Source organism: Cervus elaphus, chromosome 7 (genome assembly GCF_910594005.1).
Source record: "Cervus elaphus chromosome 7, mCerEla1.1, whole genome shotgun sequence".
Taxonomy (NCBI): domain Eukaryota; kingdom Metazoa; phylum Chordata; class Mammalia; order Artiodactyla; family Cervidae; genus Cervus; species Cervus elaphus.
The window spans coordinates 23,118,700-23,190,788 of record NC_057821.1 but is presented as its reverse complement, the minus strand read 5'-3'; the positions used below and the strand labels follow the sequence as shown (position 1 = coordinate 23,190,788).

At 35.9% G+C, this 72,089-nt stretch overlaps 4 protein-coding genes across 4 annotated transcripts; all 4 read left to right on the top strand.

The window, feature by feature from the left end:
- Positions 1–16,628: 16,628 nt before the first annotated feature.
- LOC122697758 (beta-defensin 110-like) lies at positions 16,629–21,596 on the top strand. Its single transcript, XM_043908743.1, has 2 exons — positions 16,629–16,683; positions 21,448–21,596. Exons 1-2 carry the CDS (start codon positions 16,629–16,631, stop codon positions 21,594–21,596), a joined length of 204 nt encoding a protein of 67 aa, XP_043764678.1.
- Positions 21,597–28,255: 6,659 nt separating this feature from the next.
- Positions 28,256–28,524, top strand: LOC122696789 (beta-defensin 110-like). Its single transcript, XM_043906923.1, has one exon. It carries the CDS (start codon positions 28,256–28,258, stop codon positions 28,406–28,408), a length of 153 nt encoding a protein of 50 aa, XP_043762858.1. The 3' UTR covers positions 28,409–28,524.
- An 8,973-nt stretch (positions 28,525–37,497) lies between these two features.
- DEFB113 (defensin beta 113) lies at positions 37,498–42,205 on the top strand. The gene is made up of 3 exons (XM_043906922.1): positions 37,498–37,555; positions 38,650–38,804; positions 42,050–42,205. The coding sequence occupies exons 1-3, from the start codon at positions 37,498–37,500 to the stop codon at positions 42,203–42,205; spliced, it is 369 nt and encodes a 122-aa protein (XP_043762857.1).
- Positions 42,206–53,164: 10,959 nt separating this feature from the next.
- On the top strand, positions 53,165–55,680 carry DEFB114 (defensin beta 114). Its single transcript, XM_043908693.1, has 2 exons — positions 53,165–53,231; positions 55,544–55,680. The coding sequence occupies exons 1-2, from the start codon at positions 53,165–53,167 to the stop codon at positions 55,678–55,680; spliced, it is 204 nt and encodes a 67-aa protein (XP_043764628.1).
- Positions 55,681–72,089: the final 16,409 nt, after the last annotated feature.

Sequence of the window (72,089 nt, the reverse complement as noted above, 5' to 3'; positions counted from 1 at the left end):
ACAGATTCTGTAGAATGTGTTTAACATATTGGACTTTCAGAATGAAAGAATGAAATGATGCTTTTCTGGTCAAAAAGATAAGTAGTTTCCATATTCTCCGTGGGACTAGACTTTGGGTTACAAAGTATCCTAAGTGAATCAAATGTTCTGTTATAATTTTTCTGTTTTTTTTTCCTCCAGATTTAATAAAAGAAATATCCAAGATAAATTTCTAATTGGTTTCGATCCTTGAAGGAAGGTAATGATATTACACATTTGTAACATCTTTGGAAAGGAATAAAACAAAAAATCAATGAGAGAGCTTTCTCGTCTGCTCTTATGTTTATTTGAGTTCTGATAACAGAGAAAGTACCAAAAACTTATTTTAATAGAGTTTGAATTTGAATTTTAGTGACTCAGCTAGTATTTATCCTCATTCACAGCAATCAAATACTCTTATCTTCTCACATCTATGCTACACCAACTAGAGCAGTAATAGGCACATGGTAGATGTTTGATTAATTTTTATTGAATTAGTCATTCTTACATAGATTTATGCCTAAATGATCTTAATCTATGTCAGATGTTAATTCTCAATCATGTGCTTCCAAGCAAGTTCTTAGCTTTCAAAAATAGTTCTTCATTTTTAATTCATGTTTTATAGAGTGGAAAACTCATTGCAGAAGGAAACAATTCTTAGACATAACTCATTATTACTTTTTCAGGGAGCTTTACTGAGATGCTAAATATCTACACATATTTTAATAGCAAAAGCCTCTGTTGCTATAAAACAAGGGTGACTAATGCTGACCAGAACTCTTTTCTACACTGATTCTTAGTGCCCTTCTCGGGTGTGGTAAGACAGAATCAATAGACCATTGCTCCTAACCTTAACTTATGGGAGCTAGGGAAAAATTTCAGCTGCTCTTCTTCAATACCTACTTTAAAAAACCATGGAAAACTTGTAGATGAGTTCAGAAATAACTCCAAGCTACATAGAAAAAAAGAGAGAGAGAAACGCAATCTCACCTTTTGACCTAGGCTGTTTACGCATTGAAATTTATAAATCCTGCTTGAGGAGACTGCCTTTCCTACAGGGTACAAATAATTTCCAAACACATCATTATGCTGTCATTATTTATGTTCATGCATATTTTAAATAAAATGATATGTATCATGAAGTCACCTGAGCACTCTGGTATTCAATACATTTATGTACAAAAAATTAAATTTTCTCAGTGATAATTTCAGTTTAAAATTCTGTTCTCAGTTTCCCATTATATTGAAATTCATTTTTTACCTTTCTGACATTAAAATAGTATATGTGATTTACAAAACATACTTTGGAATGTCACATGATTACTGCAGTTTTATTTCCAACCTTGGTCACATAGCAATTTATGCCCATAATCTTGCAATTGTTAAAAGTTTCTTGAAAGGAATCGGCATAATAGATTGCATTTTTGTGTGGCAAAGCATCAGCTTTTTTCTACCAGCAGTATCTTTGAACATCATACTATTCAACCAAGCATAGAAATGTTCTTACTTTTAACAAGCCTCGATAATCAAAGTTTCTTTTCTTTCTTCTTTCAACAACACCTGAATTAAGACAGAAGATCTGTGGACGGTTTTCTCCTAAGAAATCATTTGCAATGAAGATCCTTCTCTTCTTCTCTATTTCATTTTTCTCTGATGTCTTCATTCCACCAGGTAAAATGAATATTATTGCCAGGAGGAGTCAGCTTTAAATAAGGGGGATGTTAGGATTTTTTAAGTAAATATCATTAATGTTATAGAATCATATTAATACCATAGCAGGATGACATTATATTTATTTGCAGTCCCTAATGAGAAAATAAGGACATGAACTAATAAAGACTATAATTCACTAAGTTTGTAAATTGTTGAAAGAAAATACTTACTGTGATTTCATCAGTCCCTGAAGAGTGTATTTATTCAATATTTAAATTCTACTAAACTTAATATACACTAATATACTTTTAAAAATTGAAATGGAATGAATTTAGGTTTGGAAATTATTCATCCCACATTTTTATAGTATTGATAACAGAGGTTATGTGAAGTTTAATGACAAAGGTGTGTATAGACAAAACTATGGTTTTTCCAGTAGTCAGGAACAGATATGAAAGTTGGACCTTAGAGAAGGCTGTGTGCCAAAGAATTGATGCTTTCAAATTGTGGGGCTGGAGAAGACTCTTGAGAGTCTTGGACTACAAGGCAATCAAACCAATCAATCCAAAAGGAAATCAACCCTGAATATTCGTTGGAAGGACTGATGCTGAAGCCGAAGTTCCAATACCTTGGCCACCTGATACGAAGAGCCAATTCATTGGATAAGACCCTGATGCTGGAAAAGATTGAAGGCAAAAGGACAAAGGGGCAGCAGAGGATGATATGGTTAGATAGAATCACTGACTCAATGGACATGAATTTTAGCAAACTACGGAGCAGCCTAATGTGCAGCAGTCCATGGGATCGCAAAGAGTCAGACACGACTTAGTGACTGAACAACAACAAATAGCATTTATTATATTCATAAATGAGACTAGCTGCATGTCTACACTCTTCCAGTTGAATTCTTCTTCCATATCTTGCTGCTTTCCCTGAAACACCAAGACATCTGTCGCTATTGATATCAGAGATGATCACCAAAAAATAAATCTGAAGTATCCTATTCTCTCATTGCTACCCTGCTCTAATGCTCAAAAATAAATGTTAGCTTATAATTTCTTCACAAAAGTGGAAAAGTAAATAAGCTTGAAAATATAACCCATATAACTCAAAGATTGCAATTAATTTAAATGACTAATTTTTTCCTTCATCAACTTCATAAAAACTTATTAGAATATGCTCACTAAAATTCCCTCTATTTCTAGAAATTTTCTATGATATTATGTATATTATATAAATTTCAATATGCACTGATGCTTTTTCTTGTTAATAATAATGATTGTAATAGCTACCATCTGTTCTGCCTTTTGGCCACATTAATTTATCTGTTCTGCTTTTTGTCTACATTATTTATTTCTCCTTATGATAGCCATGTAAGGTATCTTAGGAATAACCAAATCTTTCATTTACTGAGAAATGTGTACTACTGATTTATCATTTTCTAAAGCCTCTTACAGTATATAGGACCATGAAATAAAGATAAGTACATTAATGTCTTCACTTTGGAAAATTATTTTTTAACATCTAAAGTTATTTTTTCTTTTACAGTGAGCTCTAGGTCTCTTGGAAATTCTTTGACACCAACAAAAGTCCCATGTCTACAGAAGCTTGAGAAACTATACTCAGAGACACGTAATTCCTCCACAATATTTGAAAATGCACAGTATGGTACAAAGGAAAAACAGAAAGGTAAAATAAAACAAATAGAATTATATCTTGCATATTTTAATTACTATCTGTCAAACAGAATGAAGGAACTATCCTAAGGATGCTTTTAGCCCATTCACTCTTCTTGTCTTTTATCTTCTAGGCTTGTGAGTGCTGAATTTCTTGGTTTGGTTTTTTGTTTGTTTGTTTGTTTGGTCATGCCATGCAGCATGTGGGATCTAAGTTCCCTGACCAGGGATTGAATCTGCGCCCCCTACGTCAGAAGTGCAGAGTCTTAACCACTAGACCACCAGGGAAGTCCCTGAATTTCATGTTTAAAGTGGAAAAGAAGCTCTTATTTTAAGTCATAGGGTCTTATTTTTGATGAAACTCTTTCTAGACAAATGTCCTCAGTATTTCCAGGAGGGAAAATTCTCCAACCATTGCCTCCAAATTTCTGCTTTTTTAAGTGTTGTTAGTACCATTAAGCTTAAGAGTAAGACTTGTCTCAGTTTTTCTTTTATCTGACAACCAGCAGATTTTATTTTTGTTAATTACTGCTGCGCACCATTTGTAACTCTGATAACCTTGGTCTGATAACTTCATACATAAAAGATATAGTTATATAGAAAGAGTAATTAAGGTGTTCTAATGAATGCCATGAAAGGTATAATTAATATAATTCAAAGAGGCAGCTGAGCAACAAAAGTCCAGACTGGGTGCTGAAGGATTGTTTAAAGAATGTTTTTTTCTGTTTTAATCTTTATCTCAATCATGATTTAGGTTATTATTCAGAAAATACCTTCTAAAGCTAGAATGATATGAACACCATGTGAGTGATAAGATAAATTTCTGTGGGAGGGTAAACAAAGAGAGTTACTTTGTGACATTATTCAGAAAAAGACTTAGAGATAAGGTCTTTGGTCAAGTTTACTCACACATGGGTCTTTTTTTTTTTTTTTTTTTGCCAGAGTGTCATTGCTAAAGTCTACCATAGTGCTCAATACATAGTAGGAGCTCAGTAAAGATTTATTGAATCAATCAATAAATGAATAGATAAGTGAATAGAGGGAGAGAGAAGAACCAAAGAAATAGTCTTCAGAAATTCAGGGATCAAGATGGCAGAGTAGGAGGAAGGGGAACTTATGTCCCCCCGTGAACACACAAAAATGCCATCTACATGTGGGACAACCCTCAGTGAAAAATAACTGGAGACTGGCAGAAGGACTCCTGTATAAGCAAGGCTGTGAGAAAGATATACATGGAATCGGGTAGGAAAGGACGAGAAGTGATGAGTGCCCCTGGGAGGGGTTTCCAAAGAAAAGAGAGATTACACAGGAGGAGATTTACCCTGGGGAGGAAGCATTTCAAACCCCTTATTGGGTGCTTCAGCCTGAAGTTTCCACAGAAGGAAAACAAGCCTCCTTGGCTGTTTGGGGGCTGCTGGGACTAACAGAAAGACCTTGGAAAGGCTGGACTTCACTCATGAGAACCCCTTGCACATACTGACTTGCCGGGGAGCCAGAGTGGGAGGGTGGATTGAGAACTATCCCAGTGGCTGCCTGGCTTCCCATGACCGCTCTGGCATACATCCCAGCCTGAGATGAGTGAACACCCCAGCTCCACTTATTCCACATCACAGCGGTTCACTAGTCCTAGAGCTGCCACAGCTGGGCAGAGAGCTGGGCCATGGGGTAGGAGGTGACTTGCACCCTTCGCAGCTGGGTGGGGTGAGGGCAGCCCTTCTTGGTGAGTACTCTGGCAATGCATTAGAAGCAACTTGGAACTTGGACGGCCGCCAGTCCACCACAGCCTGTGCACTGATACCTTCTGAGAGCAAATACAAGCCCCACCTGCCCTGTGGATTCACAACAGGGTGGGGCTGGGGGAGTTTGGGGGAGTGATTGTCTGTGAGGGACAAAGAGGACTCGGACCCAAGGCTGCATCTGAGCAAGGCAGGGGCAATAGTTTCTGGCACGTGCATAGGTGGTGCCTTGGGGGCAGCTTGGATACCCGTCTGTAGCCTCTGGGGCAGCCTGCGTCCCATCAGGAGCCAAGAGCAAGCATGAGCCCCTCTTGCTTTAGCACTCCCTCCTCTAGGGCAAGAATCTCAGTGCTGGGAGGGCAGAGAGCTCATCTTTTTTTCTTTTTTCATTTATTTATATTAGTTGGAGGCTAATTACTTCACAATATTGTAGTGGTTTTTGTCATACATTGACATGAATCAGCCATGGATTTACATGTGTTCCCCATCCCGATCCCCCCTCCCACCTCCCTCTCTACCCGATCCCTCTGGGTCTTCCCAGTGCACCAGGCCCAAGCATTTGTCTCATGCATCCATCCTGGGCCGGTGATCTGTTTCACCCTAGATAATATACATGTTTCAATGCTGTTCTCTCAAAACATCCCACCCTCACCTTCTCCCACAGAGTCCAAAAGTCTGTTCTGTACTTCTGTGTCTCTTTTTCTGTTTTGCATATAGGGTTATCATTACCATCTTTCTAAATTCCATATATATGTGTTAGTATACTGTAATGTTCTTTATCTTTCTGGCTTACTTCACTCTGTATAATGGGCTCCAGTTTCATCCATCTCATTAGAACTGATTCAAATGAATTCTTTTTAATGGCTGAGTAATATTCCATGGTGTATATGTACCACAGATTCCTTATCCATTCGTCTGCTGATGGGCATCTAGGTTGCTTCCATGTCCTGGCTATTATAAACAGTGCTGCGATGAACATTGGGGTGCACGTGTCTCTTTCAGATCTGGTTTCCTCGATGTGTATGCCCAGAAGTGGGATTGCTGGGTCATATGGCAGTTCTATTTCCAGAGAGCACATCTTTAAATGAAATGGAGCCAGCTCAGACCTGACCCTCAGCAACTAGAGATCCAACCTTACCCCTGATTGGGCAACAAATACCACTCAGTAGAGGAAAAACCCTGCCTCACACCTGCCTTCAGGTCTATTCCTTCCATCTCCAGCCCCACTACCTGCCAAGGTGATAGCTACCATCACACCCTGAGAAAACATTTGATTCGTACCAATATCAAATCTACCTCTTCAAGCAAAGGACTGGGCACATATAAACTGAATAGGGATCCTCCCATATAAGGACACCCCTTCAGGACCACTGCAGGTAACTGTTTCACCTAAATTCATAGAGAAAGTTCAGCAAAATGAGAAAGCAGAGGAACTGGTCTCAATTGAAAGAGCAAGAGAAAATGTGTGAAAAATAAATCATGAAATAGAAGTAAATAATTTACCAGGTAAAGGATTGAAAAACATTAGTAGTAAGAATGCTAACTGAATTAAGAAAAAGAATAGATGGCGAGAGAACATAGTGAAAGATTTAACAAGGAACTAGAAAATATGCAAAAGACCTGATTGTGAATAAATAATTTAATCATTGAAATTAAAAAACACACTAGAAGGAATAAATAGCTGATTAAATGATACAGAAGAATGCGTAAGTGATCTGCAAGGTAGAATAATGGAAATCACTCACTCAGAGACTTTTGCTAAAAGAAAAGCACACTTTAAAAATATGAAAACTGTTCAAGATATCTTTGGTATAACATCAAGCATACCAACATTCACATTATAGGGATCACGGAAGGAGAAGAGAGAGCGAAGGAGATTGAAAATGTATTTGATGAAATTATAGTTAAAAACCTCCCAAACCTAAAGAAGAAAACAGATAACCAAGTAGAGAAAGCCAGAGTCCCAAACAAGATGATCCCAAATAGACGCATTCTAAGACATATCATAATTAAATGGCAAAAATTAAAGAGAGAAATCAAGTTCCTCCTCCTTGTGAGGACACAGCAAGAAAAATGGCCATTTATGAACCAGGAAGTGAATTCCTCACCAGATACCAAATCTACTGGTGCCTTCACCTTAAGCTTACAAGCCTCCAAAACAGGGAGAAATAAATGTCTATTGTTTATAAACAAACAAAAAAATTCTAAAGGCAGCAAGAAAAAGACAGAGTCATTCATAAAGGAACTCTCACAAGGCTTTCAGCTTATTTTTCTGTAGAAACTTTGCAAATGGAAGGGAGTACCATGATATATTTAAAGAACTGAAAGGGAAAAACTTGCTATCTATGGTACTCAATCCAGCAAGATGGTTATTTAGAACTGAATAAAAGGTAAAGAACTTCTCAGAAAAGAAAATATTAAAAAAGTTCAACAATACTAAAACTACCCTAAATTTCTTCTCTAAGTAGAAAGAAGTAAGAATCTATAGGAAAAGGAAAATACCACTAAGAAAGGCAAATGTATAATTAGGGCTGAGGACCAACCACTTCCATATGCTAGTGTGAAGATTAAAAGACATAAAAATTGCAAAAGCCACCATAATTGAAATGAACAGCTATAGGACAAACATGAAGACACTGAAAATATAAAATGACACTGAAAATATAAAATATGGGAAAGGAGCATGATCACTCGTAATCATGTATGTACCCAGCATAGGACTACCTAAATGTACAAAGCAAATATTAACTGATGTAAAGGGAGAAATTGACAATTACACAATAATAGTAGGGGCCTTTACATCCCACTTACATCAATAGATCATCCAGACAGAAAATTAATAAGGCAATGGTGGTCTTAAATGACACAATAGAATAGTTGGACTTAATAGATACTTATAGGACATTCTAGCCCCATCAGCAGACAATGCATTCTTTGTATGTGCATATGAAACATTCTCCAGGATAAATTGTACACCAAGCCACAAAACAAGTCTCAACAAATTTAAAAGGATAGAAATTATATCAAGCATTTTTTCTATCACATAATATAAAACTAGAAATCAATTACGGAAAGAAAAATAAGAAAAACTGAAACATGTGGATACTAAAAAGTATAGTACTAAAAAACCAATGGGTCAATGAAAAAATTTTAAAAATCAGAAAATACCTTGAGATAAATGAAAATGCCAACACAATTTTTAAAAATCTGTGGGATGCAGCAAAAGCATTTCTAAGAGAGAAAGTCATATCAGTGTAGGCCTTTCTCAGAAAACAAGAATAATCTCAAATAACCTAACATACCATTTAAGAGAATTTGAAAAAGAAAAACAAACTAAGCTCTAAGTCAGCAGAAAGGACATAATAAAGATCAGAGAAGAAGTGAATAACACAGAGACAAAAAAATAAATAGAAAAGATTAACGAGACAGAACTGTTTTGGGGAAAGATAAACCTTTAGTCAGGCTTACCAAGAAGAAAACAGAAAGGACTTAAACAGACAAAATAAAAACTAAAAGAAACAACATTATCAATCAATTGTTGTTATTGTTGTTCTGTCACTTAGTCCTGTCCCACTCTTTGGCACCCCATGAACTGTAGCATGCCAGACTTCCCTGTCCTTCACTATCTCCCAGAGCTTACTCAAACTCATGTCCATTGAGTCAGTGATATCAATCAATACCACAGAGATACAAAAAAGTCATAAGGCCATATTATGAGCAGTTATATTTCAACAAATTAGACTACCTAGAAGAAATGGACAGATTTCTAGACAACGTGCCAAGACTAAATCAAGAATAAACAATTTGAACAGGCTAATCACTAATATCACATCAAAAATAATAAAAATACCTAGGAATAAAATTAATCAAAGCAGTCATAGACCTATAATATGAAAATTATAAAAGATTGATGAAGGAAATTGAAATGATACAAAATAATGGAAAGATAACCCGTGTTATTGAACTGGAAGAAATAATATTGCAAAAATGGTGACAATATCTAAAGCAATCTAGAGATTGGTTGGACCACTCATATTTAGTGGCTGTAGAGGACAAAGGCATTAATAAATTGCAGGCTTTCCATGTATCCCTTATTGAGTCAATACCTAATCAATCAAAATTTGTAGAGATGTGTCATCTATATTAGAAATTAGATATTTTCTGATTTACTTGACTTGCTCTGACAAAGAGAAAAAAAATTCCAATGAAAAAAATGAGAGAATTTCTTTTTCTCCCCTCTGTGGCCTGTGCTTCTTCTTTTAAATACATGTATTTCTTACCTGGATTATTAATTCCATTCACCCTTTTTTTTTTTTTTAGCTGAAAGTAAAGAGCACCACTCTATCTTTAATCTGACACGTGCATGTATAATGTTTGGTGGTCACTGTAGAAATAAATGTGGTGGAAATGAATTTAGGATGGTATATTGTGATGTGTCTACATCACTTTGCTGCATTAGACAATGTAAGCCTAAGAAGTATAAATAATTGAAGAGACCTATTCACAGAAAGAGGATCAACATGAACTGTCTTCTCACTACTTCATTACATCTATTACTTCATTCACAGCCTCGTGTTTCTGTTTATAAATCTCTAATAAAGGACTAAATAAAATACATTTCAACCTGAACCCTTCATGAACATTGTGCCTACTAGGAGGAAAGAATCAAGAGTACAGAATAGAGCTTTGAACTTGGGAATAGCAATAGAATGAGAAAATTCCATCATCGGACTACTGTGTTAAATGAAATTCTGGGGACAATTCTGTTTAATGTGAAAAGCATGCTGTCAATGATTCATGATGTATATCAAGCATTCTTTTAAAAGAGACAAGAGTGGAGAGAAAGTTTATGAGAGATGGAAGGTATGTGTTATCCCTGGAACTAGTGAAAATGGTTGCAAGAGCTTTGAAATGTGGAGTCATTGTAACTTTCTTAGCTACACTTTCCCTCTGTTTATTGATAGAATTCTAAAAATAAAAATAATTCAAGTAACATAGCCTGTCTTTTGAGAAAAAATAACTCCAAATGGTAGTATAGAAGGGAACTATTTAAATGAAGAAAGAGAAAATAAATCTCTGAAGCTTATGGTAATAATAACTTTGGAGTATTATAATTGCAACTTTTTGTTTTGTGTTGTGTTTTTAAGATATTTTCTCATATCACATAGTTCTATCAGCTTGTTATCAGCATCTCTAATCTTAATATTTTCCTTGTATGTACATAATTCTGGGAAAAAACAATAGAATATATGTATATATGCATACCTATATGATAAGGCAAAGCTAAGCTCAAGAATCTGTTGACTGAAGGATGGCTTTGAAGGGAAAAGGTTAGCAGCAGTCTTACTGCATAATCTAGCATAAAGGTTTGCCCTTATTGAAGCTTCTAGCAAAATCTAACAATATTATCATGGCTGTGCGCTTGGCTGGCAGTCCTGATTATAACACAACTTCTAAGGTATGAACTAAAGCTTTCTATGAACCAGAAAGCAGGCTCTCACAAGACACCATATCTGCCAGCATCTTGATCTTGGACTTCCCAGACTCCAGAACTGTGAGAAATAAATTTCTGTTGTTTATAAGGCAAAAAGTATTAATCAATTAATATTAATTAAAATACTATGGCTGTCAGAGGAGAAGATAATCCCTTTTTACAACATTTTTCTTGGGTTATAATTGATTTATAATGTTGTGTTAGTTTTAGGTGTACAGTAAAGTGAATCTGTTATATATACATATATACATGCTGCTGCTGCTAAGTCGCTTCAGTCGTGTCCGACTCTGTGCGACCCTATAGACAGCAGCCCATCAGGTTCCTGCGTCCATGGGATTCTCCAGGCAAGAGTACTGGAGTGGGTTGCCATTTCCTTCTCCGATATATATATATATACACAGACATATATCCACTCTTTTTAGTTTCTTTTCTTGTATAGGCCATTACAGAGTATTGAATACAGTTCCCTATGCTATACAGGAGGTCCTTATTAGTCATCTATTTCATATATAGTAGTGTGTATATGTAATAACTTTTTTAAAAAGTATTCAGGAAGGTATTACATAGGATGGATGAGATTTGGTACTGAACAAATTCCATGAAGGCAGAAAGCATCTATTTTGTTCCCTGATCTCTCTAGAGGCCAGCAGAGTATGTGACATACAGTAAGTGCTCAATTAAATATTAACTGAATGATTGGATGTATAGTGACTAGAACAAAAGATCAAAACTAAATATTTAGGGATTCTTAATTTATGGAGCAGGAAAAGGAAAAGGTATAAGGTAAGGAATCTTCAGAGAATTTATACAGGTACAGACATGGATTCATACAAAGTATAAGATAATTTCCAGGAGGATTTTTGGGCAATGGTGTCAAATAGTAAAAACTGACAGAAGATGAGGCCTTCTTTGATAAGATAAGCATAGCTCAAGTTTCTCATTTTGAGAAGATTCCAAGTATGTCTTATTATATGATCTCCTGAGAATTAACTTATCGGATAAATAATAATATTTAAGAGTCAAATAAGAACGTGCAGGGAAACTATTTATCTATGCTTTTATTTCTTTACATTCTGTTATATCTGCCTCATTTGAAGTTTAGTGAAGAAAAGTCAATTAACAATAGAGATAGGACATATCTCATGCTTCCATGTCTAGTGGCAATTTTAGTTTTGAGGTTACATAGGAATCATTACTATTAATAACTGTCTCTTAGCTATTAGAAATGGTGGCAAAACACCTAGATGGACAGGCCTGGCTTTACAAGAATCAGAATGTTCAAGCACATATGATAATGATAAAATTCATTTATTTAGCGTAATCCATATGAAAAGGCTTGAATCCACCTTTAGTTAGTGGCCTGAAAATCTTGGAATTCCTATGCAACCACCTTCCTCAGTGTCACTGTTGAAATCATTTACTAGACATGCATGCCATTATATGGACTATTAATAAAGCAAGTTGTATTCATGACTTTTAATTTTTTATTCCCGATTGATGTGGAAATGCAAATTCATATTATTATATCATTTAGAATTTACTATAATTCTTTGTGCTACAACTAGTATTAAATCTTTTATAAGATTACTAGTTGTAAGGCTGCAGAGAAAAATGCAATCTTTTGAAAAATTCCTCTTTGCAGTCTGTGCCTATCATTGTAAAGCTACTTGTCTCTTTGGTTTTTGTGTGTTGTTTTTTTTTTTTTTTGCAGAAATGTCTTTAATAATAGTCTTCAATTTACTTAAAACTTTAAAGCTTTATATCATAATTGTGTTTTCATTCATTTTCTATTACAGATTTTTTTTAAAAAAAATATGTGCCCATTCATTTGGATTTTATATATCCAAGCATTTCTTTAAACCTCTAAATAATGACACTTCTCTCCATGAGACAAGAAAACTCTTTTCTTAAATGAACTGGAGCCCATCATAGAGTGAAGTAAGCCAGAAAGATAAAGAACATTACAGCATACTAACACATATATATGGAATTTAGAAAGATGGTAAATTTACTTTATTTTTTAATAGACTGCCTTTCAGGGCAGTTTTAAGTTCACAGCAAAATTGAGAGAAAGGTACAGAGACTTCCCCCATACCACCTCCTCCCACATATGTTAGCAACCCCCATTGTCAACTTCCCCCAGGAGAGTGATGCATTTATTACAACTGTTGAAACTACAATGACATGTCATTTTCACCCTAATTCCATACTTTACCTTAGGGTCCACTCTTGAAATTGTACATTCTATGGGTTTTGACAAATGTATAATGACATCCACCATTACAGTGTCATACAGAGTAGTTTCACTGCATTAAAAAACCCTTTGTTATGCCTATTCATCCCTCTCCTCCTCCATAACCACTCAGTTCAGTTCAGTTCAGTCACTCAGTCATGTCCATCTCTTTGCGACCTCATGGACTGCAGCACACCAGGTTTCCCTGTCCATCATCAATGCCTGGAGCCTGCTCAAACTCATGTCCATTGAGACAGTGATGCCATCCAACCATCTCATCCTCTTTCATCCCCTTCTCCTCCTGCCTTCAATCTTTCCCAGCATCAGGGCCTTTTCCAGTGAGTCAGTTCTTGCATCAGGTGGCCAAAGTATGGGAGTTTCAGCTTCCGCATCAGTCCTTCCAATGAATATTCAGGACTGATTTCCTTTAGGATGGACTGGTTTGATCTCCTTGCAGTCCAAGGGACTCTCAAGAGTCTTCTCCAACACCACAGTTCAGAAGCATCAGTTCTTTGGCGCTCAGCTTTCTTTACAGACCAACTCTCACATCCTTTCAGGACTACTGGAAAAACTATAGCTTTGACTAGACGGACCTTTGCTGGCAAAGTAATGTCTCTGCTTTTTAATATGCTGTCTGCTGCTGCTGCTAAGTCACTTCAGTTGTGTTCAACTATGTGCGACCCCATAGACAGCAGCCCACCAGGCTCCCCCATCCCTGGGATTCTCCAGGCAAGAACACTAGAGTGGGTTGCCATTTCCTTCTCCAATGCATGAAAGTGAAAAGTGAAAGTGAAGTCGCTCAGTTGTGTCCGACTCTTAGCAACCCCATGGACTTACAGCCTACCATGCTCCTCTGTCCATGGGATTTTCCAGGGAAGAGAACTGGAGTGGGTATGCTATCTAGGCTGGTCATAACTTTTCTTCCAAGGTGCAAGTGTCTTTTAATTTTACATCTGCAGTCACCATCTGCAGTAGTTTTGGAGCCCAAAAAATAGTCTGTCACTGTTTCCATTGTTTCCCCATCTACTTGCCATGAAGTGACAGGACCGAATGCCATGATCTTAGTTTTTGAATGCTGAGTTTTAAGACAGCTTTTCCACTCTCCTCGTTCACTTTCATCACTTTCCTCTTCGCTTTCTGCCATAATGGTGGTGTCATCTGCATATCCAAGGTTATTGATATTTTTCCCAGCAATCTTGATTCCAGCTTGTGCTTCATCTGCCTGGCATTTTGCATGATGTACTCTGCATGTAAGTTAAATAAGCAGGGTGATAATATATAGCCTTGATGACTAGCAACCATTGATATTTTTAGTTTCCCTAGTTTTGCTTTTCCCAAAATGTCATATGATTGGGTTGACATCATTGAGTGCATAACTTTTCACACTAGTATCTTTCACTTAGTAATACATGTTTAATTCCCCTATATCTTTTCATGGCTTGATTGTTAATTTAGTTTTAAGCACTGAATATAATTCCATTATCTGAATATATCAGAGTTTATCCATTTACCTACTGAAGGCCATCTTGGTTGCTTCCAAATGTTGACAATGATGAATAAGCTACTACAGACATTTGCGTGAAGGTTTTCACGTGGACATAAATGTTCTGCTTCTTTTACTAAATATCAAGGAGCATGTCCCCTTGATGGTATGGTGAGAGTATGTTTATTTTTGTAAGAAACCACCAATTTGTCTTGCAAAGTGGCTATTTCCATTTTGCACTCCCACCAGAAATAAACAAGAGTTCCCATGGCTCCACATCCTCCCAGAAGTTGTCAGTGATCTGAATTTTGGCCATTCTAACTAGGTGTTTAGTGATACAAAATTTATTTTCATTAAAGTTGTATTCTGTACTTACCCTGCGTTGGTCTTTTTGCTGGGCTCAATTTATCCATGCTATTCCATATCTCACTCCACAAATAAAAATCGCCTCATAATATGCCAAAAATCTAAATATAAAAAGCTAAAACACTAAAATTTCCAGAAGAAAATATAGGTGAAAAGTCTTTGCTTTGTAGGTTGTGTCCTTGCTCAATGAAATTGCATGGAAAAAATCAGATTACTATTCTGCACACCAATCCTTCTTTAAGAAGAAGATTGTCCCCATGTACCACCTGTAGCTGTCCCAACTATGTGTACGCTGCTCTTCACCTTCTGTAAACTGACAATCAGGAGCCATATAACTGAGTGCTACAGAAAGGCAAGTGTGAAGTGGTACATTTTATCACTTAATTTAATGGATAGTTGTTTTCAGAGCAAGAGTGTTTAGGGTTTCTTTGACCTGTCTGAGGAGTGAATAGGATAAGGAGGACCCTTGATCTATAATATCCTTCCCCACTGGCTCTCATTCATCTATGGAATCTTGTATGTCTTTCACATCTCGTAATAATTTATTCATCTCATCCCTACTCAGCAGATTGACAGGACAGTGGTTAGAAAAGTTTAAATAACTTAAGAGTTATTGTAGAAAATAGGTCAGGCCTTTTGAAAGTGTCTCTGATTGAAACTTTCACAGTTGGTCTCTCTTGTTGTTTTTGAATTTCCTAGAGATTCATTCTTAAATATTCTAAACCTTGCCATTCTTTTATCTATAATCATCTATTATGATTCAGGGGCCTGTTAATGTGGTGGTGAGATTAGTGGGAGGGGACGCATTCTTTAAATCTGTGATTTTTTTTAACTGCTACATGAGAGGATTTGATTAGACTCTCTAAGCAGCTTCACATTCTTTACCAAACTATGACACAGATTCTGACTCTCTAGTTTGTTTTTCTGATGTTTTGTAGAGTGTATGGATCCGGTTTCCTAGAGTAATATGTGGAGGCTTTTAGCAGTATTAGCATACCAGGATCTTGTTAGAAATGCATTTGTCAGTCTCTATTTTAGAACTACTAAATCAGAGATGCTGAGGTGGGGTCTTGCAATCTGTTTTTAATAAGCCCTCTAGGGGATTGAGATGTAGCTAAAGTTTAAGAATGAGTATCCTAGAAACTCTCTGGACTCTGTGATAGGATAGAATCAATTAATTCCTCTGGATGCTGTGTAGTACTTCCAGCTCTTTCTCACATATATGAAGTAATAGACCTGGGCAGTGTGCAAATTGGATCAGAAATCACCTCTAGTTCCATAAACAGAATTAAAACCATTGAACCTAGAATTGTGAAATCAGATGATTTATTATATGAAATTCATTTCATACTTAAAAATCTATTGTGTAATTTTCCTTACTCATTAGCAACTCCAGAATGATCATGTTAATTTAAATAATTACACATCATGTGAATCGAAATGTCGTTCAACCCCCATCCCTCGTTCTCATTGATTTCATCTGTTAACAGAAGAGATATCAATAGAAACTTTTAACTGTAATTCCTTTAGACTTTTAGCTAAAATCCTGTAATTCAGACATTGAGACATAATTTAATACTAGAAGCATTAGAATATTTAGCATTATATGTAACATGTAATAGAGGGTTTGTATTACTACCATGTTTTTACTTTGGATTGTTTTAGCAATCCAAACACATATCCTTTGAAGTTCCTTAAAGATTGTATTTTCATGAGAGTCTATTTAGGGTAACACAAGTAGGTTTTACTTTTATGAAAAAATTTAATAATGATTTTTGTGACCCTGTTCTTTGAACACAGCACTATTCAATCAAGCATACAAATGTTCTTGCTATTGGTAAGCCTCAGTAGTTAAAACCACTTCCCAGGAGAATCTATAAATAAAAGATTTCTCTGTTTCCTTATTTGAAAACACCTGACTTGAAAAAGAAGACCTGTTGGTCCTTTTTTCCCTAAGAAACTTTCTACCATGAAGATTCATCTCTTTTTCTTTATTCTACTCTTTGGGGTCACAATTCTACCAGGTAACATAGAAATGGTTATGGGCATACTTGTGCTAATGAATCTGAGGAAGCATCAGTTTTTCCTTGTTAAGCGTATAGTAATAATATAAGGATTAAAAGATTGTTATGGTAATGCAATGTGGTACTCTGAATTGAACACTGGAACATTAAAAAAGGCAATAGTGGGAAAACTAGTGAAATATGAATAAAATATGTAGTTTAATAGTATTACAGCAATATTAATTTTTTAGTTTTGATAAACGTATCATGGGTAAGTGAGATATTACCCTAAGGGAAGTTGGTCTCTCTTCTCTTTGCAACTCTTCCATAAATCTAAAATGATTTCAAAATAAAAAGTGTAAAATACCTGCAAGATCAATTCATTAGCCTCATCACCTTCATCCTGAAACAGAGTCAATTCTTGCTGAAAAACATATTCTTTGACATAATCAACTGGTAAGTGGTAGATGCTGCAGCATTAGAGAGAGAACTATTTACCTTTTTCTTCTTTTTAAGCTATTTCAGTCTACTTCCAGTATAGGAAGACTTTCTTAATATTCCGTCCTTGGTACTACAGGCAAATCATGTCCCTCGTTGGCCTTTCAGATCACATGAATGTTGAGTGTAATAACTTGTACATGAGCTATATTTTTCATGAGATTTTCCCCCTCAAGGATTATCTCTTCACATCAGGTATGTTACAAGATTCTCTTCTCCTGAATTAATGTGTAAGTATCAATTGTACAGAAATAAAATAGTAAGTTTTGGAGATGGAGAGATCACTGAGTTTTCCCTTCTCCTTAAAGAGTTTAGTTTGAAGTGAAAGAATAAGCTCAAATCTTCCCAATTTATACTACTGGCACTGAAATTAGGCTCAATTCACTCTCTCAGGAAATATTCTTTTGTAGTAAGAAGCTGACATTTTTAGGACAAGTGGAAATTGTAATAGAGATGTATGAGAATGAATTAGCTTATTCTTTCTTTATGAATATTATAAAGTCCATTGTGACAATTTTCATTTTTGTCATTTCATAAAAAATGTTCACATAATAAACTGATAAATTATCTTTTAAAGGTTGTAAGTGAGAAAGTTCTATATAGGGGCAAAACATCAGGAAAGTGACAAAATAATACAATCAATTGTTAATTTAACTAAGGAAATAACTTCCTCTACATCCATTCAAAACTTGTTAGAAAAAGGATCTCCGAATTTTTTCCATATCTAGAAGGGACCAAAAGGAAATTCTACACAGATTTATATAGCTTTTAACATGGGATAAATCTTTTTAAATTTCTTCTTTTAATTTCAACATTAGCTAAAATTAGTAGATCACTATGGCAAGTGTTTTTATGCTTTATTGGCTTAATTTTTCTTTATAACAACTATATCAGGTGCTCCTAATAATGGCTAATATTATTCATTAGTTTATCAACAAATTTTAAATTATGTGTCTGTAGACTTAGAAATTATATACCACTTGAGGAGATACAGTGGCATAGATTACAACATCAGTGATACTAACTTTTTGTATATTTTTTTCTTGTAGTTTCAAAGTGAGGCCATTATGATAGTTAATCACACATGTACCAAACTTTTAGAGAAATTCTATCATTAGTGATAAAAATATAAAAGTAAAAGAAATATATCAAGATACATATTTTCTTCATAAAATTAGAAAATGTATATGTGAAAATTAGATACTTTTAGACAATAATAAAGCAATAAGAATGTTTTCTTTCACCTTGTAGTTAACCAACATATGGTGGCTGAACTAAACTGGATAAAATTAAATGTCTTTTATATGACTCTAGAGTTCCTCAGTTGTTTTTTTGTATATCACCTTCAGATGGTGAAAATTTTCACTCAAAATTGAGATAGGAAAACTCATTCTTTTCCACTCCAACAGTTACAGATGAAAATGTGTTTAGAAAAAAAATCCATACATTTTCCATGCAAAGAAATTTCCACTGAAGTCATTTAGCTTTCCTCTTCATTTTCTAGAGGTTATAAAGGCTCAAGTTCAAAACTCTGTTATTGATAGCAATCACTTTTCTTTAAGTCTGCCATGTATAGCTTTGTACAAAAAATGGTAATCATGATTTTCCCCTTGTTTTCAAGAAGGTTAATGATAGTCTAAGAAATAAGATAGCAAGTCCGTGAAAACAAAAACAACTTATGTGTTAAACAGATGCTTTAGGAGATGCCATGCCTGTTTTTATAGCTTAAAATATTAAGTAGAGTTTTATATATTGTTTAAAGAAATTCCTTAACATGTGAAAATGCTCTAGATGCCAGATGAATGATGCTGTGAAGAATTTGTGAGAGCAACAGAGAGATGACTTCCCTGAAAGTGATCTACAGAAATTTCAGAGAGAAGATAGTATTTGAACAGTGTATCTGAGGACAGAGACATTATACGTTTGGCTTATCACCACATTGCTAGAACAGTGATCTTCTTTCCTTTGTATTCTCAAGGACATACGGATTGATTTATTTATTTTTTATTGGAATTTAGTTGCTTTACAATGCTGTGTTAGTTTCTGCTCTATAGCAAAGTGAATCCTAACGCATATACATATACCCCGCCTTGTCACTACAGAGCGCTGAGTTCCCTGTGACACACAGCAGGTTCTCACTAGTTATCTATTTTATACAAAGTGGTGTAAATGTGTCCATCCCAATCTCCCAATTCATCCTCTCCCCTTTCCCTCCTTGGTGTTCACAGGTTTGTTCTCTGTGTAGAACAGTGGTTTTCAATGAGGGGCAGCTTTGCCGCCAAGGAGACATTAGGCAGTGTCTGGAGACCTTTTAGTTGGTACTACTGGTACTGCTGACATCTAATGGGTCGAGGCCAAGGATACTGCTAAATATCCTTCACTGAATAAGATCACATCCCACAGCAAAGAAGTGTCCAAAGGGTCCATAGTTCTTAGGATGAGAAATCCTGCCCTGGATGCTGTCACAGAATTTGACAGGAAGTGAACTTAACAGTTGAATGAATAGATGGATGCTTGCAAAGATGAGTATTAGTGACCCAGGGATACAAGCTTGGGGAATACTCATATTTAGAGGTGAGAATCAGGAAAAAGAAAACAATAGTATTTTTAGAAAAGTTAAATAAAACAAGGGAAAGAAAGAAATGTGGTCAGTTTAGGATGGCATATTGGACAATGGGGTTAAATGTGACAGAAATCTTGTCAAAATGAGCGTAATTCAAGTTTCTATCACTGGCAAATCATTTATGGGCTTGATAATAATAACTCCCCTAAAATTATGGAATGAATAATGATATTTAGAAGTCAGTCTTTAAACTGTGCAGAGTAACTTTTTTGACTATAAATTGTGTCGTAGTCTGCATTGCTTCAGTAATAGTGAGAAGACAGCTAATTTTTAATAGAAGAGGTAGGTTTTATACCAGCCATTTATACCAAAAATATGGATAAAGAATTTCTAAGTCTATGGACCCACTAATAAGTATCACCGACTCACCACCAACTGTTGGAAATATAGACAGAATATCTAGACAGAAAGACATGGGCTTTAAAGGAATTATTGGACACCAAACCTTAATTAAAGACAGAAACTAGTGGCAAGATTTATTTGCTTTCATACCATGAATATACAGTAAATATTTAAGTCTGACCTTAAAATTTAGGATTCTCCCATGCTATTTCTCCTTAATCTCATTGTATTTTAAGGTGCATGCCTATCAAAAGTGATGTTAATGTTTTAAAAGTCTCCAGAATAAAGGGCTTCTGAAAGTACATGGGTTAGCAGATAAGGTGAAATATGAAATTAAAATAGATTGGCTTAGAATGGATATTAGAGGCTATCAGTCCAGCATCTCTCAATTCCCTGAGTACTCCCAAGTATCCTAGATAATCAACTTCTAGTGAGAGTCAACCTCCAAACTACAAGATAAAACATGGAGCTTGGAGCACTAGTAAATTTAAAAATCATTTTATGGCCAAAAATGGACCCATCTTTTAGTCTCTCTTCTTTTTTAAAAAATAAATGCTGACACTAAACATATGTAAAGTTCACATCTTTGGGGGGAAGTAAATCTCAAGATACACAAGAGAGTTGTAGAAATTCAGACAAACTATCTAACATTGTGTCTCCTTCCATTAAAAAAAAAAAAAAAGTGAAACCAAGCTGCAATAGAAATCTCTAGTAGGAGAATTCACAAAGCACAATTACTGTGCTTTGCTCCATTGTGTTCAGTCTAAATGTGTGTGAGAATAAGAGATAAATTATGTGGACTTTTACTGTTACTTGGAACTATCCTACTGTTGCTATTCAGTCACTTGTAAAAAAGCAAGTTGGCTCACCTAACTGCAGTCCAAGACACTTTCTGATATCCAGGATTTACCTTGCATCAAAGGCCAGTGCATTCACTTAAACTTCCTCAGTAAGATTTTCACAGTCATAAGTTAGAAGGAGGTTTCCTTTTTTGTCCTATTCTATGCTCTTTTGCAGGCTTTCCTGGTTGGCTCAGCTGGTAAAGAGTCTGCCTGCAATGCAGGAGAGCCAGGTTCAATCCCTGGGTAGGGAATATACCCTAGAGAAGGGAATGGCCACCCACTCCTGTATTCTTACCTGGGGAATTCCATGGACAGAGGAACCTGGCGAGAAATAGTCTACGGGGTCATGACACAACCCCATGTTGGACACAACTGAGTGAATTCCACATCATGTGCTCTTTTGCTTCTCAAATATTTTCCTTTTAAAATATGTGTGTCGTAGTTAGATTGCTAATTTCAGTCACTGTTTCCTTCTTACAGCAAGAAAAAAATTTCCACAGTATGGTAGCGTGGATATGAGGAGAGAGTGCGTAAAGGGTAATGGTCGATGTAAAACTCAGTGCCATGCATCTGAAGTTAGGATTGCTTACTGCATAAGACCTGGATCTCTTTGCTGCTTGCAGAAGTAAAGATGACAGAAGAAAAGAGAGAGACACATGCTCCAAGAAGAAGGGACCAGTGTTACTGTCTTCCTTCACAGCCTTTCTGTACATCCTTCCAGGCCTGTGTATCACTATTGTGTGCAAAGAATTAAATAAAATTTAATAATGAACCATTCAGAAGTGGTTCTGTTTCACACATGCATCTGGTGCCTTTTATTTTCTCTTGATCTCTTGGTACCAGAAACAAGCATGATTTATTTTATGCAAGTTCTTCAAGAACTATTCACATTTCTATATGCCCTGTGCTAGTTGGCATAAACAATGTTGGAAGAAACCCTAGGTCAGAGGTAGTGACCCATCTAATTTCTGAGATACATGCCTCCATGGAGATGTGCTGTTATTTTATTATGAAACACTGTTTATAGACTATCCCATGGAAAGAAGTATAAATCCACTGAATGTGTGAGGTAAGACACTGAGATACAGATCTCTCAAGTGTCTCCTGAGAGAGGCAGAGGTGGAGTGAGAGAACGGGAGAGTGTAAGAACAGAAGAGCGGAGGAAAGTCCCAATCACTCCAGTGTCTACCCATTTGTTTATATAGTGAAGAAAAAAATCTGTATCAGGAGAATGAAGAGGGAGTGTGAAGGGAAGAAAATAATTTCATAAAAGAGAATTCTGACCTAGGAAGTCAGAAACTATGACTAACAGCTGAACTCAGCTCCTCCATCCTGAGAGGTGAGCCTGTCTGAGGAGAAACAGGCCGCAGATGGAAGGAGGCGGGATCTTCCACCTTCAGCTCCATTCTGCCAGACTTCCTCTCATTACCTCCTCTGAAGGTCCAACAGTAGTTTTCCCCACAGTCCTCTCAACAATGCATACATATCATACATTTTCTACTCAAAACATGCAAATTCTTCTTCTTTTATGATTTTAGGAATATAGTTTAGTAAATCATATCAACTCAGAGTTGTTTTTAAAAGAAATCATCAATACCACAATAGAATAATAAAACAGAAATTTCCCTTCCTCCTAAAATAAATAATTCTTTGATCATTCAACTAAAGAAAAAAGAATTCTATTGAGTGGAGACTTTTGTACCAGACTTGGATTCAGAAGGATACAAGTATTTCCAGGCCCCAGCTACTCTCTTGATATTTTTACCATTGTGTCTCCTCCCATATTCTAAATACAAATATGAGATCTAAGGGTCTACGTGCATACTGAACATTATCTATTACTGAAAATGCATGGAAAAATCATTTTTACCTATTTAGACAAAATTTCTAGATATATTTCTTCCACAAGAGACGGTTTAATTTTTAGTTTCAATTTTATTTTAAAGTTGAATTTATTTTTTAAAAATAATTATTTGAATAAGCATGAGCTCTCATTGAAAGTGAAAGCTGCTTAGTCATGTCTGACTCTTTGTGACCCCATGGACTATACAGTCCATGGAACTCTCCAGGCCAGAATACTGGAGTGGGTAGCCATTCCCTTCTCCAGGGTATCTTCCCAACCCAGAGATCAAACCCAGGTCTCCCACATTGCGGGCGGATTCTTTACCAGCTGAGCCACAAGGGAAGATCAGCCACAAGGGAATACTGAAGTGTGTAGCCTATCCCTTCTCCAGCGGATCTTCCAGGTCCAGGAATTGAACCACAGTCTCCTGCATTCCAGGCAATTCTTTACCAGCTGAGCTATCAGGGAAGCCCATGAGCTCCCATTAGGAAACAGTTATTTGCTGGGCATACATTAGAGGCTTACCTGCACTTTTTCACATTTTAATAACTTAAAATAGACTTTGTTTAATGTGTTGCCTTGTAGTGTAAATATCTTCAAAAGTATTTTTACAACATTCATTTCAAAAGACTTTCTCAACCTTAGCACTATTGATATTTTAGTTCAGACAATTCTTTGTTGTGGCAGCTGTCCTGCACTCTGCCTTTAGCAGCAAGATTTTTCTCCCCACCCCAAGTCTCTATCCATCAGATGCCAATAGCACCCTTTCCCCTTAATCGTGACAACCAAAAATGTCTATCTACATTGTTAAATATCTCCTTTAGGGGGCAAAATCTCTCATGGTTTAGAGTCATTTGTTTATAATTAAGCACTCTTTCTCACAGATACGTAAAGATATAAATGGAAATAAAAAAATCAGCAGTGTTTTCAGATAACCAATAAACTTCCCATGTTTTATGAGATCAAATATCTACTTTTTTATAAAAACAAATGTCTATTTGTTTTTATGAGAACAAATTAGATATTTATGAGAACAAGTATCTATTAATGATTTCTTTTAAAAAGAATGCTATTACAAATGAGTTAGAGATGATGATACATTGATGACTCCAGAAAAAAAATTAGCCTAACTTTTGAACAGTACATATATCAGCCACATGAAGAAGGATATTAGTAAAATTAAATGCTTGAGGTGAAAGTTTGAGTATTATTTACCACCAGATACTGGGTCATCATTACCTCAAGACCTGTAAAATAGAATTGAGAAGCCTAATATACTATTAATATGGAACAAATAAGAATTGAGTTTTTTAGTGACCAGCAAGAAATGGTAGATGGTGAGAGGTTTCTTAGAAGACATTTGAGGCACTTCTGAACATGCATTAGTCTGTGCTAGTAGAACTTCCATCTTTCAGTTCTTGGTAGAGAAAACCAAAACCATCTAAAGTTTTTATTTGGTCTCTCCTTGTCTAAATCAGTGTATATTCAAGCTGCCAGCCTCCGCCTTCAGAACAAGGAACAAATGTGATAATCTTGAAGAAGGTAAACCCATGAGTATCAAGTATGAAATTAATATTCTTCCTTGCAGAAATCTTTTGTATGTGATATAAACTGAAAATTCTCTAGAATTTAATGAAGTTCTGCAGTCAGAAAAGAAAGAGATGTCACAGATTAGTCATATTGTCTTCAGAATTTATTAGCAAAAAAGAAAAAAGCAAAAATGCTTATAAATGGGAAGATTTCTGGTAACTTTCTTGCTCATGTGCTGTAATTTTCATTACATTTATTGACCAAACAGCTAAATAATCTTAAATTAGTTAGCTCTCAAGAGCTGAAAGTTTACACTTTCCACTCTTTTGGCCCAGAATCTAAATTTCCACGACATTATGTATTTCCCTTTATTTTTAGTTTCCCGTAAGTCTCAATTGGCCTTGATGAAATAGACGCCACAGGGTATCGGATATTTTTGCTGTTATTCAGTAGCTCAGTAACACTTAATCAGTTAAAGCATCATGTTGAAAACATCAAATTCAAAGGCAGGACTAGGAAAAGAAGGATTACCATCCAGTCCTGATATCATGCATTCAAACCCAATCTATCTCAGAATTTATTTCACCTCAGTGTACTTGGGCAAGAACAAAATCTAATTCTAATTAGTGATTTATTTAGACAGCATCTGATTAATGACTTGTTTCTTCCCAGGTATGATGTCATGGGTTTTAGATTTGAAGATTAAAAAAATTACAGCTTCTGTCTTAAGCCACTCATTTATTGTTTATAAACTTGAGTTTTAAGTACTATTCAATTTGATAGAGTTAAAAAATGAATAGCACAGGGGATCTGCCCCCAAGAAGATCAACATCAACTCATAATACTGACAATAAGTAAGTTAGAGTCTGCCTTCTTCACCCCCTCATTTGTTTACCAATTCAATAAATACTAGTTGAGAACCTACTGTGTGTCAGCCTTAATGTGATAACATTGGGACACATCAATAAACAACACAAAAATCCCTAGATTTGTGGAGCCATATTTTAGAGGTAGAGAAAAATACAAACAGTACACATAATATATAAACAAATTATATTAGAAGGTAATAAATTAAACAGAGGTAGGGACCCCAAAAGGCTGTTGGGCTGTAGTAATTTAAAAGGATTTTTCAGGGGTCCCTTATTAAGAAGCTGAAATTACAGCAAAAAAATGAAAAAGGCAAAGATGTGACCATAGGAACATACCTGAGATTTGTGAGAAATGCCAGTGAGGCAAGGGTGGCTGGGCAAGAGTGATTTAGGAGGAGAGTCCTGGGTGAGCTGGTCAGAAAGGAAATGTACATACAGATTAGTCAGAGCCTTGCAGGAACTAGAAAGGATCTTGCCTTCTATTCTGAGAGAAAGCCAGTGGATTTTAGTCAGAGGAAAAACATTCTTTGAATTGTGTTTTAAAAAGACATCTCTGAAGTGCTTTCATGATTAGGAGATATTGAAATAATATGGTAATATATAATGATAGCTTGGTCCAGGGTGGTAACCACCCCCCCCCCCAAAAAAAAAGTGAAGAATGGTAGGATTATGGATATGTTAAAAGTAGAGTTAGTCAAATTTTAAGAGTTTTTTTTTTTTTTTCCTTTAAGCTATTTTCTAATCTTTCTATTCTTGACCAAAATTCTTAAAAAGCAGCCCAGACTCATAGCCTCCACTTTGTCAAATCTTGTATACTCTTCTCTCCAATACATTTACCTGTATCAATTAACTGAAAATCTTCTTGCTAATATTATAAATGTCTTCTTAAAAGCAAATCCAAAGGCCTATTTTAATTCTTCATCTTGCTGGAATTCTACATGTGGCTGGAATTGGTCACTATATTGACAATCATTAACTGACTTCCCCATTTTATTTTATTTTATTTTTTCATTTTTTAAAAAATTTATTTTTATTAGTTGGAGGCTAATTACTCTACTCTACGGCCATACCACCCTGAACGTGCCCGATCTCATCTGACTTCCCCATTTTAATAGTCTCTTGGATGCCGTGGCCTCTAGCATTTCATCCCTGAATATCCTTTCTTCTGGTTTTCCCAAGATTATCTTGTTTATTACATTGACTTCTTCTATCAAAAAGTATTTTCTCAATGTCTTTTGCAAACCACAGAGCTGTATTTATTACCAGTTTGGGGCTTATATATTTTGCTGGTTTCCAAAGTTTTTAATCTTGATATATCTGAACAAAAAACCATCTTAAAGACATTAACTTCTAAAAATTCCTTTAAAATGCTACACTTAATGGTTAGAATATATAACTGACAGACCAAGACTGGTCTAGTGAATTTCCAGCTCATAAGAAGGAACACTGCTCAAAATTTCCAGGTTCATTAAGGTCTGATCTATGTTTAAAGATCACCTCTAAAACTGAGCAGGATATCACAAGAAACTCAATTACCCTAAATCCAAACCCTGGCAAAATAATTCACTATTTCTAGGTTGACCTTGAGTCATCTATTTAACTACTCTCTTTTCATTTTCCTCATCTACAAAATGAGCATGACAACAATATATTCTTTGTGAGGTTGTTATAAGGACTAGAAAATGAATTTAATATATTTTAATCAACATGGATTTGATGGATTGACAAGATATTAAGGTCTCAGGAATATTGATTAATTTAAAAAGTAATACCCTGGCAAAAGATTTTCAAAAAGGTAGGAGCATCAACACACATACACTATCAGGTGTAAGATGGAAAGCTGGTGGGAAGTTGCTGTGTGGTACCCCAGTCTGGAGCTCTGTGATGACCTGGAGGGGTGGGAGATTTTAATGAATTATTCTACTGTATTTTTTCTGACACACACATATGCAATATTTAATGCTCAAGATGTATGTGTGGTAGCTATGTTTATTACATTCTGTAGAGCAGATGAGTGGATGATTTATCCAAGATAAATAAGTACCATGATAAAATTGAAGGAAAAAAAAATAAACTTGACCATCAGAGTATCTTCTAAAGCATTCATTGCTTTACAACTGGCTTTTTAAATTGAACTTTTAAGAAAAATAAAATCTTAAAGTACCAACACTATTTGCTTCTGTTTAATATAATTTAACGTATGAATACAAAGCTGTGAATCTGGAATCTCAAAACTTCTTTCTTTGCGTTGTCCCAAATGACTCACAACAAACTAGGAGGCTATCGGGGGGCTCCACTTTCTACTAAATACTTAATGTACAACAAAACTGTTTTTCTATGTGCATCTATAAATGTTTCAGTTTTTAATAAATTACTGTATGAGTAAGTATTTTCATGCCTACTGTGTTACAGTCATCCAGAATATATATATATACCAAGTAAGAGAAAACAAAGAATCGGAAGAAACCATAACTGTCATATACGTGTTTATATTTTGGGTGCAAGAATAAAGTATTGCAACAAATGTTCAAGAAAAATACATATAGTGAAGTACAAAATTGTGTTATGTCGACTGTTAATAGGAATATATCCATTTGCTCTGGTATAATGAAAACAATTTCAATTAAGAGTAAGATCTGGAATTGACAAAGTATTGAACAAATGATACTATAAGGAAATAAGGATAGGATTTTAAAAGTGAGAAAACAAGAAAATGAAAATTATAGGCTTTTTAAGAACTATAAACACCATCTTCATGAAAGTCTGGGAAAGTCAATCTGCTCTTAGTAATAAAGTAAGAAAAAAAAAAAGATAGAGCAAGAGCCCCTAGGAGCCACCTGAAGTTTAATACTGATGTGAACTATAAGATAATGTAAAAGGTGTATGTAAGTAAAATGTTTTTATCTTGTTTATTGTCAGAAATAACTGATAAATTGTGTTATAAAACAATTTTAAATCTCAAATGCTCCATCTCCTATGCACATGATCTCATGACTAGAACAGGTTTTCTTTTACCCTTGAGTGAAAAATTAGATTGATCTCTAAGATGTCTTTCTTGATTGCAGCCAGAAGTGAACTTGAACCAAAGTATAGATTTGAGAGATGCCAAGAAGTTAAAGGAATATGTAAACCATTTTGTGATGATATTGAGTATGATTACGGATATTGCATTAAATGGAGAAATCAATGCTGCATATAAATGCTGGAAATCAGAGTATTTGAACATCAAAGTCTGGAACAGAGTTGCATCCTATTGACCCAAGAGTGGGTAAAAAGAAAATGTTTGCAGTATTGAATGGAAATATGTACTTTTGAATCTTCAGTACCATTATTTACACCAATAAAAATAATCTGCAGTCTCTAACCTGTTTATTCTTTGCACACTTTCTTTGTATTTCAGATGGAGGAACATATTAATTCAGCAAGGGAACTCTCTAATTGTGCTTATCGTCTCATTTTGACCACTTTTGCTACTATAGGAGCTAGGAAAGAAAAAATATCATTTAGTTTAACAAGAGATTATTAGTGTCACATACCCTTGTGTGCTTGAAATTATTTAGGCTACTTTGTCTGAAATACTTAAATTATACTGTTTACATGGATGTCAATATGTCTTGTGATTCCATTTAATCAAGACAAGCACTAATTTCTGGACTAGCCACTTCAAAGGTGAACATATTAGCTGTCAAGCAGAACACAGAAGCCACACCAGGGCCTACAGGGAACAAGAGAGACCTGTAGGCTGCAAGTTTGAAGGTAGAATGTCTGTGGCTCAGAGACACATTGTTCAAGGACTTTCACCCACATAGTTTTTATTACGTTTCCACAGATAGTTATGAAAGCTGGAAAGTTAGTTTTTTTGGTTTGTTTGTTTGTTGGCCAGGCTCCACAACATGTGGGATCTTAGTTCCTGGACCAAGGTTCAGACCTGTGCCCCCCTGTATTAGAAGTGTGGAGTCTTAACCATTGGACTGCCATGAAAGTCCCTGGAGAGTTAGTTCAAAAACAAGAGTAATAAAGTTTTCTAAGTTAAAACTGGAGATTCAAAGATAAAAAAAAAACTCAAAACCATTACCCAGTAGACTACTTAGCAATCATTAACAAACTTAACACCCTTGAAGACTGTTAGGCCATGGATGACTTAGTGAAGTTCTTTAGCTATCATCCTGTTAATAAACCAAAGATTCAATGATTTTCTAAGATTTAGAACTAAACTATGAACCAAACAGGTAAACTATAAATACAGATATGTGTGTCCCTTATCCCAAACTCTGGTGAGCTTCAGATATATAATATCATTGTTTCTTGCTTTAAGAAATCTCACCAGCCACAGGACTTTGAAATTTATAATGTTTTCCTTTTTTTTTAGCACATCTTTCTTTAATAAAAGGAGCATATTTATTGGAATTTTTGTTGAAACCTATTGGAAAGGTGAGACCAAAAATGGAAACGTTCTTTGCCCAAGGCTCACACAGCCAGGAAGTAGTAAAGGGACATTCAAACTCATTCAGTCTGTCCACACATCCTATGCACTGGCCTAACAGACAGCTTGGATATACCCACCCAGTTCTCCTGGGCTTGGTGGGGAGAAAAATGTGCTTTGTTCTGCATTTCAGGCATCACTTAACCAGAGCAAGAGAAGTGATAAGACATTGTCCAAATGGAAGAAATGGTGTAGACAAGTTTGTGCCTGACAAAAATGGAGAGTGTGACTAAATCAGTGGCATCAGACATGGATAAGCATCAGAAAAATTTAGGGGTATGTCTTTAAAAGTGCAATATTCTGAACCATACCCGTAAACCACAGAATGAGACAGTTCACTGGTGGTTCCAAAGACAGTGTGTTCTTTAAGTCATCCCATTTGATTCTAAACATTATGAAGTTCAGAGAACCACTGATTCACGTAATCCATCTGTTGTTTCTGAGCATGAATTCACCTTTAATTTTAGATTCAGTCATCTACCATTTACTAAAGCTTAAATAGCTTTAGTGCTATGTTATGTACAGAGAGAAATTAGAGGAGCTCATTATTGCCTTTCAGAAATTTGTTCATTCACAAATTCATTTCTAGTGTAGTGAATAAGAACATGGGCTCGAGAATCATTCTGCTTTGGTGTCTAATGTCAACAATGGCAGTTACTAGTACAATGACTTCGAACAAGTTATTAAATGAATGCCTCTAATCTTCATTTACCTTCATGTGAAATGATAACAGTAAAACATGGCACGGTGGTGACAGCAGTATCTACCCCACAAGCTTGCTGTTGTATTTAACTGAGATAGTATAAAGTGCTCGGTAACAAATATGTAGCACATATTCAATAAATACTGTTACTGGGCATCTAGTAAGAACCAAGTCTTTGGCTCAATTATAAAAAATAAAAATAGAGGTACTTCCCTGGCTGTCTAGTGGTTAAGATCATTCATCCCAAATGCAAGGAGCATGGGTTCGATCCCTGGTCAGGAAACTAGATTCCACATGCCATGCACAGCCTGACCTAAAACATAAAATAAGTATATTAAGATTAAAGGTTCTAAAAAATGAATTAGTTAATGAAATAAAAATAGTGGAGTTATAAAGAATATGTATACAATCTATATACTCTTCAGGACATTTCTTTCACCATTGTCCCTTATTCAAGCCATATTTAGTGTGGTAAGTCATAATTAGGCTTCCCTGGTGACTCAGATAGTAAAGAGTCTGACTGAAATGCAGGAGACCCAGGTTAGATCCCTGAGTCGAGAAGACCCCCTGGCAAAGGGCATGGCTATCCACTCCAGTATTCTTGCCTGGAGAATTCCATGGGCAGAGGAGCCTGGTGGGCTATAGTCCATGGGATCACAAAGAGTCTGTGGGAGCAACTAACACTTAACATGTCATAATCACTTATTTAAACTTAAGAAGACAAAGCATTCATTCCCCTCAATCATTTTCCATAACCAAAGAAAGGGAGAAAAGTGGGTAATAACCCTTTATGAATTGGTCTCTGATGCCTTAAGATTAGAATTCTGACATTCACTTTCTCAGAAGTGCCATTTTCTAAAATTTTCTGGGTAGATAATAAATACTGTATTTGCTGTTATAGCTTTGTTTCAATCCTCATTCAATAGGTCTGTGTTAAATATGTATTCTCCCCTATGCACCACTTTAAAATTGTCAAAATCCTTCACTCATGGAATTTATATTTGAATGAGATGTGGCAGTTAAGAATGACAGTGGTAATAATTATACCAAACCACAAAAATAAATAACTTAAAAAAACAAAAGCTGACAATGAATCCGGCTAATTTCAGATAAAGACAAATAAAGAACACCAAAAATGCATTTCAGTGAAGCAAGGCTTACTATAATTATTAGAGTAGTCACAAAAAAAGCCTTTAAAATATTTTCTGATAAGATGACATGTGAGTAGCAGAGATCAAATGTTTTTAAAAAATAAATTGATTCTGGGTAAAAGAGTGAGAGGATTCCAGCTTGAAAGAATGCTTGATAATGAGGCTGAAATATCACGTATCACACCCATACACACACACAGTCAAAATCTTTCTGAAGAAAAGGGAAGATTGCTGTTGGGTGCGGGGTAAAGAAACATGTTCAGTGAGAAAATAAACTTCATCTGAGTAAAATTTGAAATGACACACAGAAATGGATCACATTCAGAATATGTATGAATGATTAATAACTATTGTGACTTTAAAATCCATAAATTAAAATTCACTTAGACATAAGTAGGGGAAGCAAGTAAAAACATGTAACATAATCAATACTCTGTTTTCAAAATTAAAATGTAATGTTTTGATTACCACATTAATTTCCTTAGCTTAAGATAACTCACAGATACCTTAATACCAAAAGTAATCAATGTATTTGGATAGTTATAGAATTCTTTCTTTCTTCAAACCACTAACTTAAGTGATGGTATTACGAACAAAGATATTAGGAGGAAGCATCAGTAAGGACATACATTTTCATTAAGTACTGCCTAAGCAACTTCTAAACTATGATCACTGGAGGTAGTTACAGATTAATATTTCTATTTCACTGTATAAAAAGGTAAAATAGTAATGGACTTTGCCTACTTAGCTGTGGCTTTCTTTTATATTTCCCTTGATGGCTCAGTGGGTAAAGAATCCACGGGCAATGTAGGAGACACAGCAGGTGCAAGTTCAATTGTTGGGTCGGGAAGATCCCCTGGAGGAGGAAATGGCAACCCAGAGCTCCAGTATTGTTGCCTAAAAAATCCCATGGACAGAGGAGCCTGGTGGGCTACAGTCCATGGGTTCACAAAAGAGTCAGACACTACTGAGTGACTGAGTACACACTGTTCCTTAATCTATAAATTTAAATGCCCTTTCCCCTTACATTTCCATCCTCTTTCTTACCACTCACCTTTTGTTTATAACACAAAACTGTTGCCCTGAACTCAAGGATACTTCTGAAAGTGTGAGGGTAGACATCTGCCCAAACACTGAAAGAGGTCATTGTTAACTGAATCATTAAGATAAATATTCCCATTGTACTAAGATTTACTACTCCTCCTAGTAGTAGTAGTAGTATTGATTAGGCAGAGACTTTCACACTACAAGAAAGTGTGGTGTAACTGCAAGCAAATTCTCAACATCAATTCTTTCATGTGTAATTTTTTTTAAGTGATTCATAAGTAATAAGATAGCAAAAAATATACATTCACCGCTTCAGTTGTCTGACTCTGTGTGACCCTATGGACTATAGCCCGCCAGGCTCCTCTGTCCATGGGATTCTCCAGGCAAGAATACTGGAGAGGATTGCCATGCTCTGCTCCAGAGGATCTTCCTGACCCAGGGATCGAAACCATGACTGGAGTCTCCTGAATTGGCAGGCACGTTCCTTGCTTCTAGTGCCACCTGGGAATACATTCGTTAGACTATAAGATTTGTCACCAAAATCAAGACAAAACACAGAAGCCAATGGACATTGAACATTTTCTCACCAGACTATACTTCTAATAGCTATCTTTAAGGTTGGTTTACTTTTCAAAGTTTGTATCATTGTCTTTAGCACCCAATTATGGCTTACTATAAAATAAAAACAACTAGTTGCACCAGAATTCTGCGTGACATACTATTTTTGACTCATCACATTAACAATATACAATAGTTTCCTCTACTCTTTTGAACAGCAAGGAAGATTCAGGTTGAATTAGAAAAGGTATTTGTTGGGATGAAAGGAAAGACCAGTTTACACTATTTACCAGTGTCTAGATTCTCCTAAACGGAGAAGGCAATGGCACCCCACTCCAGTACTCTTGCCTAGAAAATCCCGTGGATGGAGGAGCCTGGTAGGCTGCAGTCCATGGGGTCGCTAAGAGTCGGACACAACTGAGTGACTTCACTTTCATTTTTCACTTTCATGCATTGGGGAAGGAAATGGCAACCCACTCCAGTGTTCTTGCCTGGAGAATCCCAGGGATGGGGGAGCCTGGTGGGCTGCCATCTATGGGGTCGCACAGAGTTGGACACGACTGAAATGACTTAGCAGTAGCAGATTCTCCTAAAAGTAGAATTCCCAGGGAGTGTTTTTATTTTTTTCAAAGTTTCTCCTTCCAGAAGGAGTCTTCAGCTGTAAAAATAAAGGGTGAGAACAAATGAATTGTAACATTTCTTTTACCTTGGTAACCACAAGTTTTCATTATTATGTAGTTTCCTTTGAATTCTAAACAACCGTTTTAGGTGATTTGGATATTCAGTAATAATAATGGTTAAGATTATCGATTCACAATGCATACATGCTCAGTTGCTCAGCCTTGTCCAACTCTTTGCGACCCTTTGGACTATAGCCCACTAGGCTCCTCTGTCCATAGGGTTTTTCAGTCAATAAAAATGGGTTGCAGTTTCCTCTTCCAGGGATGTTTAATTCCAGTTTCACTACTAACCAGCTAGCTGGTTGACTTTGGGAGAGTTACTTCAATCTCTGTGTTTGTATCCTTGTACAAAAAATGGAGCTAAGTATTATACCTACTTCAGAGGACTTTCATAAGTCTTAATACTAGTCTATGCAAGTTACACAGAGTAATGTTGTTCAGTGGCTCAGTCATGTCTGACTCTTTGCAACCCCATGGACTGCAGCATGCCAGGCTTCCTTGTCCTTCACCATATCCTGGAGCTTGCCCAAGCTCATGTCCATTGAACTGGTGATGCCATACAAGCATCTCATCCTCTGTCATCCCCTTCTCCTCCCGCCTTCAATCTTTCCCAGCATCAGAGTCTTTTCCAGTGAGTTGGCTCTTCACATCAGGTGGCCAAAGCATTTGAGCTTCAGCTTCAGCATCAGTCCTTCCAATGAATATTCAGGGTTGATTTCCTTTAGGAAACACAGAATAATGCCTTGCAGGTAGTCTGTATTTAATGGGTGTTTTTAAAGTGCAATAAGATTACAAATTTCAGAGCAGCTGAGCCTCTTGGACTTGTGGATTCTAAAGATAGAAACAATCAGTAATGATCAGAGCTTGCATAAGATATTTTTGTAGTGGAAAGAAGTAGAAATCATAGCAGAAGATTCAGCCACTGATATATATATATGCATTCTTTGGTTTTTTAACAATTTAATACTCAATGTCTTCATCTAGAAAAAGTTTTATGATTCTTTCCAACTTGAAACTTCTTAAAAGTGTCCATTAACCTGTACTGGTGTATAAAATTAATCCCATAATGAATCCTTCATCTTTAATTTTAAAGCTTTACATTGGTAAATTTAAATGTACAAAGTTTGAAGGGGACTGTTGAAATAGTGCATTGTTTCGAATAGTGAAGAGGAATGAAAATGGCATCATAATTTTGTAGTAAAAGTAGATCATGATGTTATTTTAGGTTTCTTATTTCTAAAATGCGAAACTTAAAACCCAGTCCCAGACCAACGAAGACTTTATGCAGAAAAGTAGTAGAAAGTGTCAAAATTTTAACTGGAGGCTTGTAAGAGAATAGCATTACACTTGGTATTTTCTTTTGATACTCTTTCTTAGCATTTTACTTTTCCAGCATTCCCAACATCTATGTCTTTCTGGAAAAGCTCCCTAGGTAGACATATCTCAGTCCAACATCACTAAAGTCTTGCCACCTTCTCTGAACCAGAACTTATAACTCCAAGAGTCCTTACCTGTAGTTCTGAATGATATACTTATTATATCATCTAACTGCTTAGGAGGAAAGTTAAAAAGTTTTCTTAAAATCCAAAATCCTGACTCAAGTAAATGGAAGTATGAAGCCTGACACATCATTTGGTTCATATACTTCATGTCAGTTCTCCACTATTTTAAAAAGTTCCTCCCTGCCGTCTCTCTCTCTCTTTCTTAATCACTACTTGTGATCTCATTCTTTTCCATTTTCCACCTTTCATTTTCTTTGCCTTTGCCTCTAAAAAAATATTTTATTAATAGAAATCTAGAATCTGAATTGCTCCCTTATGAAACACTATGGCATCCATTTTAAGCAATAAATCAATAAATTAACTTGTCTCCTATGCATCCAGTTCGGTTCTACTTATGTCAGTTCCTTAGGAGAATTGAGATGAGAATCACTCATATCCTTATGTTTGTTCTGGGTGATTCAGATGTCACTGGTTCTAATGTCATATTTAAGCAAAGAGAGAAAAAGTCATGCAATTTATGAGTTCAACTGATGTTCCAGTTTGATCAGTTCAGTTCAGTCAATCAGTTGTGTCTGACTCTGCAACCCCATGGACTGCAACATGCCAGGCTTCCCTGTCCATCACCAACTCCCAGAGCTTACTCAAACTCATGTCCATTGAGTCATTGATGCCATCCAACCGTCTCATCCTCCATCATCGCCTTCTCCTTATGCCTTCAATCTTTCCCAGCATCAGCCTGATAGGATCCAACTAGATAGGATCAGCTTATTTTGTATGGGTGAAATGGATACAGCTACACTGAAGCAAAATGGTTTATTTGGTCCTAGATCATCTTCTTACCCATACCATTATAACAACACCTCGCTTTACAATCATCTTTTGTATTTTTCATACTTGCTAATTTGTTCTACAATAGGTCTTATTAAGTCTCCAGCTGTTTAAAGGGTTGTTTTTTATGTTTTAGAGAGGTACTAAGAAAATGATTTTCCTTGGCTTGATTATAAGTATATAAGCAACTTTGAGATAAAGAATGGAGCACAGAAGTAATGATACTAGATTACTGTTTTTAAAACTCGGATTATACAATACTCTAATAACTTGTTTTTCCTCAATGACCCAGGAAGTTAGACCATAAATCATTCAGTTATAAGAATAAATTTTTTTTTATTTTCACACCTAGCCAAATGGTTTATGCTTAAATATATTTAGATAATATTTTTCACATATGTTACCTATTTAATCCTTCACTTAAACCTTTAAGTATAATTGGTCCTACCAATCCAGTCTTCAAAGAGAAAATCTTGAGGCTCATCTAGTGAATATTTACAGTTAGTAAACAGAAGAGCCAGACCTCAAGATTAGTTCTCTGTGTTTCTTTCCATTTTTAATGCACTACTTTCCCCTATGGGTGAGCTATTCCTATTATATGGTATATAAATAATTACACTGACTATTCTTATAGTATAACTATGATAATTTTTAATGTAACAGTACTAGAACTGTGTTCTAGAAATATTTTCTGTTTGTAGAAAAATTCCAGAAATAGTATCTATCTCAGGCCATATGATTTTACATGGTGAACACTCATTACTCAGTTATGAGAGTGAAGAAGGTCAGGATTTGGTGGTGTGGACCCTGTCACCACACTACTTAAGAGTCCATTTCTACTCTACCAATCATCACATGTATGATTTGAGGGAATGACACAATCCCTCTGTGCCACATTTTCCTCAGGTACAAAATGAGAAGTTTCTATGTCATGGAAATCATCATGAGGATTCAACTCATTAATCCCTATAAAGTGCTTAGAACACTGCCTAGCATGTAAGTACTCAAAAAACCATGTGGCTGAAAATGTTGATGATGCTGAATATGTGCCTTCAATTAAAGAATGAGGAAGGTTTTAACCTCATTATTGGCTTATATAGCTGAAAATGAGTTCACATTTGGTTCTTTGAGGTCATAAGAGAAGTCCTCTATTTTCCTTTTGCTGTTTCACAATACTTAATGCATATCTGCTCAATCTTGAATGGCAGAATTAATCAGCATAGTAATCACTCTGAGAAAGCTATAAAAACAAGAGTTCATCTTTCTTTTATCAAAGAATAGCACGCCTCTGTCATTTGAGCTCTGCTTCAACTTCACTCAAGGAACAATGTCAGCAATGAAGATACTTTGTATTTTCCTGACCTTTATCTTGACCGTTTCCTGTGGTCCAGCAGGTAATTTTCCTTAACATGGGAAAAGAGGGAAGGACAACTGTTTTGTTTTTTTTTTAAATAAGTGCTTTACTCTGGAAAATAAACCAAATTATAGTTAGGAGACCCTATATGAATTCACCATGTGATTCACTAATTATTTTGTGTGGAAGAAGAAATGAGTGGAGCTGAGAGTTGAGAATATAAAAGGGAACCAGTTACCAACATGGTACAATCAAATCTGTTTATTGCTGTTTTTGATGAGACTATGACTCCTTATATGCTTCATAATACCCTGTCTTTTTATATTCAGTCTAAGGAACTGATATTATAGTTGTGGTCAAATTAAGCTTTCTATTTCTATTGTTGTTGTTTACTCTTTTGTAACCCCATGGACTGTAGCCCATTAGGTTCCTCTGTCCATGGGATTTCCCAGGCAAGAATACTGAAGTGGGTTGCCATTTCCTTCTCCAGGGAATCTTCCCAACCCAGTCATAGAATCCACTACTTCTGCATTGCAGGTGGACTCTTTACCACAGAGCCACCTGGGAAGCCCAAGCTTTCTACTACTGGTCCAGTAACTTGTGGTAAGGTAAAGAGGCATTGGAGTGGATGACTATTTAGAACACAAAATATGTAGACTATTTTATCCACATTGTTTTGTCTTTACTCTTGAGAAAATGTGCACAGATTATTTATAAATATTTTATTTACAATAACAAAAAAGCTAATGGCAAAGGAAATATCGTTGGGTAAATAAATACTTATGTTGTTTGTTGTTCAGTCACTAAGTCATGTCCAACTCTTTGCGACCCCATGGACTGAAGAATATCAGCCTTCCCTGTCCTTCACTATCTCCTGGAGTTTGCTCAAGCTCACATCCATTCATTCTATGATACCATCCAAACATCGCATTCTCTTTTGCTCTCTTCTCCTCCTGCCCTCAATCCTATAGGCAATAAAATCCAAATTCTTTAATATAGTTGCCTGGACATGATTTCAGAAACAAAATGATTTAACTCTATAAACAACTTTATTATTATCTATCTACCCATTTATTCATCTACCTACACAAGGCAGTTAAACCTTGATTCATGATCAAAGACACTTTTTCCTAGTTTTACAGAGGAAAACAAGAGAAAAAATAAAAGAAGTTGAAGAAAGAAAAAGACAGTGTTATCTTGTTCGTGGTGCTTGCAAGACTTCATGCGGCCAATGGGAGTACAAATACACTGACTGCAGTTTGGAGCCCTGCTGTGTTGCACGGGAATACGTACCACCAGTCCAACCCGTTCCTATCAGTAAATCTTATAAAACTGTAACTTACGCTTCTACTATACTGCATAACACTACCAATGCAAGTTATAATTCTAGTACATTACATAATACTACAGATGTAAATTATACTTCTACTACACTACATACTACCAATGCAAGTTATAATTACATCACAGTACATAATGGTACGGATGTAAATCATAATTTTACTACACTGTCTAATACTGCAGTGTAAATTATAATTCCACTATATAGCACTATATTAGAACAATATTATTAATAAAAATGAACTTTCTACCATCTATAAATCTATTTTCACACAATTTCTAGCTTTCTGGAATATACAACTATATAATGACAGCTAGTGAGTTCAGTGTCAGGTTAGTTCAAGAGAAATAAAGAAGAGTGGCAAAAAAAAAAAGAAGAGTGGCACCCTGTCCATTAAACCTGAAGAAGTTCTTCTCCACCCACATGGCAAACACCTTCCACACTTAATACTTCTCTTTACCTCTGGCCTGTGCAATAGCCTAGTTATTTTTCACAAGATCTTTTAAGTATCAGCTATCAATCATGGTTTATGCTACCTTTCCACAGTTTCAGCAAAAATGCACTTGGGCCTTGGACACAAAGTTTTATACATTTTAGTCATGTAATAAAATCATATGATAATATAATTGTGAGAAAGAGCAACGAACAAAACTCACAAGGAGTAAAATGTGATGAGAATAAGAGCAAGTTAAAAATTTTAGAAAGTATACTTTTTCTTCTTATAGTAACAACATTTGGAAAATTACAGAAATTTTAAAGATGAAAATAAAAATCATTTCTAATTCTGCCATCCTGTGCCAACTATTTCTCATAATCAGTAACATAGGGAGCCAATACGTGAGTCTTCTCTCCTGGTCCATAAGAGTTTATTTAATTCCTTCACCTTATAATTCTGTATTTAATATTTCTGTCCTCATCTTTGTCTTCAATAAATCCATTGTGTTTCCAGTTTTCCACATTCCACATTAATTTTATCACAATGTAAAGCTGTTAACAAAAACTGTCTTATGAATTATAAATCTTTCCATCAGTAAATGCTTGGTATTCAGAATCTCAAGTCTCCACTGAGTATATTTTTTACATGTAGCTAGAGCACACATCTGGAAAACAAAGGGGAAAAAAGGTCAGAGCAAATGAAAAAAGTTTAGTCAATTTGAGATTTAAGAAGAAATGGTAAGTCTCAACTTTCTTTTTGCTATTGTTCAGTCACTCAGTTGTGTCCAACTCTTTGTGATTGCATGGTCTGCAGCACTCCAGGCTTCCCTGTCCTTCACTATCTCCCTAAGTTTGCTCAAACTCATGTCCATTGAACTAGCAGTGTCATCCAACCATCTGATCCTCTGTTGTCCCCTTCTCCTCCTGCCTTCTACCTTTCCCAGTATCCAAGGTCTTTTCCAATGAATCAGCTCTTCGTACCAGGTGGCCAAAGTATTGGAAATTCAGCATCAGTCCTTCCAAGGAATATTCAGGTTGATTTCATTTAGGATTGACTGGTTTGATCTCCTTGCTGTCCAAGGGATTCTCAGGAGTCTTCTCTAGCACAGTTCGAAAGCATCAATTCTTCGGTCCTCAGTCTTCTTTGTGGTCTAACTCACACATCCTTATATGGATGTGAGAAAAACCATAGCTGGAAAAACCATAGCTTTAGCTATTTGGACCTTTGTCAGCAAAGTGGTGTCTTAGGTTTTTAATATGCTGTCTAGGTTTGTCATAGCTTTTCTTCATAGAGCAAGCATCTTTTAATTTCATGGCTGCAGTCATGGTCCACAGTGATTTTGGAGCCCAAGAAAATAAAATCTGCCACTGTTTCCATTTTCTCCCCATCTATTTGCCATGAAGTGATGGGACCAGATGCCATGATTTTAGTTTTTCAGATGTTGAGTTTTAAGCCAACTTTTTCACTCTCCTTTTTCACCTTCATTGAGAGGCTCTTTAGTTCTTCTGCTCTTTCTGCCATTAGGGTGGTTTCATCTGCATAACTGAGGTTACTGATCTCAGCTTTCTTACTTGAAAAAATTGATGAAACACATTCATTAGGAAATACGGTAAGAGTTATAGATTTAAAGGAAACTTTGACATTTTGAGTTTAGATTTTCCTACTGTAAACATGTATGAAACTCAGGAAAGAAAAAATGTTCTTCAAATATAGATTTGAGATATTTCAAATATATATTGAAAGCAATGAGAAAATCACTTTAAGGAATCACTTAAGGGGAAATTAAGAAGAAAAAAAGTCTGAACTTTCAAGCAATAACATTTAGGTACGTTAAGAAAAAGTTAGAAACTACAAGCGGGAGTAAGACAAAGCTACCCAGTGAGAAGGAGAAGGCAATGGCAACCCACTCCAGTACTCTTGCCTGGAAAGTCCCATGGACAGAGGAGCCTGGTAGGCTGCCGTCCATGGGGTCGCACAGAATTGGACACATCTGAAGCAACTTAGCAACAGCAGCAACAGCTAGTGAGAACTCACTCCCAGGCTTCATGCCTTCCCAAATAATAATATCCCAGACAAAGAAGAAAAGAGGCAATCCATTTCTACTGTGTGTGTGTGTGTGTGTGTGTTAGTCAATCAGTCCTGTCCAACTCTGTGGCCCCATGGATGGTAGCCCACCAGGCTCCTCTGTCCATGGAATTCTCCAGGCAAGATTATTGGGGATTCCTATTATACCCTGTGTTAATTTTTGATCCACAGAATTGATGAACATAGTAAAATGGTTTCTGTTTTAAGCCATCAAGTTTCAGAGTAATTTGTTGTACACCAATATTAACCAGTGTATAACTTCCAAAAAAAAAAAAAGTGTAAAAAAAAAAAAAAAAAGGAAAAGAAACAATACATAAGGAATCACAGCCAGGAATTCTGAAATGATGAAGCTGAGTTCAGTTCATTCATTCAGTCGTGTCTGACTCTTTGTGACCCCGGGACTGCAGCACATGAAGCCTCTCTGTCCATCACCAATTCCCGGAGCTTGCTCAAACTCATGTCCATCAAGTCAGTGATGTCATCCAACCATCTCATCCTCTGTCATCCCCTTCTCCTGCCTTCAATCTTTCCCAGCATCAGGATCCTTTACAATGAGTCGGCTCTTCCCATCAAGTGGCCAGAGTATTGGGGCTTCAGCTATAGCATCAGTCCTTCCAATGAATATTCAGGATTGATTTCCTTTAGGATTGACTGGTTTGATCTTCTTGCAGTCCAAGGGAGTCTCAAGAGTCCTTTCCAAGAAGAAACAAGATGGTGGAAGAGTAGGTGGACGTGAATACACCTCTCTCCACGGATACATCAGGAATACACCTTCAGACACAGAAGGGCATGGAGAACATCAGCTGAGAGCGTATCAGAGTACCTGACCAGCAGAAAAGACAATATAGACTCACACAAAACTCAGTAGGATGAAGGAATTAGCAGGGAAAACAGGAGTGTTAGTAGGACTGGACCTGCCCTCAGTGGGTGGCGGAACTGAAGCAAGAGTCCGATCCCCACATCAGGGCAATTGTCTGAGTCAGAAGAGAAACATTTAAGGTTGAGAGTGAAACAGCTGGTCTGTGGCAGCCTAAATGGAATGAGAATCAGACAGTCCTTGCTGCAACCGTACATACCCTAGATGGCACAGTGGCTGGGAGCTGGAGTTTAGGGATTGTGGAGCAATCCAAGGGTGAGCGCTGCTGTTGACTGCGGAGAGTTGGATCGAGGGGATGTGAGGAAGGAGATTGTGGTGGGAAATGCTTGTGGAGGAAAGCCGGGCAGCCATGTAAGCAAGGCGATACTGCTGAGTCACGCTAGGTAGTGGAGCCCTCACCATAGCCTCTCTCCCTCCACACACCAGCATTGGCCGCTGAACAGTAGAGAGACTGGCCCGTCAAATGCCTGATGCGCTGAGGTACAAAGTAGGACCCCAGCCAGGGCGCTCCTTTAAGTGCCTGACGTGCTGATCTACAGAGTAGGACCCCAGGCAAGGGAGCCCGCTAAGTGCCTGATGGGCGGAGTTATGGAGAAAGACTTCTGGTCACCAGCTACAAGAAGCTTGAAAAAAGACTCTGATAGGCTCATAACTCCTTCTGAGGAGGCAGGCCGTGTCCCTGCACACTTGGCGCTTCCAGGGTCCCTGCAAGCCAAGCAGCTGCACTACCTTCACGGTCAACTGTGACTGGGAGACAGCTGCAACAAGCAAAAAAAGTCTTGTGATACCTGTGAACAGAGGGTCGCTTCGGTAGTGTCTGACTCTTTGCGACCCTGTGGACTGTGGGCTTCCAGGCTTCTCTGTCAGGGAAGGGGGTTCTCCAGGCAAGAGTCCTAGATTGTATTGGCGAATAATGGTTGCCATGCCCTTCTAGAACACTGTATTTCCTGCTGCCCTGGCTGCCAACTCCCCTGAGTACCTGGTGCTGCCAGCACCCTTGTGACTTAAGCAGCTCCACCACCTCCACCCCTGGCCCTCACAGGGGCAAACCCAAGTGCTCCAGGGCAGCCTCAGGAGCTTAAACCCCAGTGGACGACCCATACCCAGAAGTGGAAATAAAACCGCAATTGAAACCCAGGGGTGTGTGACTGAGGAAGAAAACCCAAAACCTTCCCACCAGCTGTACAAGCTGCAGATTAACTCCACATGATCAACTAGGCAGACTCTGTGTCTGAGTTATATACAAAAGGTTATATAAATATAAGTTATATATAAAAGAGAGCTCCCACAAAAGAAAACATACTAGGTCTGATAGCTGTTGACATAGGAGGCAAGAACACAGAGGAGTAGGAGCAGATCGGAATCTGAGCTGCTCTCGAAGCAGGTCCAGAGATCAGCACAGTTTTAGAGGGCATTCTATGGAGGTGAAGTGGACTGCGACTCCCAGCGAGGGAAAGGACTCTGGCAGCAGTCACTCAAGAAAAACATTTATTAAATTTTTTTTAAAAAAATCACTCATAAGAAAAAAAAAAAGAAAACATTTATTATTCTTATGTTTTTACTTGTTCTGTATATTCTTTTGGATTTTTTTTTCTTTTTTTTCTTTTTCTTCCCCCCTCTGTTGTAGTTGTCAATTTTATTGGCACTATGAAGTCTAACTAAGTTTTGAGGTTTTTTCTTTTTCTTTTTTTCTCACTCACATTTTTTATTGTTGTTATAAACGTCTGCCTCTATATTGGGCTTTTGTGGTTCTGAGGAGTGGTGTTTTTTATTTTTTTTTCCTCTCTCTCTTTTTTTAACTTTAATTTTTTAAAACCTATCATTTTTTTTCTACATGTATCCCTTTGTTTGCTTTTCCTACCATTCTTTCCCCCTTGCAGTTATAGCTTTAATATTTATAAATCTTCTTCATCTACTCCTATTTAACTTTGCATATCTATTCTTTCTTTTCGTTCTTTCCTTTCCTCTCAACATATTTGTTAGTTTTGTTTACATTACTATATTCCCCAGTTGGCACCTTGCTTTAGTTTTGTTTTCCAGTTTGTGCTTTTAGTTAGTTTTGTTCTTAACTGGCAAATATAATTTTTTATTTCCTTTGTTCGCTGGATCAATCTACTGTACTTTGTTTTCATTGTAATGTTTTCATTTTGTTCATGGATATATATGTGTATGTGTATATTCCATTATTTTAGTTATCATTTGCCTGATTTTGTAACTGCCATTTGTCTGGGGTTCATCTGTGGTTTCATGTTTTTGGATATTTGTTTTAATCTCACTTAATGCCATAATAAACAATTTGTGGAATCTTCACTCCTGACCAGAGATCAAGCCCTGAGCCTTTAGAGTAGGAGCACTAACTCCAAGGCCCTAGACTACCAGAGAACCAACCCTAGGAGGTATCAAATAGTGAGAACTCACACAAAGGAAACCACTGTAATACCAGACCAGGCATTACCCAACTACAAATAGCACCCTGTGCGCAGGTCTAAACAACAAACAAAACAAAAATACAAACCCAATCAGCAGCAGACAGGATTACCTCCTCACTCAGCCTCACCCATCAGAGGAAAAACCAACAAATGAACAAACAAAAACTCAGCACAAATCTCACCCTATAAGAAGCTTACATAAGCCACTGGACAAAACTTAGAGGGAAGAAACCAAAAGGAAGAAAGAATTCAACCTTGAAGCCTGGGAAAAGGAGACCTCAAACACAGTAAGTTTAAAAAAAAATAATGAAAAGGCAGAGAAATACTATACAAATGAAGGAACAAATGAGAAACACAGAAGTCCAAATAAAAGAAGAGGAAATGGGCAAACTACTGAAAAAGAATTCAGAGTAATGATAGTAAAAATGATAAAAGAAAAAAATCTTGAAGGCATAATGGAAAAAAATGCAAGAATCAATTAACAAAGACCTAGAAGAATTAAAGAGTAAACATGCAGAGACAAACAACACAATTACTGAAATTAAAAATACTCTAGAAGGAATCAACAAGCAGAATATCTGAATCAGAAGAACAAATTAGTGAGCTGGAAGATAAAAGGGTGGAAATAACTTCTGAAGAGCAGAATAAAGTAAAAAGAATGACAAGAACTAAGGATAGACCCAGAGACCTCTGGGATAATTTCAGACACACCAACATTCAAATGATAGGAGTCCCAGAAGAAGAAAGGGTATGAGGAAATTTTTGAAGAGATTATAGTTGAAAATTTCCCCAACATGGAAAAGAAAATAGTCAATCAAGTCCAAGAGGCACAAAGAGTCCCCTACAGGATAAACCCAGGGAGAAACACACCAAGACACATACTAATCAAATTAACAAAGACTAAACACAAAGAAAGAATATTAAAAGCAGCAAGGGAAAAGCAACAAGTAACATACAAGGGAAACCCCATACACTTAACAGCTGATCTTTCAGCAGAAACTGCAGGCCAGAAGGGAATGGCAGGATATATCTAACATACAGAAAGGGAAAAATCTACAACCAATATTACTGTACCCAGTAAGTATTTCATTGAAAATTGATGGAGAAATCCAAAGCTTCTCAGACAAGCAAAATTAAGAGAATTCAGTACCACCAAACCAGCTTTACCACAAATGTTAAATGGACTTATATAGTCAAGAAATACAAAAGAAGCAAAATGATCTACAAATCAACCCCAAACAATTAAGAAAATGGCAGTATGAACATGTATATCCATAATTACTTTAAATGTAAATTAAATGCTCCAACCAAAAGACACAGACTGGCTGAATGGATACAAAAACAAGATCTATATATATGCTGCCTACAAGAAACCCAGTTTAGACCTCAAGACTCATACAGACTGAAAGTGAGGGGGTGGAAAAATATATTTCATGCAAGTAAGAAGCAAAAGAAAGCTGGAGTAGCAATCCTCATATCACACAAAATAGATCTTAAAATAAAAAAGATTACAAAAGATAAGGAAGGACACTACGTACTGATCAAGGAATTAACCCAAGAGGAAGACATAACAATTGTAAATATCTATGCACCCAACATAGAGGCACCTCAATACATAAGACAAACACTAAGAGACATAAAAGGAGAAATTGACAGTAACACAATAAAAGTAGGAGATTTTAGCACCCAACTCACACCAACGGAAAAATCATCAAACAGGAAGTTAATAAGGAAACACATTTTAAATGATACATTAGATGAGATGAATCTCATTGATATCATCAGGACATTCCATTCAAATGCAGAAGAATACACCTTCTTCTCAAGTGCACATGGAACATTCTCCAGGATAGACCACATCTTGGGTCACAAATCAAACCTCAGTAAATTTAAGAAAACTGAAATCATATCAAGCATCTTCTCCAACCACAAGGCTATGAGACTAGATATCAATTACAAGGAAAAAAGAAAACCTGTAAGAAACACAAACACATGGAGATTAAACACCACATTTCTAAATAACCAACAGGTTACTGAGGAAATCAAAAGGGAAACAAAATATTTCTAGAAAAAAAAGACAATGAAAACATTACAACTCAAAACCTATAGGATTCAGTAAAAGCAGTCCTAAGAGGGAGGTGTATAGCAGTACAATCCTACCTCAAGAAACAAGAAAAACATTGAATAGACAACCTAACTTTACACCTACAACAACAGGAAAAAGAAGAAGAAGAAACAATAACGACAAAAAAAAAAAAAAAATTAGTAGAAGAAAAGAAATCATAATGATCCAAGTAGAAATAAATGAAAAATAAAGAAAGAAACAATAGTGAAGATTAATAAAACTAAAAGCTGGTTCTTTGAGAAGATAAACAAAATTGACAAACCTTTAGCCAGATTCTTCAGAAAAAAAAAAAAAGAAAGAAGGATCAAATCAACAAAATTAGAAATAAAAAGGGAGAGGTTACCACAGACAACCCAGGAATTCAAAGAATTGTAAGAGACTATTATGAACAATGATATAGCAATAAAATGGATAACCTGAAGAAACGGACAGATTCTTAGAAAAGTTCAATCTTCCAATACTGAACCAGGAAGAAATAGAAATTATGAACAACCCAATTACAAGCACTGAAATTGAAGCTGTGATCAAAAATCTCCCAAAAAACAAAAGCCCAGGACCAGATGGCTTCACAGGATAATTTTATCAAATATTTAGAGAAGAGCTAATGCCTATCCCTCTAAAACTTTTTCAAAAAATTTCAGAGGAAGGAATGCTTCCAAACTCATTCTACAAGGCCATCACCCTGATACCAAAACCAGACAAAGACAACACAAAAAAAGAAAACTACAGGCCAATACCACTGATGAACATAGATGTAAAAATCCTCAACAAAATTTTAGCAAACAGAATTCAGCAACACATCAAAAAGTTCGTATACCATGATCAAGTTGGGCTTATTCCAGGAATGCAAGGATTCTTCAATATATGCAAATCAATAAATGTGATACCTCATAGTAACAAACTGAAAGATAAAAACCATATGATAATCTCAATAGATGCAGAAAGAGTCTTTGACAAAATTCAACAGGCATTTATGATTAAAACTCTTCAAAAAGTGGACATAGAGGAGCCTACCACAACATAGTAAAGGCCATGTATGATAAACCTACATCAAACATTATTCTCAATGGTGAGAAACTGAAAGCATTCTCCCTAAGATCAGGAACAAGACAAAGGTGTCCACTTTCACCACTTTTATTCAACAAAGTTCTGGAAGCCCTAGCTACAACAATCAGAGAAGAAAAAGAAATAAAAGGAATGCAGATTGGAAAAGAATAAGTAAAGCTCTCACTGTCTGCAGATGACATGATACTGTACATAGATACAGTATCAGATAATTACTAGAGCTAATCAGTGAATTTAGCAAAGTGGCAGGATACAAAATCAATACACAGAAATTACTTGCATTTCTATATATTAACAATGAAAAATCAGAAAGAGAAATTAGGGAATCAATCCCATTCACCATTGCAACAAAAAGAATTAAATATCTAGGAATAAACTTAAATATCTAGGAATAAACAAAAGAACTGTACACAGAAAATCATAAGGCACTGATGAAAGAAATCAAAGATGACATAAACAGATGGAGAGATATTCCATGTTCCTGGGTAGGAAGAACCAATATTGGGAAAATGACTATGCTACTAAACACAATCTACGGATTCAGTGCAATCCCTTTCAAATTACCAATGGCATTTTTCACAGAACTAGAACAAAAAATTTCACAATTCGTATGGAAACACAAAAGACTTTAAATAGCCAAAACAGTCTTGAGAAAGAAGAATGGAACTGGGGGAATCAACCTTCCTGACTTCAGATTATACTACAAAACTACAGTCATCAAGACTGTATGGTACTGGCACAAAAACAGAAATATGGGCCAATGGAACAAGATAGAAAGCCCAGAAATAAACCCATGCACCTACGGGTACCTTATTTTTGACAAAGGAGGCAAGAATACACAATGGGGTTAAAGACAGCCTCTTCAATAAATGGTGCCAGGGAAACTGAACAGCTACATGTAAAAGAAATTAAATTAGAACACTTCCTAACACCATACACAAAGATAAACTTAAAATGGATTAAAGACCTAAATGTAAGACCAGAAACTATAAAACTCTTAGAGGAAAACATAGGCAGAACAGTAAATGACATAAATCAAAGCAAGATCTTCTATGACCCACCGCCTAGAGTAATGGAAATAAAAGCAAAAGTAAACAAGTGGGACCTGATTAAACTTAGAAGCTTTTGCACAGCAAAGGAAACTATAAGCAAGGTGAAAAGACAACCCTCAGAATGGGAGAAAATAATAGCAAATGAAACAACGGACAAAGGATTAATTTCCAAAATATACAAGCAGCTCATACAACTCAATATCAGGAAAACAAACAACCCAATCAAAAGTGGGAGAAAGACCTAAACAGACATTTCTCCAAAGAAAACATACAGATGGCTAACAAACACATGAAAAGATGCTCAACATCGCTCATTATTAGAGAAATGCAAATCAAAACTACAGTGAGATATCACTTCACACCAGTCAGAATAACCATCATCAAAAAGTCTACAGATGATAAATGCTGGAGAGGGTGTGGAGAAAAGGGAACACTCTTGCATTGTTGGTAGGAATGTAAATTGATACAGCTACTATGGAAGACGGTATGGAGATTCCATAAAAAACTAGGGATAAAACCATCATACAACCCATCAATCCCACTCTTAGGCATATACCCTGAGGAAACCAGGGTTGAAAAAGACACATGTATCTCATTGTTCATTGCAGCACTATTTGCAATAGCTAGAACATTGAAGCAACCTAGATGCCCATCGACAAATGAATGGATAAAGAAGTTGTGGTACATATACACAATGGAATATTACTCAGCCATAAAAAGGAACACATTTGAGTCAGTTATGATGGGGTGGATGAACCTAGAACCTATTATACAGAGTTAAGTGAGTCAGAAAGAGAAAGTTAAATATCATATTCTAATGCACATATATGGAATCTAGAAAAATGGTACTGAAGAATTTATTTACAGGGCAACAGTGAAGAAACAGATATAGAGAATAGAATTATGGGCATGGGGGTAGGGGAGGAGAGGGTGAGACGTATGGAAAGAGTAACATGGAAACTTACATTATCATATGTAAAATAGATAGCCAATGGGAATTTGCTGTATGTCTCAGGAAACAGGGGCCCTATATCAACCTAGAGGGGCGGGGTGGGGAGGGAGATGGAAAGGAGATTCAAGAGGGAGAGGATATATGTATGACTATGGGCAATTCATGTTGAGGTTTGACAGAAAACAACAAACTTTTGTAAAGCAATTATCCTTCAATAAAATAATAAATTAAATTTTTTTTAAAAAGTCTTCTCCAACACCACAGTTCAAAAGCATCAATTCTTCTGTGCTCAACTTTCTTTATGGTCCAACTCTCACATCCATGCATGACTACTGGAAAAATCATAGCTTTGACTAGACAGACCTTTGTTGGAAAAGTAATGCCTCTGCTTTTTAATATGTTGTCTAGGTTGGTCATAACTTTTCTTTTAAGGAGCAAGCATCTTTTAATTTCATTTCTGCAGTCACTATCTGCAGTGATTTTTGAGCCCCCCCCCCAAAAAAAATAAATAAATAAAATTGGTCACTGTTTCCATTGTTTCTCCATCTATTTGCCATGAAGTGATTGGACCAGATGCCATGATCTTAGTTGTTGAATGTTGAGTTTTAAGCCAGCTCTTTGACGCTCCTCTCTCACTTTCAAGAGGTTCTTTAGTTCCTCTTCACTTTCTGCCATAAGGGTGGTATCATTTGTGTATCTGAGGTTATTGGTATTTCTCCCAGCAATCTGGATTCTGGCTTGTGCTTCATCCAGCCTGGCATTTCTTATGATGGACTTTGCACATAAGTTAAATAAACAGTGTGACAATATACAGCCTTGACACACTCCTTTCCCAATTTGGGTCCAGCCTGTTGTTCCATGTCCAGTTCTACCTGTTGCTTCTTGACCTGCATACAGATTTCTCAGGAGACGGGTCAGGTGGTCTGGTATTTCCATCACTTGAAGAATTTTCCACTGTTTGTTGTGATCCACACAGTCAAAGGCTTTGGCATCAATAAAGCAGAAGTAGATGCTTCTCTGGAACTCTCTTGCTTTTTTGATGACCCAGCAGATGTTGGCAATTTGATCTCTGGTTCCTCTGCCTTTTCTAAATCCAGCTTGAACATCTGGAAGTTCACGATTCACACACTGTTGAAGCCTGGCTTGGAGAACTTTGAGAATTACTTTGCCAGCGTGTGAGATGAGTGCAATCTTGCAGTAGTTTGAACATCCTTGGGCATTGCCCTTCTTTGGGATTAAAATGAAAACTGACATTTTCTAGTCCTGCGACCACTGCTGAGTTTTCCAGATTTGCTGGCATATTGAGTGCAGCACTTTCACAGCATCACCTTTTAAGATTCGAAATAGCTCAACTGGAATACCATCACTTCCACTAACTTTGTAGTGATGCTTCCTAAAGCCCATTTGACTTCGCATTCCAGGATGTCTGGCTCTAGGTGAGTGATCACACCATTTCTAGGTCATGAAGAACTTGCTTGTATAGTTCTTCTGTGTATTCTTGCCACCTCTTCTTAATATCTTCTGCTTCTGTTAGGTCCATACCATTTCTGTCCTTTATTGTGCCCATCTTTGCATGAAATGTTCCCTTGGTATCTCTAATTTTCTTGAAGAGATCTCTAGTTTTTCCCATTCTGTTGTTCTAATGGGAAAACAATAAAATGGGAAATGATTAAATAAATAACTGTAAAAATTTGGCCCTTGATAAAAGTAACAAAACACTGGCATAAAATGGTCAACATAAACTTTTTCAAGAGCTCTGAAAATTAACCACAGACTTGAAAAACTCCAAAGAGCATATATTCAAGAAAAAGTGCTAAATCTCTAAATACCTTTGTGGCATTTTAACTGGCCTATTACCTTCCAACTCATCCCAGCTCTACAGTAGCCTTGCAAACCAGCCACCTCCCAACCATAATAGTCGAGAACATATAAAGAATATCTACAATTAGACAAAAAGAAACACAAAGCACAATTATAAAATGGACTGAGGAGTTGGATAGACATTTCTCCAAAGGCAATATAAAAATGCTCAGCAAGCACGTGGAAATATGTTTAACCTCAATAGCCATCTTGGGCATGCACATCAATACCATGATGAGTTATCACTTCTCACCCACTAAACAGCCTATAACCAAAACAACAAATATTAACAAATATTGGAGAGGATGTGAAGAGATTAGAACTTCCACACAGTACTGATGAGTAAATTTGTGCAAACACTTTGAAAAACAGTTGAACATTTCGTAAAAAGGTTAAACATGTAGTAATCATTTGATTCTGCAATCCTATTCTCAGATATATACGCAAGAAAAAATAAAACCATGTGACAACACAGCTACTTTAAGTACAGAAAAATTAATGTTGTGACTAAAGTTGGTGGGGGAAAAGATAAAGTATTTAAATGCTTAAAGAGTCCTATAGATTATTTACAAAAAAATAATATAACTTTCAAATATTTGAGGAGAAGGCCATCACAGGAGAAGGTGTAAGTCATCTAAATTCTCTCTCTTTTTTTTTAATGGAGACAAAAGATACACTCTGTGGTTGCAAAACAAGGAGAAATTCTTGTGTTTATAGTAACAAGAACACACAAAAATAAGGAAATTGGGGTAGGAAATTATATTCATTGCAAGTTATTTTTCAATATTCATTATTTTACTGTGCCAAAAACTTTAAAATAAGTGGAAACTAATTGGGCCTTTCTAGAAAGAAACAGAGCTTCGTAAATATTCAAGTCACACTTGAAAAAAAAAGGTAATAAAAATCAGTGACAAAAGTGAGATGTAATACCCAGGCTTTGGTAAATGAGTAATTTGGGGAAGTTAATGAGATGGCTGGATATAAGGTAGGATTTTGGATATATGAACATATTGATGAATTTGCGTACCAGGTTAATAATTGGAATATATTTTGAAAAATAATCAGAAGTTTAACTGACAGTAGTGCTCATTTGTTTTACATTTAAAGTGGTAAATATTTATCTCAAGCCCACTCCATGCGTGATCCTTTGTGTTGGTGTTTAATTGATCACCATTGGTTATAAGAATGTCATGTTACAACTATCTTCTACATACAGATTCTTCCCTAAAGACTGATTAATATCAAATGTTTTCAGTTCTGCCCACAACTCTAGTCAGTGGAGCAGAGATAAGAACACAAAATTAAAACAATTTCCGGAAAAAGAGAGCCTTTCTTCCACTAGAAAACTATAAATAGTAAACGTCTCTTGGCTTTCTAGAAAGTGTTCTAGTTGTTAATAAATCTTTCAATAGCTTCTTTCTACAGAATGAAGATCTTTTATTATCTTTTTCATTTTCTGTGTTATGCGACCTTCGTTCTACCAGGTAATAGATGCTTCTGGTGTGTTTGTATGTATCATATGTTTGTTGTTATTGCTCCAGGCTTAAAATAGAAATATTCAATCATAAATTAGAAAGTGTAGGTTCCTAATAGAATCTTTTCAATTAAAAAATCTCTTGAAAAAAAGTCTCTTGATGATATTGAAACTCAGTTTCCTATTTTAGAATAGTGCTATACCAATATAATTTATTTCAATTTGAAAATCAAAATGCAAATAAAATAAGCTGACTAAGGTGAGATTCTTTTTCTTCTTGGACTGTTGATTTGTTTTGATATTCAAGTTTTTAAGAATATAATAATTTATTAAATTTATTTAATCTTCTATCAGTGAAGACTTCATAATAAATTGAACCCCAGGGAAGATGAATAGACTAAGAATAGGTACATATCTCTTGGGATACCAATAACAAACTCTCTAAAATGATCCAGGATATAGTCGCAAAATATGCTGGGCAATGAGGTGCAGTGAGAATAAAAAGGCAGATAAAGAAATAGAACCTCAAAAATCTTAGTTGAAATAGTTAATGCATTAGTAAAGGAATACAACAGTGGTTTTATGAATCAGTTAAAAGTAAATCATTAAAATATTTAGCTCCAGTGATGATTACATGCTCTTCTTAATATGTGTTGCCACTGAGGTAATCCAGACTCTAACAAGGAAGATACAAATATATGCCCCAAAGTGTGTTAATTTGGCACTAGAGAGCTGGAATTTCAAAAAGGTGCAGCATGTATTTAGAAATAGAACTGAATTCAAACTTAGAAAATCTAGATTTTAGATTTTCTATTCAATTTGTACATTGCCATTTGTGCACATTGCCACTTAGAGAATTTAAGTGATTTTTCAGTGTCCTTAACAAAAAGTGAAGGAAATACAGCAGAATCAATAGCAATTGTAGAAAAGGTAAAATATCTGATATAAAAGTTTGTTCTTGTTATGACATGCCAGCTGAAATGGACAGAATGCTCCATGTTTGGCCTTTCATAGATCAATAAATAAATAAAAACAAATAAAAAAACCAGGAAAGGCAATTCAAGATATCAAAGTGAGTGGCTTTGAAAGAGTTCATCAAGTAGTACATATCACCTGCACAATGGTGTGGTTTGACTATTGATAAAACCTTAAAGTAAAAACAGAAGCAATAAAAAGTGTCTAAGTGAGTACTTTGTGAAGATGTCAGATGAGTGTTTGCTCCAGAGTGATACCATGCTGGAGAGACTAGTTGTGAAATGATGAAATCAATACTGATGTTGATTAAAACAGGAAGGAATAGCCAGTATTTTAGGGGAAGTGCAAGCATCAAATAATCTATAGGGATAATGAACATAGCATACTATAGTAGTTTATATAGTGAGCTTGCCATTAAATGGGCCAGGTTTTTCAAGGACCTGGAGCTCCTTTGTAGCTGTGGTAAAAGCTTTAGTTCTGTTAACTATAAAATGGACGGTAATTTAATTTCATAAGGTTTTAAAAAGATTAAAAGAAATAATGTAAGCAAAGTATTCATCACGTTGAAGACTGCATTGCAATATTTCAAGAAATGAAAGAAGAGAAATAGAAGTAGAAAGAAAAAAGACTAGATGAAGCAGCAGAGGATAAGGAGTACAAGGATGTATTCAAGTGTAGCCAGCTCTTTCATTAACAATAAAAATTATACCAATAATATAATAAGCAAAGTATATAAGCAGTAAAATAAAGAAAAAGAAAGAAAAATTGTACAAAACAAATAACCAAAGGCATATAAATTAAAGTTGTAGTGGATGACATTTTTGGAGGGTGTAAAATTTGCATACACTGTTGGTGGCAATATATAAACTAAAAACTTTAGAATCAAACTCTTTCGCCATTATCCTAAACATATATTATGTAAATATCAAGATATGTAATATGAATTTGTTTATAATAACTTGACACTGTTGTATGGCAGAAGTCAGCACAATATTGTAAGATAACTATCTTCCAATTAAAAATAAATTTAAAAAATAACCTCATAAAGTTCTAAATGTTATGTAGCTGAAAAATTGATAAATTATCTTATATATAATTTCAAGGGAATATTGTGTAGCTCTAAAACTTTTGAATCTTGTTGAGAAGAGCAATATATGTCATACAATCTAATCATGTATTAATTCAGAATGTTTCAATTTTACATGTATAATGGGGATATATAATATTTTAGTGTCTTCTTATTTTTTGGCATTTTGCAAATTTGTTACAGTCTACACATAGGACTTTTTATAATCACAAATAGTACATCCTTAAATTAAAAAATCAGTAATTTCAATTACTCTTCTTTTACTCTAGCCTTGGTGGATCCTGAACGATGCTCAAAATTGTACGGTCAATGTAAGAGACGCTGTCCTAAATATGAAAAGCAAATTGAACTGTGTTTGTCACCAAGTAAGGTTTGCTGCACTGAGAGGTCATTCGAGGATAATTGATCTTGAAAAGGAAGATTTACCTCTGACCAAAGGAATCATGTGTGCCCCCAGTGCAGAGAGGTGTCAGAATGCAATTAGAAGCTCTGTAATAAATACATAAACCAATATTGTTATCTTCCTTTGTAGAAGTTAATTATGTGTTCAGTGGAATGAGGTAGGATCCATCTTATTTTCTCTAAAGGTTTGATAAAGGCATGCTTGCTATGCCTAGTCACTCAGTCATGTCTGACTCTTTGCAACTCTATGGACTTTAGCTTGCCAGGCCCTCTGTCCATGGGCATTCTCTAGGCAAGAATACTTGAGTGGGTTGCCATGCCCTCCTCCAGGGGATCTTCCAAACCCAGGGATTGAACCCAGGTCTCCCACATTGCAGGCAGATTCTTTACCATCTGAGCCACCAGGGAAGCCTAAGAATACTGGAGTGGGTAGCCTATCCTTTCTCCAGGGGATCTTCCCAATTCAGAGATTGAAACCAGGTCTCCTGCATTGCAGGTGGATTCTTTACCATCTGAGCCAAGAGGAAAGCCCTGATAGAGGCATATCTTTTGCTAATTTCTATCGTGGGTACTATATTTGCATCAATGTTGGACCACATATTTTGTGTCTGGCGATTCACCTAAACTTATACCACTGAGCATTTTCCAATGTAACCATGATCTCAATAGAAACTTGGTTCCTGAAAATTAATACTGATAAGTTTGTCAATTATCTAAATATCCTCATCACATTATTGACACTAACAGACAGGAAACCTAAGTAGGAGATGAATTCATGAGCTATAATAGAGCATGGAGATATTTGTTGGCCTTTTCACTCTTCTACCAAGGTTCTTCTCTTTCAAAAAGGCATTTTATTCTATATTATCTAATGCTTATACACTTGACCCTTGAACAACTCAAATTTAAACTACAAGGTCCACTTACATGTCAACTTTTTTCAATAGTAAATACTACAGTGCTATACCATCCTGCTTGGTTGGATTTGGGGAGGCAGAGGCACCAATAACAAGGAACCAAGATACAGAACAGTGGACACAAAGGAAAGATTATAATTATATTTAGATTTTTGGCTGTGTGGAGGGTGAGAACACCTAGCCCTCATGGACAGTGGGGTCTGGCAAGCTATAGTCCATGGGATTGCAAAGAATCAGGCACAACTGAGTGACCAAGCACAGCACAGCATAAGTACTAAACACAAATAGTCTTTTAATGTTAAAAGCTGGGTGAGAAACATGAAGACTAGAATTTGTTTTTCAGCTAAAATCAAGGGATAAATCTACCCTTTATTAATATTCTATAACATCCCCAAACATATTTTTAATCATCATATTCTTTAGAACTAATTTAACTACAGGCCCAAGATTATTGCCTTTTTTTTTTTTTAATTGAAAATCTGGTGAACCTAGGGAATGTCTACCTTAAAGAATTTGTACCAAGATGGACTTCATATAGCCACCAGGGGTTTAAGTGTTGTGTACCTCAGAGAAAAAGGTTGAATTCAAGTAGAATGTATCCATTGGAGGCAAGAAGATTAGCCAGAATCTGTACTTCTATAGGCTCAAGAACCAGATATTAGTATCCAATTCAAGGATTTGAGAACAGAAGAGAGACATATATAAAGAAATTCAAGGATAAGGAACAAGTTGACAACATTGAATGCAATAAGAAATAAGACAAAATAACTCAAGATTTACTTTAAAACTTTGAGGAGAGGGATTCTGGAAGATGGTAACTGCAACACAGTTTTTTGAAATAGAACAAATAATAGTAAAACCAAAATGCATGAAAAAATTATAACAAACTAGGTGACAAGATATCCCCACATACTTAATTATAAAAATGGGTGGAGGGGGAATAAAACACCAGTAGCTTAAAGTCTATTGTGAAATCTGTATCTGAATGGGAGAAATCAGATGGAAGAAATGCAGTCTTTCTATGGATGTGCAAAAAAGTGGAGTCCCATACAATGAATGCTGTTGGAGGAAGGGCATACATATTTGTTAATATCAGCTATAACTAGGAGGGATTTTTCACTTTAACAGACGGTAAGTGAAGTGATTAGCCATATATGAAGGGGTTGAGAAAATCTACTCCTACGAAATACTGAAATTGAGCAGACAGGGATCATTTCCAAGAAACACCTCTATATTAAGAAAAACACTACTGGGAGTGGAAATGAAACTTGGCCACGACTGGGAAAATTGAGGAAAGGGAAAATGAGGTTTAGCTCATGCAATCAGAGGCAGACCTGTATCCAGGATTCCCATTTCTCAATAGCCCGATTCGGTGTTTTAATTAGGAACAATGATCCATGTACATTACCCCCAATTCTAGAGCTCCAACCAAGGTATTGGCAGCACTGTGTATTGCACTTGCTTAATGTACTTCACTGTATTCTGACTCCTAGAGATACCACTCTCTTGGAACCTCAGCTGGATTTCAAGTAAATTATGAAGTCTTAGAAAGGGTTTATATATATTACTTTGTCTCTCCTCAAACTTATAACAGGCTTGTAACCATAGTAGATATTAATAAATGTTGGAAATTAATAAGCACATTTATCCTAGACATTTCAATTTTCCATCTGTTCTTTTTGCCATTTCAAAAATATTTTTTAGATGCCCATTTTTATTGAAATATAGTGGATGTACAATATTATGTTAGTTTCAGGTGGGCTACATAAAGACTTGACATTTGCATATGTTATGAAATTATCACCATGATGTCTAGTAACTTTATGTCTCCATACAAAGTTATTACAATAGTATTGACTATATTCCCTATGCTATGCATTACATGCCTGTGACTTATTTATTGCATAACTAACTCAAAGTTTGTACCTGTTTATCCTTTCTGGTAACCACCCATTTGTTCTCTGTATCTGTAAATCTGTTTTCATTTTGTTTTATTTAATTGTTTTGCTTTTGAGATTCTGCATATAGGTGACATCATGAAGTACTGGCTCACTGTCAATAGGAGGAACATAAATTTTTGAAATTCCTGGATCAAAGTACATTTTTAATGTTTATACACAGGATGTCATGCCTGTTTTTCCATAAAAAGCCCACAGGTCTTGATTGCTCTTTAAAGAATATAAAATGAACAGATGATTATGAAACATGCTACAAATGCAATCATTTATATTTTTCTAATTCCAAGTGAGTTAAATATTTTAGGTCAGTTTACTGGCTATTTTCATTTCTTCTCCTATTATGTGCTTTTTTTCATAAACAGCTCTTAATTTTCTTTAGAATGATTTGTAGTTTTAAAATAATTTTGCACTCATTTTTTATATACAATAACCCTTTGGCTATTACATGTTGTAAGTATTTTATCTAAGCTTTTCTGGATTTTCATTCATAAAGAAATTATAAAGGTGTATATCATTAAATTATATTTTCTTTTGTATGACTATTAAGGCCTTTCTTCTTGATTAGAAAGTCCTTCCCTCTGACAAGATTATAAATATGTCCATATTTATTTTTTATATATTCTATATGCATGCATGTACAAATATACATACAGATACACATATATTTCATTTTAAAGAATATAATATACATATAAATAATTTTATTAATATTCAGCATATTAGCAGACATGGGTTTTTGCACATTTTTTCTGATAGTTTGCTGATCCCAACATCATTTGTGCCACATTTGTGCCATATTTTCCACACAGATTTGACATGCTATATTCATGAGAAACTAAATTTATGAATATACATGTGGATCTGCTGATCCATTGACCAATTTTGTAAAAATACCATCTTATTTTTAATACTGTAACTTTGTAGTATGCTGATACCTAGTAAGGTACATCTTTCTTTGTGCTGTTTTTTAGGTTACTTTGCCTTCAGATCTTGCCCTTGATCCTATCTGCTCAACCATCAGAAAATCAATGTTACAACTCTGATATCAGAGAAAGTCTCACTTTCTTGGGTTCTTATAGAAGTTTCTTCTTTTGAAGAACAAAGAGACTTTGCTATTGTACTTTTATTCAGTACATGTGATAGACTGGTAATTAAATTATTAGATGGGTGCTGTGCTTTGTCTTATGAATACCAGTTGAAGTGATGTGCAATATGATTACTTAAAATATTTAACAAGTTCAACCAAGGTATTCCAGAAATAGCAAAATTATTTTTTAAAAGCCATACTAACAAGATTAGGTATCTCAATGATTTCATAATAATATCACATAATTTTCTAGTATTTTACATTTACAAACATTTTTATCTTTGCTTTGTCATAATCAATGAAAGAAATCAGAGCAAAATCATATTTTCACTGGTAAGGTTTAAATAATTTAATCACACCTTTCATTACACAGTGTAGAAGGCAGTCAAAGGATGTGACTCTGGTATCTAACATCTTGGGTTCAATTGCAGTCCCTACAATTTATTAACTGTACCAAGCTGGGCAAATTATTTCATCTCCTTATGTCTCAGTTTCCACATTTATAAGCAGGAAATAATATTTTTACTTACCCTTGTAGGAGGTTGTAAGGATAAAATGAGTTAACATATATAAATAGTTCAAAGCAGTGCCAAATGTTAACTTTTATTGCTCAACAATCAAAACATAGTCAAAGCTATATAGTCATTCTATTCGTCTTGTACAGATGTGAGAGTTGGACCATAAAGAAGGTTGAGTGCCAAAGAATTGCTTTCAAATTGTGGCACTGGAGAAGACTCTTGAGAGTCTCTTGTATTGAAAGGAGATCAAACTAGTCAATCCTAAAGGAAATCAACCCTGAATATTCATTGGAAGGACTGATGTTGACGCTGAAGCTCCAACACTTTGGCCACCTGATGCAAAGAGCCAATTCATTGGAAAAGACCCTAATGTTGGGAAAGAGTGAAGGCAAAAAGAGAAGGTGTTGGCTGAGGTTAAGATGGTTAGACAGCATCACTGACTCAATGGACAGGGGTTTGAGCAAACTCCAGGATATAGTGACCTGCTGCAGTCCATGGGGTCACAAAGAGTTGGACATGACTTAATGACTGAACAACAACAATGAAAATGATGTGATAAATTTACTTAGATAAATTGACCAAAATGTTTCTTAACAAATCAGTAACTTAAGGAGGGGGCTTCCCTGGTTGTTCAGTAGTAAAGAATCTGTCTGCTATGCAGGAAATGCAGGAGACATGGGTTCAATTGCTAGTTTGGAAAGATTCCCTGGAGGAGGGCATGGCAAACCATCCCAGTATCCTTGCCTGGAGAATCCCATAGAGAGAGGAGCCTGGAGGACTGCAGTCCATGGGGTCACAAAGAGTCAGACATGACTGAAGTGGCTGAGCACATACACACACAGAACATAAAGAAAAGAAACCAGGTACCATAATTTCTAGACAATTACAATTCCCAGATAAAAAAGAGGTCCACCAAAGGAATCCACAGTAGACGGAGAAGATATGCCTTTGCTAATTTCTCCTTTAATCAATTTTTGTGATCTCTGTAGCAGCAAAGGTAACCTTTGCAATGACTCAGTCAGTCAGTTTAGTCACTCAGTCATGTCCAACTCTTTGAGACCCCATTGACTGCAGCACACCAGGCTTCCTTGTCCATCTCCAACTCCTGGAGCTTACTCAAACTCATGTCTATTGAGTCAGTGATGCCATCCAACCATCTCATCCTCTGTCTTCCCTTTTTCCTCCCACCCTCAATCTTTCCCAGCATCAGGGTCTTTTCCAATGAGTCAGTTCTTCTCATCAGGTGGCCAAAGTATTGGAGTTTCAGCTTCAGCATCTGTCCTCCCAACGAATATTCAGGACTGATTTCCTTTAAAGTGGACTGGTTGGATCTCCTTGCTGTCCAAGGGACTCTCAAGAGTTTTCTCCAACACCAGAGTTCAAAAGCATCAATTGTTCAGTGTTCAGTTTTCTTTACAGTCCAACTCTCACATCCATATATGACTACTGGAAAAACCATAGCTTTGACTAGAGGGATCTTTGTTGGCAAAGTAATGTCTCTGCTTTTTAATATGCTATCTAAGTTGGTCATAACTTTTCTTCCAAGGAGCAAGCACCCTTTAATTAATTCAATTAATTAATTAATTAATTAAAAGACACTTAAAAGATGCTTGCAATGACTAGTGTGCTGAAAATGATAAATATGTCCTAAAAGCATCAGTCTTAGATAAGCACCAGAGCTTTGATAGCATTCTTTGGACTGAAGGTCATATCAAATTGGAAACTATCCAGATTCACTTAGAATAATTACCAAGGTTTTGAACATACCCTAAGAATAAGTATCCTTTGGAAGACCTATCCTATTTTTGCAAATTTGCTGCACAATTGGTCTTAGGAATTCAACAGTTTCCTGTATAACACCTACTGGATAATCTGGAAATCTGTTTCAGGTTTCTTGGTTCAGAAATTAAGCATAAGGAGGTTTATTGAATTTTTTTTATCTTTAATAGAGAAACTTCCCTTACTTTCTAAGAACAGAGAAATGGAATGCCTTTAAACTGGGCATTTCAGTAACACAGCTCTTTAATGGACCATGGTAAATACATTTTCCAATAATCCTATTACTTCTAGATCTTAAAAAAAGAACTGCAAAGCAAAGCAAAACTTGACTTGGATCTTTAGCTAAATATCTCCTTTATATGACCATATATAAAATAACTATTTACATACACCATTCAAATAATTCTGTTAGTAAGTATTTATTGAAGATGTCATCATTTGGTATCTTACAAATATGACATTACAGACATTATTATTTGGCTGTGTGAATGCAAGTATTCATTGTGAAATTTTCTTATACCTATTGTGTCTTTAAGATCCACATTGCATGTGAGAGACAGCAAAGAATTATTTATTTCTGTAATGATGAAGAGGGTTTTAATAATAACTATAGATCACAGAGGGAAAGATTCTAACAGCAAAAGTAATAAATTAGTAGAAAAAATTTTCTGCTACTTTTAAAATTCAGTATTTTATTTTTGCATAGTTTCTTAAGCAATAAGAAAAGAAAAGATCACACTGTCGTATTTATACTCCTCAGACCTCCTGTAAGAAATTCCAGTGATATGGGATTATTTAAACAACTAGCTACTAAAAATCATAATAATTTGCTGGTAATGTCTTAAGCGCTTTAGATTACCAAGATAAAAGAGAAGCAATGTCCCGCACTTTTTCCCCAGGCACTGTTAAACAGGAGTGTTAACTTCGATAAACATGAATGACTAAATTCATATCACTGTAGGAAGAGAAATATAAGAAGATACACTCTACACCTTCTTCTTACTGAAAGACTTCAGAGCTGCTGACTTAACTGACTTTCTTCAGTCATGAAGATTCCTGTCCTTCTCTTTGTTGTATTTTTCTTTCTGGCCCCACTGTTACCAGGTAAAATGGAAAAGTTAATTGAGTGGTTGAAATCTTTACAGAGGGATAAGTCTTGGTTGATGTCAGCTGGAGATAGAGTGACTTGCCAAGAGAGTAGTTTGTGATAGTCCCCGAAGTAAATCTTACAGAAAGGACCTGTGATCTTACTAAAAAGTAAGGTTCCTGGTGAGTTATATTATTGTGGGAGACAGTTTAAGGACTTGATCAGTGCTTTGTTCTCAGTCTAGGCTGGCCATCCAGAAAGACAAAGTAGATAGGATATTAAAGTATAATCATCTTCATCCTTGAGAAACAGTGAGGCACCGTGTGTTGTGCAGTAACTGTATTTTTCACTAACATACACTGAATGATAGATTTGGCCACAATATCATGATTTAAGTGTAGTAAGTACATCTATTTAATAATATTATCATGAGGATTACAGATATGTAAATATGCAAAGTGCCTAATATCGACTATGATTATGTCCTTCTGAAACATTTTGATTACTTTTACATTGTCTTGAAATGTCTGAGAAAGAAAATAACTTCTTGGTGCCTCATTTTGGAGAAAGAAACTCTATTTTTACCTCTATTGTAGAATAAAACACAAAGTTTACTCTGTCGGACTTCATGCATTTGGGTTGTGTACCCTCGTCTATAAACCATTGAACCAACCAAATCTTAGGTTGGATTTATAGCCAAAGGATGTGTCTTGATGGAGATCATTGGATGGGTTGTTCTGACGTGTTTTGGGCTACTTAAGATAGAAAAAGAAGTTTGTTTGTTTGTTTTTTGTATATATAAGAATACTGTGAAAATACATACCCAAGAAAATAATTCCATTCACCTTAAAAATCAAACAAAACAAACAAGCAAACAAATAAAACTATGGAGAATTTTTACTTAGAAGTGGCCTATAACTTCAATAACTTACTAATAGAACTTACACTCCATTCCTTAATAGTATAAATGAAATCAAATTCTCTAACAGTTAAGTCTATCTTTGAGTAAATTTAAAACTGAAAAACCTAAGTATTTTGGAGAAAAGAGTTAAATGACTTGAACTATTTTGCAATTAAAATAAAATTTCTCAGATGAAAATTATGAGTTGTTTTTGTATGACATCTTTCTAAACTCAGAATAAACAGAATTAAAACCAGGTTTTGCTTTTTACTAACCCCAAACAAACGTTTCCTTAAAATAGAAAAGACTAGTATACAGAGCAACCACATTTGGGTAATAAAATATTACTTTTAGTCACATGATCATGATTTACATGTGTCCCTCATGTCATCTGTTTTTGAAAAACTTATGTGAAAACCTTCATGACATTTTCAGCATCTTCAGAAACCTAAGAGACGTGTTTATGTGCATGGTTTCATCTAAAAGTTGAAAAATTTGCAATTCCTTCTTGTGCATAAATATGAATTTTTATATGATGCAATAGCTGTTATCTAGACAAAAGATATTTGTTGTTTTTGTTACGAGTGGAAATATGCTAATTTAGAATTGCCACTTAAATAATGCTATTCTTTTCCTCATACTGGTGCTTGACAGCTGTCATCTTCTGTTATTTGTAAATTCCAATTAAGTCGACATACATGCTTCACAACCCTCATGTAGGATGGTATAATTTGAGGATGCATTTTTAAGCTGGTGAGATAATGTCTTTTCCCTCCGGCATCAAAAGCAATAAATAACATCTCTCTAGATATTACAAATAAAGAGACATCATTAATTTATACAGTGAAACAGTGATATCACATGGCCTAAAATATATGGGCAAAAAATCAATGTAGTATGGGTTTGACTTTTTTCCTATAAGGCCTACTTATCCAAAGTAACAGAGAGTTCATGCTAACTTAAGTTTGCTGAATTTGAGGGCATCAATATAGATCAGGTTATCAGTACCATCAACCCCATCACAACTGGATCCTATAAAGTAAGATTATAGGGGAAGAGCGAAGACCACTGTTTGTGTACCTTTGTGGATACCTGATAATTCACCATTACATTTAATGTTTTTACTTTGTGAGTCTCCCTCTATTGGTGACTCATTTAAAAATGCAAGCATTTCTTGAAGAGGTGAAACAGCAAGTCTTCCATCCATGATATGGATGATTCTGTTCATTGGTATATATTGCGATCAAGGAGAATTTGAGTACTTTATAAAGGAGGGGATTCTGGAAAAAAAAAAAATAAGGAAATGCTAAGCAATTTTACACTTCTTCACTGTGTGTCTAAGGCTGCTCATGCATGGAATCACTAATACAGTGATTCCTTCTGCCCTGAGAGCCTCAGATCTGTGTGTGTTCAACAATCCCTCTTAACCCAGTGCATGCTAGGGTTCTATTCATTCTTCCCATCAGAGAGAGTTCTAAAGAAAAAGCAAGAGAGCTATTTAAACAACATGAATTGATTTTCCCATTCTTGACTTGTAAAGTCAAAAAATTTAAATATTTAATTTCTTTTGAATTAGAGGAAAAGTAATCAGGTGGGTAGGTTACATTTAGGAATATACATCATCTGCTCCAAAGCTATTCTGGATCTAACAATAACTATTTATAAAATTTTCATGGAGAACTAAGCTGTAGCCAGTAGCAGGCCCAGCCAAAAGTTGCAGAGAGAGCAGACAACAAATCACAAAACTGTCATGGTTGGATAAACAGTGAAATATATGACTTCTTAAATCCCTATTGTAAAGGGAGTGAAGGGAGGAAACAGCATGTGCAGATGTTATAATAAATTTCATATCAACAGCTGATTTATTCCATGTTCGGGGCCCTATGTCACATATAATAACTAAGTGGTTTATGTGCCTTTTTTTTTTTCCTTTTAACAGTGAAATGTGCCATGAAAGATACCCATAGTTGTTTTCTCAAGAGAGGCAAATGTAGGCATGCATGCCACAATTTTGAAATACCATTTGGTTTCTGCACAAAACTAAATGCCAACTGTTGTATGTAGAAGTCTGAAATAAAAATCAACATCCCTGAAAAATAAAACACAGTGAGTATCAGGGTTAGTAATAAATGAGCCTGAATTACTAACCACTCCTAAACAGTACGTGTTGTTTTCTTGGTCACATGGCATCATCTGAGGAACTAATTTCTCTTTTAAGGATCTGATATCTTTTAAAAAATATGTTGGGTGGTTCTGTGAAAACCATTTCTTTATTTTGGATATAAATTCTCTATTAACTGGCTGGAGAATGTTAAATGACACCAAAATATTTATTATTATTAGGAGCCTTCAACTCAAAGGTATCCAAACTGCTAGAAGCACTTCTCCTAATGAATGAGAAGTTGAAAGAGACCAAAGAAATGGAACAAATAGGATCTTCATCAGATTATAGATCAAGGGATGTGACTTGATTCACTACAAGCAGGAAGTCCAGGAGTCAGTCCACCTTTTCAGTTTTATGCATTTGTTCTCTTCAGTTCAGTTGCTCAGTCGTGTCTAACTATTTGCAACCCCATGGACTGCAGCATGCCAGGCTTCCCCGTCCATCACCAACTCCTGGAGCTTGCTCAAACTCATGTTCATTGAGTTGGTGATGCCATCCAACCATCTCATCCTCTATCATCCTTTTCTCTTCCTGCCCTCAATCTTTCCCAGCATCAGGGTCTTTTCTAATAAGTCAGTTCTTCGCATCGGGTGGCCAAAGTACTGGAGCTTCAGCTTCACCATCAGTCCTTCCAATGAATATTCAGGACTGAATTCCTTTAGGAATGACTGGTTTGATCTCCTTGTAGTCCAAGGGACTCACTGTTCCATTTGTTCTCTTACACAAGAAATTTCATTTATTTATTATTTTATTGGCGTATAGTTGCTTTACAATGTTGTGTTATTTTCTACTATACAGCAAAGGGAAGAAGCTATATGTATACATACATCCCCTATTTTTTAGATTTCCTTCCCACTGACGTCACCACAGAGTATTGAGTTCCCCATGCTATGCAGTTGGTTCACATTAGTTATCTATTATATATATATAGTATCAATTGTGCATCAATAGTGAATTGGGAAACAGATTGACCTATACACACATGGAACTTTCAAAAGATGCCATATCTGGAAATAAGACATAGCCACTAATATTCTTTGGAAGGACTGATGCTGAAGCTGAAGCTCCAATACTTCAGCCATCTGATGTGGAGAGCCGACTCATTGTAAAAGACCCTGATGCTGGGAAAGATTTTATAAAGTTGAAATGTTGAGTAACTACTACTACAATATATAGCACCTTGTAAAATTCTCAGTTTGTGAGTTGTGTGCAATGACAAATCAGGGAGTTTTTCAAGGTATAGAGCCAGATCTCTTTCCACCAACTATGGGAACAGAGAACAAGATGAGGCTTTGGGTCCCATTCAGAGGTTTTCCCACCTCTCCCTCCACTGGATTTCCATCAGACAATACATAAAGAGCTGTATTTTGAATGTTTTTCTTCTTGGCTCCTTTGTACATGAGAAGCAGAAAGGACAAAGCTAGAAAGAGAATTCTGCCAGGCATTAAATACTGCACTTGGCAAGGTGGAGTCTAGCTCTCAGAACTTGAACTTGAAGTACACGCTGACAACTGGGACATCCTTCTTGGTAGTTGCTAGATTTAATTTCAGCAGCCCAATCTTAGCTGTTATTAAATCTGGGAATCATTTTTTTTTGTCAAATAATAAATATAATGAGTCTCTCAACTAGTGAAAGAAACTGAGAAAGCATATTTCACTGGTTCCCTGTTGCCCACAGGATAACAAAGCATATAGTAAATCCATACTGTACCCCAGGCATGGGGCAGCGAGCATACCTAGAACACATGGGTACCAGGAGAACTGATGGGAGATGATTGAAATAATCCAGGTGGACAGAGATAAAGGCTGACCTAAAGGGATAGTAGACCCAATCTGAGACATTCTTGCAAATGTTTTATTCCCAAATTATGCTCCACATATTGAATAAAACAGATATTAGTAAGACTTCAAGATAAACTCACATGTTATATTATTATATTGTGTTTGTACTTTTCAGTGTTAACCCAGAAGTATATCAAAAGAGACAGAAAAGAGCTTACTGTGCGGCTGCTTCTTATCAATAATTTTCTAGTTTACTAGAGTACAGCCACAACCTATTCGCTTTTATTTTGACATGGACTTGGCCAATTTGAGAACTGATAGGACAGGAGACCGCCTGCAATGTAGGAGACCCAGTTTCAATCCCTGGGTTGAGAAGATTCCCTGGAGAAGGAAGTAGCAACTCACTCCAGTATTCTTAGCATCTTAACAAATAAAATTAAATCCATGAGTGAAAGTCACTGTCCCTGTGCATATCTGTTGATGGCTAAAAGTTTGATTGAGGAACCAATGATTTTATTTTGTTTCCAAAATGGTGAAAAATAGGGATTAAGAAGCTAGAGGTTTCTCTAGGAGTAAGAAACTTGAGTCAGGAAGGTGGGGGAAGAGTATTACCATAGTGGTTAAGTATTCATGTTCTGAAGTTAGATTCGTTGAGTTTGATTCTCAGCTTAACTATGTTCTGAGCCATGTGATTTGAACAAAAATCATTAGTAGCTCTCTAAGCCTGAATGTCTTTATTTATAAGATAAAAATAATAATACACTCACTGAATAACTTTGACATAATTAAATGAGCTAATCCAAGTAAAACTCATGCAGTATCTGGTATATAGTGAAAGTGAAAGTCGCTCGGTTGTGTCGGACTCCTTGTGACCCCATGGACTATACAGTTTATGGAATTCTCCAGGCCAGAATATTGGAGTGGGGAGCCTTTCCCTTCTCCAGGGGATCTTCCCAATCCAGGGATCAAACCCAGGTCTCCCACATTGCAGACAGATTCTTTACCAGCTGAGCCACAAGGGAAGCCCAAGAATATTGGAGTGGGTAGCTTAACCATTCTCCAGAGGATCTTCCAGACCCAGGAATTGAGACTATTCTTTACCAACTGAGCTATCAGGAAAGCAGGCTAGGATAACTTAGTGATAAAGCTCAAAGACAAGCAACTTAAAGCTTTACTGTAAGGTACTACGTATTAATATTTCCCAAGTCATAAGTCTCTTGGAGAATAAAGAATAGCAAGCCCAAAAGATGAACAATTATAGTAGCTATGTTTATGTTTTAAAATCTCCAAATTCAAACTGCTTTTGCTAAGCTAAAGATTTAGGGACATATAGTAATAATATTGAAAAATGTAAGAGTTTTTAATCATTTTATTCTCAAGCATAATTAAATTCTGTGGGCCTCTTGTGTCACAATAGAAGAACAAACACTGTCAACGTCCCCAGGAGCACACCTTCAGTCTACTTCTTAAGAATAAAATCCTGAACAAATATGTTTATAAGCACTATTTCAATCACTTGAAATGAATCCCAACTCTGTGTCTCTAATCTTCACTTATTTCTTTGGCTCAAGATGCAACTCTGCCTACTGGATATCTTATGAAAATTCTGTAGACTTCTTAAATTCAACACTCTCAGCATAATTCTGTCTTCTCTTGTTCTCATCCTCATATCCTGACTTCCCTATATTGTTTGTGATCATTGTTAGCATCACCTAAAGGACAAGACTACTTCCTTATCATCTCCATTTATAAGTACATTTATTCCAGTCTATAAATACTACTTTGAAACTGCTCTTTCAATTTTTGCTGATACAGACTTGCTCCAGCCCTATCGTCAGCCCTGCTTCCCCATGTCCATGGCACATACCTAATGTGATGTTTGTCTTCAGGTTTGTCCCTACTTAAGTTACAGAAAGAGTCAATAGGAATCAAATCAATCACCATTAGAATTCTTTGGCAGTCCAGTGGCTGGGGCTCTGCACTTTCAATGCTGGTGCCTAGGTTTGATCCTTGATTGGGGAACCAAGACCCCACATGCAGTGTGGTGAGGCCAACAGTAAATATATGGATAAATTTTTTAAACTAAAAAATAAATCAGTCAGTGTGGGTTAGGCACTTGGGGTGTAACACTGAATGGAAAAGAATATAGTTTCCAAGAAAGCTGTAACTATTAAATATATATTTATTAGTATGACATGTGCTAAAGTAGAAGAAATCTAGGTTCTAAATTTACCTTGAAGTAAGGGGCTCTGGAAAGACTGTATTGACAAAATAGCATTTAAACTAAGATCTGAGGAACATGAAAAAGATAAGCTGGATGTTACCATACAGTTGAGAAGGGGCACATGTTGAGAAGAATAATTACAGATGTTTCTGGTAAATGCAGTAGGTAAATGTGTAAAGTCCTGAGATAGAAAAGGGCAAAGACAGAGTACAAGTAACAAAAATTCAATGTGGTTGCTGAATAAAGGACGAGTAGTATAGAAAAATATATGAAGATGAACACTTGGGTGAGCCAAGGTTGTGAATGGTCAAGGGAGGTATACGAGAGCTTAAGGGGGAAAAGCACAGAGCGCTAAACAAAAGAGACCTTTGTGACTACTGTGGAGGGAATGGAAGATCAAGGGTGTGTATATCTAGATAAATTCAGAGGCTGTTGGAGAATTACAAATGAGACATAGTGTTAGAGTGCATTCTGACAATGGAGATGAGTGGAACTAGATAAAGTTAGCTGCACGTGGGTGGCAGAATCTTAATTAAGACAAAATAGTCCAGAAGTCCTCACAGGTAGTTGCAATAATTCCTCCTTCTCTCCAACAGGCAAAAGACGAGCTTGCTCACACTAAGTTTCCAGTGTTCCTCAGTGATATACTTAAGATTCTAGAAAGTTATTTAAGTATCAGATTGGAGGTTGACTATCAAACTCAGCTTTGTGTGGAAAGTTCATTTAAAGTGACTTTATAATGAAGCCATGAATACTAATATCAACCCCCATCCCAAAGGAGGATCCCTAGTCACAGCCTCAGCCAACTTCTCTCAATAGTTCCTACCAGAGCTGTAGTTCAGGTCTGGCCTTTCTTTTTTGCTGTTTCTAAAATCATCTTTACATGAGCTTTGGTAATCAATCCTTACCTGCTTCCTAAAATTACTACTGAACCGTAGTTTTTGTGTCCCTGAAACTTTAGGACAATTTTTCTCCTTTTCATGACAATTTTGGTTTCTGACTTCAGAATCCAGACAGACTCTGGATTTATCATACTCCTTGTAGTTTTCAAGTTTGAATTACGGACGTTCCTCTGTTCTAAATGCCAGTGTGGATTGTCTGGAGCCCCTCTTCTCTTTGGCCAGTTGTGCAGAAATGGTGGCATTTGTCATCCCTGATTTGCTGTATTGTGATTGTCTATTGTTTGCTTCTCTTAATAGCTGCTTACAAAAGTGTTGCCGTACAACTTCACCAGGCTTATCTCTAGAAAAGAAAATTTCTAAAGTCACTCTCCATCTTAAGCATGCTGATTTCTCATTTGTATAGAATACTTCTTCTGTCAGTTTCACAGTGGCCTATTCTTCTAATATTATCAGCTCCTCACATCTGGTGACATACAGAGCTGCAAGACAACTTGTTGAGCTATATTTTTTAAAATATTCTTTCTTATTTTTAGCCTGTGAAATCCCTCATTCTTCAGACTACACAATGAGAGTTATATTTTTATGAAGAGTTTTCTACTTCTCCACTTTTGGCTCAAACAGCATCCATAATATAAAATAAAACCCTTTTAAACCAGTTTTTAAAAATTTCCTGAATGAAATAATACATGGATTATAGTCTCTGTAGTTATAACATGAAATAAACTTCTGATTATGTCTTGCATCCTAAAATTGAAATTTTCTCGTTGTGGCGTCAAAAATAGTAAATCCACATGAGAAACTCTAAAAAAAAACTTGATGATTAAAAATTCATTATGTTAATGTGATCCTCAGAAAATCCTGAATAGCTAGAACTCCAATATACAAAACCTTAGTAAATTTATATAAAGTATATAATTTTTTTGAAGTGTAGTTATACACTGCCACCTATGTTCTATCCTAGCAACATATCCATACACTAAATTCGACCAGAAAAGAAAAATAACTTTCAGAGTTATTTCCCTAGGTGTTTTTCTCTGACACAAAACCACAAACCTCTTTGTGATAGAAAAAATGTTTAAATAATTTTACTATTC

Excerpts from the sequence above, each read along its gene's own strand:
- LOC122697758 (XM_043908743.1), top strand. The coding sequence starts at position 16,629 with ATGAAGATTCATCTCTTTTTCTTTATTCTACTCTTTGGGGTCACAATT. Across the intron at positions 16,684-21,447 it reads TGGGGTCACAATTCTACCAG|CAAGAAAAAAATTTCCACAG; the intron begins GTAACATAGAAA and ends TCCTTCTTACAG.
- LOC122696789 (XM_043906923.1), top strand. The coding sequence starts at position 28,256 with ATGTCTTTCTTGATTGCAGCCAGAAGTGAACTTGAACCAAAGTATAGA.
- DEFB113 (XM_043906922.1), top strand. The coding sequence starts at position 37,498 with ATGAAGATACTTTGTATTTTCCTGACCTTTATCTTGACCGTTTCCTGT. Across the intron at positions 37,556-38,649 it reads CGTTTCCTGTGGTCCAGCAG|TTTTACAGAGGAAAACAAGA; the intron begins GTAATTTTCCTT and ends ACTTTTTCCTAG. Across the intron at positions 38,805-42,049 it reads GCTGTGTTGCACGGGAATAC|TCCAAGGGAGTCTCAAGAGT; the intron begins GTACCACCAGTC and ends ATCTTCTTGCAG.
- DEFB114 (XM_043908693.1), top strand. The coding sequence starts at position 53,165 with ATGAAGATCTTTTATTATCTTTTTCATTTTCTGTGTTATGCGACCTTC. Across the intron at positions 53,232-55,543 it reads CGTTCTACCAGGTAATAGAT|CCTTGGTGGATCCTGAACGA; the intron begins GCTTCTGGTGTG and ends CTTTTACTCTAG.